The 72,089-nt window shown below is 40.0% G+C and overlaps 2 protein-coding genes across 5 annotated transcripts; one reads left to right on the top strand and one right to left on the bottom strand.

Moving 5' to 3' along the window:
* The first annotated feature begins 15,860 nt into the window (after positions 1-15,860).
* LOC130174548 (carbohydrate sulfotransferase 11-like) lies at positions 15,861-35,413 on the top strand. 2 transcript variants are annotated; one of them, XM_056384462.1, is made up of 4 exons: positions 15,861-16,363; positions 29,483-29,559; positions 31,846-32,007; positions 32,248-35,413. In XM_056384462.1, the coding sequence occupies exons 1-4, from the start codon at positions 16,270-16,272 to the stop codon at positions 32,929-32,931; spliced, it is 1,017 nt and encodes a 338-aa protein (XP_056240437.1). In that variant the 5' UTR covers positions 15,861-16,269; the 3' UTR covers positions 32,932-35,413. The 2 variants fall into 2 exon arrangements, with proteins under 2 accessions (XP_056240437.1, XP_056240436.1); XM_056384461.1 differs by having other exon boundaries at positions 31,843-32,007.
* A 2,507-nt stretch (positions 35,414-37,920) lies between these two features.
* On the bottom strand, positions 37,921-66,974 carry LOC130174547 (solute carrier family 41 member 3-like). Of its 3 annotated transcripts, none has more exons than XM_056384458.1 (11): positions 66,698-66,974; positions 64,216-64,571; positions 56,071-56,178; positions 54,547-54,618; positions 54,287-54,431; positions 52,676-52,822; positions 51,319-51,463; positions 49,666-49,745; positions 45,879-46,013; positions 45,102-45,250; positions 37,921-43,604 (listed from the first exon to the last, which is right to left on the bottom strand). In XM_056384458.1, the coding sequence occupies exons 2-11, from the start codon at positions 64,525-64,527 to the stop codon at positions 43,431-43,433; spliced, it is 1,467 nt and encodes a 488-aa protein (XP_056240433.1). In that variant the 5' UTR covers positions 64,528-64,571; positions 66,698-66,974; the 3' UTR covers positions 37,921-43,430. The 3 variants fall into 3 exon arrangements, with proteins under 3 accessions (XP_056240433.1, XP_056240434.1, XP_056240435.1); XM_056384459.1 differs by lacking the exon at positions 66,698-66,974 and adding an exon at positions 65,725-66,021; XM_056384460.1 differs by lacking the exons at positions 64,216-64,571; positions 66,698-66,974 and adding an exon at positions 59,487-59,822.
* Between the last annotated feature and the right edge of the window lie 5,115 nt (positions 66,975-72,089).

Genomic DNA, 72,089 nt, shown 5'->3' with positions numbered 1-72,089 from the left:
TGGATACTGGAGTTAGGGTCACTGGGTACAAGACCACTGCTCTCCCAAGTCTGTTGTAGCTGATGCAGGACATCACAGAAGCTGCTGGTGCCTGTTGTGATGTTGTGAACACTTCACAGCCATGATCGCTCGATTCTGTTTCAAGCAAATGTGAGTAAATCTTTATTTACACAGCACCTTTCAAACCAGTAGATAAGAGCGCATCACTGACGGAGAAACAGAAAAGGAAACAAAATAATATATATGCACACACACAAACTTAATTATATGTACATGAAAACATGCAAATACAGGGAGTTTAACACTGTCACATCAATATACTCCACTCCAGGATCACCCTGATAAAATACAAGTCAGTCAGTGGACGGTACAGTGGCTACATGAGGCCTCTATTATAAAATTACATTATGTCACATCTGAAAAGATCAAGATGCTTCTCATTCACTTTGAATGGGGGTGTCAAGTGTTATCAAACTGCATGGTGATTCCGCTGCTTTGTTTTGCTGGCATTGTTTGCAGTATAAGTTGAGAAAAGTTTAACTTTTCAAAAACCGGCAGTGCAGGTGCCAGCCAATCAAGTTGCGTTTATGTAAAAGTTCCTCACGTGTGTCATGTGTCACTATATTATACAAGTGAAAATTTAAAAAACGTACGAGTTCAGACTTTTGTTCTACAAGCTCTCACATCAAGTCTACAAGCCCTGGCGTTTTGTAACTTATTTACCTACGTATAAATCCCTGATCTGCCAGATCCCTAAGGCCCAACCAGGTGGTCCTGAGACCACATGGAGTCCATGTAACTGTAACTTTGGCTACTCCTCTTCGTAAACTAACAGCAGCCTTTTGTTTTGGAGTAAACTCCACAAAACTTAAGTGCAGACATCTGGTGTGTAACATGATGTCAGATGCTGATCAGAGAAGTTACAAGGAGTCGCACCTACAGTGTTATAAAACCAAGCCTCAACACATTTTTATCAATGAGTATTTAATTTTGCTGGATGGATCATTGTGTGTGTGTGTGTTTCACACAGTAGGTAGACTAGGGAAATATTAAGCTGGCACGTCATAATGGGCTGGTGTCTTTAAAGTCCAGATGGCACATAGGACAGAACTGTCTGCAGATTCACTTTGGGGAAAACTGTGACTAAGCTTTGTTCATAATTCCTCTCTTTTCCCTCATTCACGTCAGTGATTGTGTGACGTGAATCACACAGTTCTCAATGGGCAAAGAGTTTTATTAACTCAGTGTTTGAGAAGGTGGATATGCTGTGTATCTACAGGAATCATTTCTTGCACAATTAACTTATTAGAATTAAGCTTTTATTCAAGTTTGATGGAAAAAAAAAAAAAATTTGTTGAAAGAAGGTGTTCCTACTCTGTAAATGGAAAAACTGACTGGAAGCAGATTTGTGGAAAGTCGGTTCCATTTTCTTGTGTACTGAAGAAATTGTCACGACTTTAGAGTTAATTTTCCATGAAATGACTCCATGAAATATTTCATGTTTATATGACTTCAAGGATTCACTTCATCAACAAAACGCCTCATCAAATTCAACTGATAATTAGTAACATCATGATACATATTCTGGCTGAAGAGGAGCGGAGATGAAGAGGAATTTCATTTTTCTTCTAAAAAATAAAAAAACAGATTGAAATTTTGATGTTAAAGTTGGCGTCAGTCTAAATTACTATTGCCATCTTTTACAGGCTTCTAAGTATATACTTTCATTTCATCAGTACAGTAAATGTTTAGGTTTAGAAAATTTGATCGTGATAGTTGTTATGGTTTATCATATGAAGATGTTTATGCAGCACTTTGGTTCTGGCCTAAAAGAGTTCATGATTTCTTGTAAACCCATGCAGGTTTGACATAGCTGGACGCACGACACAATAATAAACATTTCACTGAGTCATTCTCTGCCATTTGTTGGCGTCTCACTGTGGAAACCAACTAGAACTCCTGCCTGAAGTAGGATGACAGGAAACACGCCACAGCTACAGACATGAAACTGCAGCTGAAATGGCACCAAAGTGCAAATTTAAATGTGCATTAAACGGTGACAAGTGTCCTTACATTTTACAATTTCTTTTTTGATTGATGCCACTCTCATCTCATCTGTCCACTAAATATGGAGCTAGAGCCAGCAGGTATTTATCTTAGCTTCACATACAGATTGAACGAAACAGCCACACCGGCTCTATCCAAAGAGACACGTGTTAATGAGTGAACTTTAGATGCCAAAGTCTTATTTTACTTTGGATACAGGCTTTAATGCCTCTAACCAGATGTTGGTGTCACATTTTTGTTACCCCTAAACCTCTTTATCTGGAGCGTGGTTTAAATCTCTAAAGTTATTCATTTGTAAAAAAAAAAAAAAAAAAGACTGTACCTGTATCCTATTTCAAGTTTTCTACCTCTTCCATTTATCTTACTCCTCTAAAGTAGTTTTTAAAACAATCCACTGAGAGCTTGGAAAACACTCAAGCAGAATAATGTTAGTGTGTAATCAGTCCGTCCTTTGTGGTCTCTTCTTCCCTGATGAATATAATTAGAAATCAATATTTCTTCTGTTCTACTTACGCCACCACCCTGGGGTTTGAAATGACTCAGCCTCAGCAGAGTCGGGATCGCCTGGGCCTGAGCGCCACATGAGTGAAGTTGTATACTTTGGGAACTATTCAAGTGGTTTCACTGCGGTTAGACAACCATTTGCAGTATATTCGGTCCACTTTTACCTTCCAGCTGGACCGAGGCAGGAGAAGCTGAAGCTTTATGGGGATGAAATGCAGAAGCATTCCACTGGCCATGAGCTCCTCCAAACATTTGGAAAAGGTACGAGCGCTACAGTAATTTGCAGTGTCAGTGTGGATAAAGGCCCAGTCAGCAGGCATGCCTCGCTGCACAGCTCCCACTGTCTGGACTCGGTGACCATGGTGCAGAGAAATCACAGGCCTACTCTGCATATTGTAATTTCTCCAAACTTAATCAGATCAATTTAATGACAAGCCTCGTGTCCTGCTATTGATGTGGCTTCGTAGAAAAGAACCCGCGACGAGATTGCCAAGTCTCGGGCTCTCATTAAAAGCCATGTGCCAAACCATTAGCTAAGATTTCAGCATGTGGAAGTACTCAGGCTGTGTTAGGGAGACTCTCCTCTGAAGACCACCTAAACCATTGCTGGAGAACAGCAATTACTGCAAGAGATATTCCAAACTATGTGAGGTAGCACAGATTTATTCATTGTGACATCTGTTCTCTTTAGCGCACGATTGTCTGGGAGGAAAATCCCTCGTTTCATAATGTCAGAGGAGAGATGAGACAGACAGGATAACATGGGATCCTAAAGACAATCAGTGGAAGGCTTTTAAAGGATAAGTGTTTTTTTTTTTTCTTACTGACAACAAATCTAACAATGAACTGATCCCGCTAACAAGTGTTGTGTGTGTAAAGCCTGATAATAATACGTGTTCCCCTGGGCCACAGAGCTGTTCAAACCATTAAAAAGACACAGCACTGAACCACACTGCTGTTGTGTGACATGTTCCTTCATTATAAAAACATGGTCACTGTGGTTTGAATAGTTACTTGAGCACCACATGTGTATTAATTCACAGTTGACCTCAACAAATAGAGCAATTACTCCTGTTTGAGTAATGTTCGTTGATAAGTCCAGTGCCCCGCTGTTTAATTTTGTCACTTTTTAAAAACTAGAATGACCGCCTCGCATTTGTATCCCTCCACCAACAAGCCAAGCTGCAGGAAATACGGTCACGATCTCCCCCTTCCTGAGGTATAGCACTGAGTAATCGTCAGAAGTATTTTTGGATATAAAATGTCATCACTTCAGTTTTATCCTTATAGACATTTGAGTTAAATTTTGTCACAATTGGTGAATGAATCTGTGAGTTATGGCCAAAAACGTGTGTTGTGAAGTCACAGTGCCAGACGTAATGAAATCCCATCTGGGTGTTCCTGATAACTTTGCATTCACAAGAATGTAAGATCACTGTGACCTTGACTTTTGACCACCAAAATCTAATCAGTTCCTCCATGAGTTTTGTTGAATGTTTGTATTCAGGATAAGGGGACGTACGGAGGGACAACCCAAAAACAATATGCCTCCGGCTCTGGCTGTTGCTGGCACAGATGTATAAAAAGTGAAGTGTGTGTGAGTGAGTGAGTGAGTGAGTGAGTGAGTGAGTGAGTGATGAGTGAGTGAGTGAGTGATGGTCTTTTCATGGATTTCTTTTAGTTGAGGTAGCTGGTCTTAAAAGATTGGTGTTTTCCTTTTCTTGCATTATCATAGCAACACTGCAATATTGGTCATTTTTTAATTCTACTAGCATTAAATATACTGTTGACTTACACTGAACAAAGCATGGCCTTTTATTGTGACAAGCTTGGGGCCCACCTGTGCAATCAGGATCTTGATATGCCAACACCTGGCAGGTGGATGGATGTGCTTGACAAAGGATGAGTGCTCACTAACAGATTGGCGTTTAGAAAGAAAAAGTCTTAGCTCTTATTTTCAACTGATGAAAAATGGAGCAAAAATAAAAATGTCGCATTTCTATTTTAAAATGAAACGGGTTGTCCATGACTTGTAATATGTTCATGATGATTTAGGGGTTTTACCTTTTTCTGTTTTTCTGCATCATATAAGTGTCCCCACTGTGTCTGAATTCATTTCACTGATGTGAGCAACTTCTTTGGTGGAGAAGTGTTAATAGTTTAATCTAGCATCATGGCGCTCCAGCTGCAGAATCACTAGCCTGTAAAATGTTGAGGTCACGTTTGGCAGACGCAATGCACCTGGTTTAAGAATGCTGGTTATTTGCCAAATGGTTGGCTATGGTATTATTTATTGGTATTATTTTCTTTGGTAATGTTTGTTGAAGTGATGCAAGGCCGAAGAACAGTCTGTTGAATCCCATAAACTGTTCAAAGTAAACATAAATTGCATGACTGCATTAGTTTGTGTTTTCAATGCCAGTAAATTAACTGACAAATCCTCAACTGCAATATTTAACCTATCTTAAGTGTAGCACATACAGTATAAAACATTTTACACAGTGCTTCAACAGAAATAAACATTTCACAGGCAACTGCATTTTATTGCTTCTAAAATAGAATTGTTTAAATTGAAAGTAATTTTTTTCCTTTTATTAGGTGCCGTCAACATTTGTGATGGGGAAAATTTTCCACCTTCCTAGAACACATCATCAGGATAGCTTGTACTGAGAGGGCTGTGGTGCACAAAGCCTCGAACTGCAAGTTGAACCTGGTTTGTTCCAATGTACTTTGCTTTGAATTTTTCCTATGTCAGATTTAGTATCAGTAAAGCTACAAACAGAAAAGGCCGTTGAAACTTCCAACAAGAAACAAAAAAAAAAGGGACCTTAGAGGCTGGCGAGGTTTCTTTCCACTACTATGAGTTGGAGGACATAGGAAAGATGTCAAACAAGAGTATCTCCTCCTGCTGTGGCTCATGCCAAACCTCCAGCATTGGCAGAACAGTTGGCCCGATGAGAGAATGAACCTCGATCCAAAGAAATCATGACTGGTCTGGCTACTGACATCAAATGGCCTTACCAGTAAGACACTGCTCAGTGCTGTCATAGGAAAAGTTAAACAGTCCGGCTTTCTTGCCAAGAATTAGATAAGATTGATGCCACTCTCATATCTGTCCATTGCATGCGTTAGCTTAGCGTAACAACTAAACATTTTCCTAAATGTCAATTTTTAGACAAGATATAACTTCTTAATTGCTGAACTTTTCAGTGCTTGTATGGATAGACTTAACCTTTTGAAAGGCTAGATGTTTCCCTCTGCTTCTAGTCTTTATGCTAAGCGAACTAGTTGCTCACTCCAGCTTTTCTTTTTACAGCTAGATGCTGTAAATCTCATCATGCAACTCTTGGCAAAGAATTGCAGTTTTTTTCTTTTGCACCCTTTACTTTGTGATAACAAAATTAACCGAGCATTGAAACACCAATTCAGATACCATATTTCTGAGGTCAACACCGACTCCCAGGCTTCAAGGACGACGAAGGATGGCACAGGACGGACTGATGCAACATGTGGTGTTGATGTTGGAAGAACTGTGTCCACTGACCACAGCTGACAAGTTCAAGATTAACTTTTACTTGTGTTGGCCTTGGTGCTTTATTTGGTTTTTTTTTTTTTTTTTTTTTTTTAAAAAGAAGAACCTGTATTCAGCTTTCACCAAAGCTGAATTTGTAATGCAAGGTTAAGGTTACCCTTTCTCTAGGCCAGAACACAGGAAGCCACAAGCTGGCAACAAGGTTGAGAGGCCCTGATGTTGAAGGTCTTCACTGCATATCTAGCCAAGTCAGAACAATCCAACCCAGGACATTTAATACAAACATCCACCATATTAAAAAAAAAAAAAAAAAAAAGGTATGGTACATATAATCTCAGCAGAAGCTGCTTGGGTAGATGGGAACAACAATGCATATAAATAGCTATCACATCCTGGCAGCCAATATCCAGCTAAACCGCTTATGGGTTTGTCTCTCAATTTCAAAAAGCAGGACTAGAAGATCTGCAGTGTGAATGTCTTTTTAATACTCTTTGGAGAATCATGTCAATGAAACTCACCCACAGATGCAGCACATCAGGTAGACCTATATGGGAATTTCAGGGGCTTCAATTATGCTAATGACCAAATGTCTTGACTAGACAGCTCCTCATGAACAGGTGGCATCAGTCAGGCAGAAAACTAGTAATTTGCAACACGTTTGCGTTTGTTGAATCCGAGTCGGGCAATCACATGAACAAATCTCACAGAAAAATTAAGAGGTTTAGGATAAGAATTTGAAAATGTTCTTGTATGAAGGCACATTGTCACTGGATGCAATCTGGGGTTTTGTGGAAGAAAAAAAAAAAAAAAAAAAAAAAAACAACATTAATTTAGTGTCAGAATATGTGGCTTTGGAGACACTCGAAGGATCATGCAAGCAAATAAGCTGCATTCTTTATATGGTGTCCAGCTTGAGTGTTTGTCAAAATTAAACTTTGACTTTCTTTAACTCATCCTTGAAGTCTTGAGGATGATGAGGTACAGGAGAGCTGGACTGGCCTGTTGCTCGTTTCAGACAGGATGGACCTACTGAGCTCATTTCCTTACATCAAAAACTGTCTGTGAAACACACTGGCTTATTGTACCTGCCTCTGCTGCACGCTGAGCGCCACTCAGCTGTTTTGGGTTTGTTTTCGTAGAAAAGCTAAGTGGAACTCTTAACCTCAATACTCCTTACTCCCCTTTCCTCAAAATAAAAAGCACGTTTAGAGACTAATACTGTAAATATTAATGTAAGAAACAGTTGTATTGCCCTGGCCTAACAATGCACAGTGCAAATGCTGCTACTTCTACATACAATACATCCCCTCTTTTTTTTTTTTTTTTTTACACTGGCTCGCTCTTGCTGACTGAGATGGGAGGGGACATGATTCACCCAATGCCCTGGTTACTGTGACAGCAACAGCAAACAGAGGGCTGGTGTCCTCACATAAGTTTAGCAACTTGAGTTGGTAAAGTTTGCAGGAGGGTGTTTGATTAGATCTAATCATCAAGGGCAATTAATCTGTCCTCCCTGATCAGCAGCCGTTAAGAATGACCTGTCTTAGACAAATGTGGACATTCATTGACACTTCATCAAAACATTGTCTTTGATTTAAGTTTAAATATTGTTTCAAGTTGGCTCCTTCTTGCTACAAAAGCGTAAGCTCATGCAAATGTCACCATTCAAGGGTTTTATTTAGCCAAGCAGCAGGTTAACACAACAAAACAAGAAAATCAGTAATATCAGTAGTGTCAGCATCTTAAAGAAGCATATATTGAAAAAGTAATATAATTGAAAAATAAGGGCAATGCGGTGAGCTGGAGCTGTTTTCACAGGCTGTGGCATGGGGGGGAGTGCGAAACAGAGCACAGCCCGGCTGCTCTCTTAAGTACAGGTGAGCCAGGCTGCACAGGTGTGCCTCATCTCCTCTGACGAGCCTGCTGCTCACTCTGCCTCCAAGATCCCTGAAGCACAATATAAGGCGACCCCACAGTTGTCACACAAAAATATAAATGCAACACTTTTGTTTTTGCTTCCATTTTTCATGAGTTGAAATGAAAGTTCTCTGATTTTTCTAAGCAACACAAGAGATTTCTTCCTCTCAAATGTGTTTAAATCTGATCTAGTGAACATCTCTCCTCTGTCAAGACCATCCACAGGTGTGGCATATCAAGATGCTGATTACACAGCATGATTACTGCACAGGTGTGTCCTGGGCTGCTCACAATAGAAGACCACTTTAAAATGTGTCGTTTTATTTTGAAAAAAGACATTTATTCGGCACTGAACCATGTATTTCACATGACTTTAAATGAATGGCATGAGGGCCTAAGGATCTTGTCACGGTATATCTGTGTGTGTATGTGTGTCTTTTGTGTTTATAAAAAAAGGCTTATTTCTTTTATTTAGACTCATGAAAAATGGGAGTTCTGTCCCTCCTTCAAGAAGAATTATTCCATAAAGTATGTTTATACACTACAATTTAAAGGTGCTCTAATCTATAATTTATATTAACAATGAATTAAATGATTGCTATGCGAAAGTTTTCGTTCATAGTGCAGTAAACAGAATTATCACTCGACGCTGCAGCTCTCCTCCTCTGTGGAGCATTTTAACCTCTTTCAGCTAATTGTTTTGGTTTTACAGACACCAACATCACTGTTTCATTTGAGTCTCACCACTCTCATCAGCAGGAGGCAGCAGGGAGCTTTGTTCCAATAAGCTTTCAGTATTCGACCTGCCCACATGGGCTTTGTCTGGTGAACAGAGTGAGATTTAATTTTAGTGCCACATGCATTCGCCATTTGGCCATGAACAGAAACATGACTCCAAATGACTGCTAATGTTGTTAAGGCTAATGATGTGTAAATAGGCTGTTTGCTAATATTTAACTCAGGAAAGTTTAAAGAAATGTGGAAATTTTAAATAGCAAATGTTTTGCTTTGCGGCCTCCAATAAACCTCCTTGAGAGTCAACTCTTTCATCTAATATGGTATATCTGCCTCTGCCACCTTTGTTATACCTAGTCTCACACGTTTACAATAAATATGGAGTCAGTCTGTGGGGTATACATCACTTAACCAACGTTTGACCTGCACACCTCCTTCCCCAACAAACCATTCATGCATATATTCTTCTTCAAATGACAAGGAAACACAGTGCCAGTCTGTGTTCTCACTAACCACCTTCAGAGGCGATGTGAGTTTTAACGGGAGTCAGCTTTTGCCCCTAATCTGCAGGGGCCACAAATGGTCACCAAATGGTTTAATGACCATGAAAACAAAACAGAAGAAACATATGGCTGGCACCTCAGCTCTCGACCCAGCTAAACACTTCAGAGAAACTCTGCTGTGCCATGTGAGAGACGGTATTTTCCACCGTCATCAACATAACATCAGATGATGTCATGGCTTGCAGAGGGATGGTGCCGCTTCTCTCCAACTGAGTTTCAGACATACTGAAAGTGTTCTGGCATTTTGTCATCATACAACACCCTATTAAAACATGTAATTCTGCTCAGCTTTATTTTGGCAGTTATAATCACATGAGTTTAAGAAGCCTTAAAGAGAAAAGTCCCTCGGCTTTATTAGCTGCAGCGTCTAGGAAGCTTTTTTGCTGAAATTCTTCTGCTTCAGCATTTAACATGTACCATTACACCCATAACAGCTGAAAGGAAATGAGTCTGCACACAAACACACGTCTGTCTTTGTGAGGACACTCATTAAAATAATGCGTTCCCTAGCCACTAACCCTAACCTTAAGCATCACAACTGAATGCCTAACCCCAACCATAACGCTAACCTAAACTTAATTTTAACTCTAACCCTGAAACCAGCCAAAATGTCCTCACTTTCCCAAAATGTCCGCACTCTGTTTGGAAAGTATATATTTTTTTTTTTTTCTTTGGTCCCCACTATGCAGCATTTACAAGTAGGCACACAACCACACACATCCTTGTTTTACTACATTTGTTTGCACCAATCATTGACATTATGCATTTTGGTCCTCACAAAGCTGGCGGACCCCACAAGTATAGTGGGTTCCCGGTTTTCAGACCCCACAAAAATAGTAAAACAAGGCCAAACATTCACACGTGTGTGTGTGTGTGTGTGTGTGTGTGTGTGTACACACACATACACACAGTGATTCATGCTTTCCATGGTGTAAGTAATGGTTCAATAAAAGTGTTTTCACAGTCCAATAATCTCCTATAGGGTGACTAACCAGCCCCATCAGCTGGAGCAGAGAGAGCGAAAAGAGATCAAGTGTCACAGCCGCGTAAGCAAGAGCAGCTATAGGTTTCCAAACCTCGGGGTCGGACCCACAACAAAGTGTTTCAAGATGAATCTACTGTAAGAAGTCTCAAAGGAAAACACATTTCTGCTACGCTTGATGGGTTATACTGAGTATTCATAAACTTAAGTCTTTCTTTATATTTAGTGACTATTAGCTGGTTTTAAACTAGTGAGTTACTATATCAGGTGGCACCATTAAACCCTAGTGAAGACCTCATCAATAAGTAAATTTGTTCCTAAGAAACACCTGTAGCATTGTCAGTCTTTTGAACTCAATCAAAAGCAATCAACTATGTGAACAGGAAGTTACTGGAGCATTACAAGCTGCAAAACAAATACAAAAAAACATTCATACTATAAATAATATTATTTTAATTATATATTAATAAATGAAGAAATGTGCATAGTAGTATTTATGCAGATTGTAACAAGTGGGATACATCTGATTGAGCTGGGCAGACATGTTACACATTAACCCCAAATTAGTTTTGTCTGACTAATTGGGTCAGATTTCTGCCAGATCAGTTGTCATTTGATGTGCAGTTTTAGGGGAGGAGGGGGTCACAGTGTCTGATTTACTGCCTGAGGGATCAGTGATCTGGTTCTCACACAATCAGTTGAATTCCTGGCAGATCAGAAGTTGTGGTTGGCTGTCTGTGGTTTGATCACGTCCACAGTGTTATTTCCCTCATGGCTGCTGTCAAAAGATGCATTATAAACTGTAGTGAACCAGTTGTCCTGACTCATACTGTCCTGTGAGTCAGGCTAAAAAGGAACAGTATCGTCTGCACCTTCCAGCTCCTCCTCCTAACTCTATACTTCTCTTTCACTTCTCACTTTGCAGTCATAGTAGAATTGCACAAGTAAGGCCCTCCTCTCGTCCCTGAGGATTTCCTTATGTTATTGAAATACACTTTATTAGTGCCACGGGTGCTCAGCTCCGAGGCACTCCTCTCATTGGAATTATTATTTGACAAAACCGAGCAGGGATTTCGTACTTACATTCAGTGTTAGCATAACGCTAACATTATTTGGTCATTTACTCTGATTGTATTTGTTTTGTACCTTGAGTTAAACTAATTATTCAATTACAATTTAAAAACTTTCCAGTTTGCATCATCATTAAACAACATTTTGCTCAAGTGTAAGGTCAGACGATATTCTATATACTATATTGCCTCTTTTACTCTTCAATCTAAGTAGGTTGTATATCAGCAAGTTAATGCTACATTTGTCATTTGGTTCAGTTAGCTAGGTGCTGGTACACCTGGAAGTTAGCAGGTGTAAATATAAGTACCAACTGATCTACAAATAGGTTGATGTGGTGCGTGAATCTCCACTAACACTTAGGCTACTTTATAACCAGGCTAAGTTTGAACCATCAAAAAGCTGGTGCAACTAGCTTCATGCCTCTAAAAATATAAAAATCAAACGGTCTCAGAGGGGAAAATCACTTTGTTAGAAATGCTGTGACGACAGGTTGCAAGTGTTAATAGACCTCAAGCAAAATAATATGGGAACCCATAAGATAGAGAACATCCCAATCCCAAACACAGTCCATCACAAAATGGAAATGTTGTCATTTCAATAGTGATGATGTTCCTACAATTAAAACCACACACTCTAAATTCAAAAATGAAGATTAGACCTATATATGACATGTGTTTGATAGACTTATGACCTTTACTTGACAGATTTAAGCACATAACATACAAAAAAAGGTTCTGCTTGGGTTTGAACACAACGATCACATGTGCAGCAGGGTCCACATGCATGTTACATGTTTAGATAGGCAGAATCCTTTGGTCGTATTGATGTTGCCTAGATTAGTGGCTTCTATGCATTTAAAAAGGCACACGGTCATTATAGAGTGAACATGAAAGTACAAGCAAGGTTGTTCATGTCATGGGGTTTTTGTGGGAGTTTTTTTCATGTTCTCACTTAGGTCATAAGGTTGAGGGAGGATGATTTTCAGTTGTTTTCATACTTTGGGGGTTTTGAAGCAGTTTGAGACTGGGAATGTGATCACATAAAACTGATTTGGGCTTGCTTTTGGAGCAGTGTGTATCAAATAACAGCAAGTGCATGCATGTAGACAGAAAGTATAGTCAGCAGACAGAGTACAGTATGATGACAAATATACAAAAGGAGCATTTCATTTGGGTATGGCTGTCTGAAACAAGCAGTTGGAGTATTATAGGCTGCCTTCACAGGCTTATGATTAAATCTTTTCTAAGACTTAAAAACTGTCTCAATTTCATGTCCAGGAAAATGTCCCTTCATGTTGTGCAGCACATTTTAAGGCCCTATTATTGTCTTTCAGTTTTACATGGGATGTCTCCACACTAGGCCAGTCGACCCCGCCCATCCCAGCGCCACTGACAGAAAACCATATGAGATCAAAGGACGTTAATGTAGTTATCCGCCTACTGCAGGTCTTACAGCACATATGCTAGATGGAAAACTGCAAACGTTTACTTCCCTCAAGTTCAGACATAAATTAAATACACTTTAAGACAGTGATTTCTTTCAGCTTGGATTCATTTACATGCAATCAGTGCTCTTGAATGACAAAATCACAAACTATATCCAGTCTTTGATGTCTTCTTTAAAATACTATGTGATAAAGTGATTAGGCCCTTTTTCCACTCTGACTGATTTTTTATGTGGAACATTTTCTAATATTTTATTGGTTATTAACTCATGTTTGGCACAAAAAACCCTCACTCCAGTAACAGCAGATTGAATTTTGTGTAGTGTAAAACAACTCAGGACAGAATCAAAGAAAATAAAACCAGTGGAGATTACAATGGACTTTCCCTTGACAAAATCTCAATTCCCAAAATAGTCTCAGAGAGGCTAAGAATAATTAATGCTAACCTGAAACTTGATAGCTTCTTACTTCTAGCTTGATAGTTACTTATTGTTCCCAAAAGTTTCACATTCATACATCTTTTTCGCAGCAGATGCTTTGACTTGGCACAGGTGGAACTAACCACATTGACAACTGAATCCAACAACATGTAGTAATGTTATTGGTTACACATGTGTTTGACAAGTCAAAATGTCTGCTGTGAAAAAGGTCTATTAAACTTTAATTTCACTCAGCATTTTTCCTCTTTGGTCACTTTTGTAGTACTCTTGTTAGCATATTAAGCTAAGCTAAAAACTGAATCATTCACAACTGAAAGTGCAAGCCTACAGTGGTTTCTACTGTGTAGCACAAACTATATATGAAATTAACTCACTAAAATGTTTCAAAACCAAAAGAAAAACAATCCATGAATACATGGAAAGTCAGTGATCACCTGTGGTGATGAAAAACTCTTAGGGAGTAGGGAGTAGATCAAGACCTGTGGGTGGCCAGAAAACCATCCACTGATGAGAGTTGTGTGGTAAGCTAACACTGCCCCAAACAACCACATAATTTGCCAAGTCATCCTTAACCGAGCCTCTCTCATTCTCAAGTCTGGGATCTCTGTTAAGTGTTTCCAAGAAACCCAGGAGGCATTGCATGTTGTAGGTCTAATGATGGGCATGTGGATAATTATGGTATTCTCAGATACGGCAGCATGAATGTTGCTCACACGCTGACCTGGCACTTCCTCAGTGGCTCAGTTTCTGCCACGTCTCTAGACTTTGATCAGATTAAATCTCGCCTCAGGAGGAAGCAGTATGTACTGTAATTTGCAGGAAAAATCCATAATACTGGCATTACAGTACTAAAGTACAACTCATTCACTGAAAATGACTCCTCTCTATAGGGAAACTTTTGATGAAAATCAACTTCTTGAGTGGCCTCAGGCTGATAGCATTTTGAAATTTCCTATCATTTCGCTGTCTCTCCTTTCATCCTTATACAACAGTACCAAATATCTTTTTATACTTCATATCTTTTTTATTGATAGTTGGTTGGAAACTTTTGCATTTAATAAGTTTGACAACCAGCATTCAAATGTTTATGAGTGTGACAGCAGTCAACAATATAACCTATTTTGATCAATAGCACCTTCAATTGGTGCAATTGTGGACAAATGCATTTAAAAGTAGGTGAAGATGTTTTCCCTGTGCAGAATTTGTGTGAATCAGACACACTCATACCATCTATACATAGAATGCATTATATCCTATGTGTGCATTGCTGCATTTTTATGGCTCTGTTATTCTTTAATGAGGCAAGCTGAGTCTGTCTCAGAATTGTGCTATACAGTAAATAAAATTGACAGATAATGCTGGGAGTAAATGTTGTACTGGCATTAGACACTGTTTGGAATCTTTAAACAGAAGCAACAGCTAGATCATTTCTAGTATTGATCACTCTGACATTTGAATCCACACATTGAGTTCTTTGGGGTCATGACTGCACAGTCATTCTCTATATTTGTCATCATCCTCCATTAGCAACACCTCCAAATTTGTCAAACGTTTCCCTCTGGTTATGACGTGATTTAAAGCATTGCTTGACATCTCTCAGACTTGGTGTGCACAGGAATGTGCTCTTGTTCAGAAGGGGATTTTGATTCTGGCATGAAAAAAGCAATTTATAGAACTCATATTTGACATCTAGAAAGTCTAGCAGAGTGGAATTTGAACACGTGAATGTGGTGAAGTTTAAGAAATGCATAAAGAAAACAGTCAAAGAATACAATACAAGAAAACACAGTTCCACATTTACACTAATAGTTAAGCATCTGTACATGCACTATAATGTAATATTTGTTGTGAGAAGGCCTATTATGTCATATTAAAAGGGTGCTCAAAGCAAGAGTCAGTCAGTACCGCAGCCATTTTAAGCTTCAGTGACACAGCAGAAACACACTGCTCTCCCTTGCAAATGCAATTGGTAATTTCAAATGTGACTGACAATAAAACATGGACTGCAGACATATTTCACAGCAGGTAAGTTGGTATCCATAGTGTTAATGACGCTTTCATTAAATGTGTATTAGTGTGGAAGATTCACGTGGTTCCAGTTTTTTTGAATGTTTTTTTTTCTCATTTATTTAATTTTACGTCAACAGCCCTAGCTGTCATAGCCGCACGAGACAGTACACGCTGTACCTCAGTCTGCTGAAATCTCTGTGAACGACTTTAATGCTGCCTTCACGTGTTCCTCATCAGAGTTCTTCTCAGACCTATAGCACTGCTTAGCTGCAGACCATAATGGATTTTTTTTCACCATTAGGCCAAAATGGCCAAATGTTTTTTTCAAACACAAAAAGATGACGTGTTGTTTGTACTATTCATTCTATACAAAACACCTGACAGCAGAGCAGAGTTCATGAGGAAAACTCGACTTTCTCAGACTAACTTCAATATGTTCGACATTACCTGAAGGCAGCACAACAGCCTCTGAAACGGGCAGAGGGCGCGAGAGGGGGGGTGGGTGTGACGTCATGGCACGGTGCCCCGTCCATATTTGGCGGAGAAGAAGTTTGTGTTGCTCCGACAAACTGTAGACACCACTGGTGTGGGTAACAACCTGAGCTAAAACGAAACAAAACAGTCTATTCATAACTTTTTAAAATTTGAATTGAGGCTTGTCATGTCTGTATAATATTATTTAATGTTTTATCTATGGTAACATTACCTAATCTGTCATCATTAAGTTAACGTTAATTTAAAAACGCGACAAAGACCACATCGAGCGTTTCTGGATTTATGACCCAGTCACGTTAGAATTAACGGCTAACGTAAACTGTTTCGTTCAATAGTCCGGCTAACGTTATTACTGGATGGGCTGTCGTTATTTTTCGTTTCCCCGCAATTGATTAATAGGCTCCTAATTCTTCGGAGAGTCTCGCATCCTCTGCCGGGTGGTCTCGTATGAACCGTGTCGAGGCAGCGACGAGGGGTCGGGGGCTCCGCCAGCCGAGCCGGGCTTCAGGATGAAGATGCCCAGAGGAGGACGCCTGTTCCTGGCGACGTGCCTCGGCTCGCTCTTCGTTCTTGTGCTTTACTTTCAGAGCATCACCAAGCCAGGTGAGAGCCACACTTACTCACATGCACACACAGCCTTTTGAGGAAAAGAACTATATTAACCGTGCTGTAATTTTATTAAAATTATGACTTCATGTTTAAATACCACAGCAACACTGCTTTGGAATATAGTGCAGTGACCACAAAGAAAGTAAAACTATAGGATCCAATTTCACATCCAGATTATCTTATTTATAGTTGTAAGTGATAGACACCTTTTATCATGTGCTGATAACTGTTGTGAAAATATGTATAAAAATATATTGCTTTATATGAATATTAAAGGGCTAGCATACAATATGGAAGTAATATCTAGTAGGTCATATAGTCTAGTAGCCTTGCATTCACATTTAATGCAGCATTTAGGCTTTTAAATTGGGCCGTGTTCTTGCAAGGGTTGTGCATCTTTGGTAAACAATAATTTTGACACGGCAACACTGGCACACTTTTGTGTGTGAGTATGTGTGTGTGTGTGTGTGTGTGTGTGTGTGTGTGTGTGTGTGTGTGCATATAACAGAGGGCATGTGGACAGACATAAAGAAATGTGAACGTATGTATGAATAAGCTCACTGTGAACAGTGGAATGTTTTGAAAACCCCCTCCCCGAGACCTCCTGCATTCCTCTGCTGTAACCCTCCTCTCCTCTCCTCGTCTTACCTCTCCTCTCCCTTTGTTTCCTGGGTTGAGCCCATTCTGAACATTGAAAGACAGATTGGCCCCCAGGGGACGGCAGAGTAGAGAAGTCAGAGCTCAGTCAAAGAGAAAGAGGTGATTGATTTGCTCTGACCATACATGCTGAAGAAAAGTGGTTCATAGGTCTAAAGAAGGAGGAAGAGCATTTGATAAAATTTTGGATGTGGTTGGTAAAGAAGAGAGAAGGAGGAGAATGGTGCAGAGAGGAGAAGCCAGTGTTCAGTTTTTGGTCATAGTTTGCCAAGAGGAACTTTATCGGTCAATACTGTTTTTTGTTGAAATGGAGAAGTTTTCAGATGAAGTCTGCACAGTATGCTCAGGATGACGTTTTGCAACAATGGTGAAACCGTTACTGTTAAGAACCGATTCAAAATTGTCAAAAAAAATCAGCATTGTATGCCTTAGAGCTTATCAATATCAATGCTAGCATGTTTTTTTGACATCCATGCGTTGCAAAACATTGACATCAAGCTAATCCGTCTATATTGCTGGAAACCTGCGACAAGAAAGAGCTATGTCATGAAGAAAGATGATGACAGTGCCAGAGTTTTATTGTCTGTGAGATGGTAAGAAATATGCTAAAATTTCTTTCTATGCAACAAATTCCAGGAATACCACGTGTTTGGCACTGTACACATGAGTGCCACTGCTTCCTAACCAAGCCACAAGTCCGTTACTAGGAGCAAATTCTATATTATTAGCACATTAGTGCCACACATGCAGGCTTAACAGGTTTTCTTTCTGACTAATGAAAACAAATGCTGTACAAATATATTTTATAAGATGACAACGTGTTTCTACAGCTAGCTCTGAGGCTACAGAGAGCTAGCTCATACACTGTGTTCAGACTTAGAGATAAAACAGTTACGTTGAGACTGAAAACCTGTATAGACCTTTTTCCTCACAGAAAATTGTTTAGGAATTGTTATGGGAATCGATAAAGAATCGGACCAATAAGCAAAATCAGCAATGGCATTGGTATCAATAAACACGCGTCACAGCGTGTACTGACACAGCAGATAGTGATTCAGAATGTGTAAAAAAGAAGGCATCATTACACCCACCATTTTCTCATGTCTCCAGTAGACACCCCATGATGCAACAGTACAAATCCACAGCAATAAATCACCTTTAAGACCATCGAACACTAAATACATGCAGAGCTGTCAGTGACAGAAAAAAACGTGTTGTCAAACCTACAAGTAACACACTTTAGCACACGCATTGATCCCCCCTTCACGAACTAGGTGCCTGACCTGTTTAGGCTTGTCTGCTGTACTACCCCACCAGTAGCCATGCAAGCCACATTGGAGAGGGCTAATTCACAGGATGTCAACAAAGCACAAGGTGTCCGTAATTACTGTGTATCTAATCAGGCTTGGTTTGAGAACCAACGCAAAGTCTCTCGTTTAGTTCTGTATTTTCACAGCCTTTTCCATCCCTTTTCATTTCTCACTTCTGCTCTTGTTTCGATCTGACGGGAGCAGAGTGAAGTGAAACAAGATAGAAAGAACCAGCCATGTTTTACACGATGTGCTGTATATTTTATAACTTTAAATCATGAGGGAAATGTATGCCTAAGTGACAAAAATCCAATTTATTTTGTTATATTGTTTATTGCATTTTCAAAGACATTTCAATCGACACATTCATATTTGAGATCCAGATCAGTTTCTGTCAAAATCTCGTTAATAAGTTATATCCAGTATAAGGACTCTCTGCATATACATCAGTTAAAAGTTAAAAAGGACTTTTGAAAGAGGCCTTGAAGTTGAGACCTGACACCAACACCTGATACACTCATGTCAAGTCAGACGGTTTCCACTGACACACTTTTACGTAGGCCTGTTGGAAATATCTTGACCATGACATGATGTCACACGCCAAACTGCATGGTTAGTCAGACTGAGTGAGAGAGTCAAGAATACATTTCCTTTAGGTTTGAGCCCCTTGGTGGTTTTTAAGTGTATTTATATAGTGTGTTCATGTGCCAGATTTTCATACAGTTGGGATAACTGCACCGCCGCGATCAGCCGGTGGGATTTAGCATGTATGTGCGAGTGCTTTTCATTCTCGAGGTGTCGGAGGTCTGACGTTCACCCAACCGTCAGAATATAGAGAGTGAGAAATGTGAGCTTTCTTCCAGTAACGTTCCTGATTGTTGGTGGAGAGGTGGGAGCCAGGTTGAGATTAAAGAGAAGAAAACAGCGCTGATGGTAATGGGCTTAACACTGGCCGGTGTTGTATTACTGTGGTACTGCGGTAACTGTCCCAGTCTTATGAATTACAAAATGATTATACACTGAAGTGAACAGCTGGTAGAGCTGCTAGTCCTCAGTTTGGGCTGTCCTCAGGGCTGTTCTGTCTCCACTTTTATTTATTTTATACACCAACAACTGTATCAGTCAGGATAAGACAGATTCTAGATTTTTCTACCATGTGTGGACTATGTCCTAGTTTTCTCGTTGATTGATTTTGATTTACTTTTTGCTGTTTTTATTGTGCTTGTTTGTGCCTACACTGCAGATCGGTTCCTCTCATCGCAGGTGATGATTAACTTTAGTCATGTATGATAAAAGCTTCTTTTTTTTTTTTCTTCTACAAGTCAACTACATTGCAGGACTACTTTCCCATTGTTCATCTGTTCCTCTTCCCTCTTCTGATTTGTATTTTAAAACCTGCATGGAACACTGAGCCAAGGTCTCCATCACCAAAAGGGGATAAACACGTCCTACTGCTGAATAGATATCGTCCTGTACTCGTTAGATGAGCAGAGACATTGTAGATCTCATTTTTCCAATCCACATCTCCCAAATTATGCCTGCGGTTTAATACCGGACACACAGCACAATGCATACAGTATTATTGTTGTGCTTCCATTGTCTGACTTCCTGTGCCAACACCCTGGGTTTGGCACTCAGGAAAAAATACGAGTCTTCAGCAGTGTGTTATTATAAACTCAGTTGTAAAATCACATCAGATTTATTATCAGTTAACTGTTGATTTATTTAGTTTTTTAAGTTAGTGAGATTCTCTCCTCTCAAATCAGTTTTTCAAGTTACCAAAATTCAAAGTAGGTGCTAGTGAGAAATATCAAACCCCTAATAAAAAGCAGCATCTGCACTGATCCTTGCCATCCTCATGCACTGCCATGTAGAGTGTAGAAGCATTGGACTTTTGAGACTTTCCATTCTGGAATAAAATATTCTATTAAACTAGGGATATAATCTTGACCTGATTTTGTTTTATTTACCAAAGATAAAATACAAACTCTTGCCCCTCAAGCCAGTGTAAAAATGCTTTTGACCTACTGAGGAAATTTCCTTGACATGTGCTATTCCCAGTCAGCCTCTCTTATTAGATACATCGTAATTTGGACAAAAATAGAGATGCACACCCACTTTCTTTTTCCTCTCATTTACTTTTATGTGGTTGCGTTGACTCAGCAGTGCTGTGGCGCAGGATCATTGTGTGCGTTGTTTGAGTGTATGGACGCGTTACTGTGCCAAGTAACTCTGCTCTGTGGAAGGGTGGTGCACAGTGTGTGTACTTGTCAAAGATGGAGTAAACCTGTCAGGATTTCCAAGATAAAGTTGAGATCTACTCTCATGTTGTAATGGTGCTAATTTGGCAGGTTGTAAGCCTTGCCGTTTGACACAGGAAACCATTTTCTATCGTCACCCTCAGCGCCAAAACCAGGGATTTGAACTTTGAAACAGCTTTTCTAAAAACGGAACATTATAACATGATAAAAACAGGAGAGATAGTACAAATTAAGAAATGAATATGTCGATCTTTTGGCTGATTTAATCAACCCGCAGACTGAATAATTAGATATACTTGAAATTGTTAAAATAAGATTTTATGATATCACTTAGCTGTATAATTATATCTCCATACACGACTCTTGGTGTGTGTTTTTTCCATGTGGCCGACCTGTTGCTGCTCTTGCCTCTGCCACCCCATATTAGGGATGGGTATTTTCAGTAATTTCAATATTTGAGTACTCATTACCTTATGAACGAGTACTTGATTACTTGTAAATTATATATATTTTACCATAAAAGAAATACGGGAGGTCCGTGTCCGACTGGAAACACAAGCGGAACCAATTTTGTTTCCAGTCAGACATGGACCTCCCCGACCAAGCCTACTGTTTGCTTGTCGGAGAACATTACTGTCTAATACTTTCACATTTATGTAAATAAATAACCAACAATGGAAACCAAGTGCAATGTCAAATTCATAATTGAACAACAGATATTTATTGTGTTCTGTAATGTATTGCTTCAGAGCTAACTCTCAATCAACACCCTAAATCATAAATTCAAAGTTAATTTATTATTTATTTTGACAAAACATTTATTTTAAACTTAAATTACTTGGAAAAAACAAAATAACATCACACGATGATGAGCCGTCACGGCCGCCATGGGGCCCGTAACGCCGACCGAGTTGAACTATTGCAGCCAAAAACAGTGAAACGCTAATCGAGTAATGACGCCAACAACCCTCCCCTGGAACAACACATAGAGCAGGGATGGGTACGAGTACTGTTGTTGTTTACTGTGTCTGTCTTCCTCCTCCTCTTTCTTTCCTTTGTGTTTGACATCAGACTAGTTCACTGTCAGTCAAGAAACCATTACATCTCCAGTACCTCCCACATCTATGGCACCCTTGTACCCTGGCTCTCTGAATTTTGGCATCGACTTGATGCTGAGGTTGGGATTCTTGTGACATCCCCAATATGAAATGGTTTGTTTTTTATCATGGCATGGAATTCAAACTGAACTGTGGCCCTTGAGCACAAGCAGGACTTGAATGTGTCTGGGTATTGCCCTTGGCAAAAATAATTATTTCTGAACCATGAACATTGTCTGTGTTCATGGTGCTGTTTGTTCTACATTCACCCTCTCTGACTTTTCCACTTCACTTGCTGGGTAGCTGTACACAACTTCACATGCTAGAGGGTGGGAAAACTCTCTCTCTCTCGCTCTCTCCTCTCTCTCTCCCCCAATTATGGGAGACAAAAGCGAATTGTCTAATCAACAAGCCAAACTGCCCGCAGGCACACTTTATAGCAGTGGTTCTGCTTTACACTGTGCCACTCTTTTAAGTCTCGAGCGCTCCGTCACAGCTGTTGTCACACATAATGATCAAATCTGAGTTGAGTTAAGAAAATAAGCTTCCACAGATGACTGACAGGTTTTTGAAGATTGTTTTGCCAGACATCACAGATGCTCTTCACTCTCCTCTCTCAGCTGGCTCCTGTGACAGTGATGGATTCCACCTCACGACTCTAAACAGAGGCAACATCAAGGCCTGCTCTGATGTGTCTTTCTCACACACACACACACACACACACACACACAGTCTGTCCACAATTCACAGTGTTCATTTTTTACCTATTGTAGGCACACAAACACATACCGTAATCTGTCGTTGAACACATGTATTTACCCACAAACACACTTGCTCATCCCAATACATGCCTATTCATACGCAGTATAATCCTATAATTGAACACATCAGTTCTATTTCATGCACGCTGCCATTTATCATCTGACATTGACATCAATGCAGCTGTTGTGAAACAAACAAAAAATGTTGCGATGCCTTCAAGGTCCCCACAATGCCGGCAGCTCTCTAGATCACGCTGTACACCACATGCTACGCCAGCTGGCTATTTATCCTGCCTCATTCTGTGGGGTCCATGTCTAAAAGTCTATTTGTTAATATCATCTTTGTCTTGTAAATCAAACAAATAGAATCTAAGTCTGCAGGAAAAAGTCGGATAGTTAGATGGTAATGGAAAGAGCTGTGGTATCAAGACCTCTGCGGTGTGGTGATAGGTTGGCAATAACTCCATGTGGCCAAAAGGTTGATGAGACACTCCCAAACAGGGCTAGTGTCCAACACAAAATACACTGGTGATGTAGTGTATATTGGTAACTGGTTGAAAACAGAAGGTTACCTCCCCTCAAGCATCACCATACAATAAAGCATGCAGAGTGCAAGCACGAACATTATCAGCAGCATGACAACTGGGAATGAGTAGCAAGGCAAAAGAAAAGACATAGTACCAGTAGGTGCTGTCAAATACTGATGAACCTATCTGACCCAACGAGCTGATAAGAGCTGTAAACATGTTACCTTGCAGAATATATATGGATTTAGATTGAAGATGGTAATTTATTTCTGTATAATTGAATTGTTTAAATGGATTTTATGTTTGTAGCTCACACAATCAGTCTTCAGCTTCTGACTCTGCTACTATAAATTTTAATCTTAAAGGAATCAGGGAAATAGTTTTTTAAGATTGCAGAACACACGGTTAGGAAAGAGGAAGCAGATAAGAAAAAACGGCTATAAAATAGTTAAAATAATAAATACACAGTTTCTAAGAAAAATGGAGCGTACAAAAAACATTCACTTGGACTCAGAGGTGAACTGATAAGAATTTGGTACTCAAAGGTCAAAGGTTAACTTCACTGTGACATCATACTGTTCTGCAAAAACACTTCCGACCGTTACTCAACGCTATAACTCAGGAAAGGGAGATTGTGACCAAATTTCATGCAACTTGATTGAACCATGAGGCGGTAATTTTAGTTTGAAGTGAGAAATTAGCTGGTTGATGTAGTAATTACTCCAGTTACAGGTGTATTTCTGTTGCATTTTTCCATTTTAAAGAATTGTGCAAGGGAACATAAGGAAGACACGGGTAAGAGCGGGTAATGGGTAAAAAGGAAGTGCCTGCCCCATTACAAAGGATATCACTGATCGTAAAGTCACCCCATCCTTTTGGCTTAATTACCACCATCTGCAGCTCTCATGTGGATGTTATGACACTTTTAAATCAAACTATACTCAGTACTCTTAACACAAAAAGTCTGGCGGCCTTTTACTTCCTGTATCCCCATCATCCCTTCCTGCTTTCCATTGTTTTCATTTGTGACATCTTAATTTCTCTTTCAGTCACTTTAAGTTGTTTTATGAAACAGACTTGTACCCACCTCAATCAAAGCAAATTACATTGCGGTTTTTGTTTCAGCTCATGGAAACTTCCATCACGTGGCCCTTTATAAAGATAGGGCTTCCTTTTATGTGCAATTAAGTACAGTTTTACTTCTTTGTGTAAATATTTACAATATTGATGCCTCAGGATCCTCTCTGCTGATTATCATGGTCACAGAGGGGAAGAGGTTTTTCAAAAAAGAGAAGATCATTTCACGGCACAGATTTGTCTTGATAAGAAAAGAAAAAAAACATCAACAGTTAAAAAGTTAGGATGTACTGGGCCCACACAGTGAAGGCATTTTAGTTAACTTCTTAACAAACGTGGTCCCTGTCTTTCTGTGAGCTGATACGTCACAAGATAGTGCTGTCTGTTTATAAAGATCCAGACCAGTATATAGACTTAATGGAACTTTGTTTGTCTTGGAATATAACATCAGCACAGCTTGACGTGCTTTGCAGACTGTTAAACCAGTGAGATCCAGGTTCAAAATGGGCCTGTTTGTGTGTGTAGTAAGACCTGGGCCTCTTCTGCTCTTCTTTAACTGTCAGTGTTGTGTCACTTCCTGTGTCTGAGAGGAAGTTGTGGTTTTCTGGTGAATGTGATAGAACACACGACACAGAAAAAGATGTGGTTTGTGATTATCAGAAGAGGAGTAGTCATGTGCTTTTCATTTTGACAGAGAAAAACACTGACAGAGTGGGTGCAGGTAAAAGCTTTGGTGCATTATAACGATCAGAAAATCATTCCTGAGTTAAACCTTTTATCCACAACAGAAGAAAGCACTGCTAATGGAAGAGAAACTCTAGGCTGGTTGATGTCTTACAGGACCAGTGGACATAGACTCTATAAACTTTACTATAAACTCCAGCTAACTCATTCTACTGATCTTTTTCTCTTGAAGTTTTAGAGTGACAGATCTACAAATCAAGTAGCATGTCAGAAAGAAATACTATCTGTTCAGAACAAGGACGCCATCTTCCCCTCAACAAGCTTACACATTCACACCCATGTATACTCACACAGATAACAAATGGTCTCGTGTGCAGATGATTCTGATTATGATACCAGCCGAGCATCTAGGCACATTGGGGATTTTTAATATTTACTATAGTGTAACTAGGCAGCATGCTAACAGTTGGTAATTAACACTATTTGGTGCCAGTTAACCGAATACATCTCGTGGCATTTCACTGGATAAGTGTTATCTTGGACCCTCTGGTGGTGGTATAGGAAAAGTCAGGGATCATAAACGTCAGTAGGTTTCAGGCTCTGGGGATCATGAATCCTTCGTGTTTGTACAAAATGTAATGGCAGTCCATCTAAAAGTTGACATATTTCAGTCTGGACCAACATGGTGGATTACCAACCTGATGGACCATCATCGCCATCTCACAGCCTTTTCGAAAGTAAAACAATGTTCCCAAATTGTCAGCATGAGCATGATGAAAACTTCAGTTAGAAATCTAACAGAGTACCTTCAGTTAATGGGCAGGAGCCTGGGTACAAAAGCTTCAAGTCTTTGCAGTGGAGTCACGTTGTGATTTTTGTGACAAAACCAGTGTTGTTCAGTTTTTAGCCATTAGCTAATTGTTGGCATGTTACCTATACCTTACCTTTACAGGGCAGATACAAACAGAATGTGACTTATTAAATGGTGTATTGTCTGAAACCACTCAATCTTTTCAGACCTTTTTAAACGAGTTACAGCACTTCCAGGTTTTAGGACTTTAGCTCTGTATGTGACTGTTCCTGTCTTCCCCTCATATCAGAATGGACGAAATGTTTCCTCTCTGTCATGTCGTGTTTATACTTGAAAACACAATAAACCGTTAATATGAGTATAGCCTCCAAAAGTGTCTCCTGACCTACTTTCCAGCTTCCTGAGGAAGCGTCCTGAGTTTGCTTAAGGCTTTGCTGCTTAGGATGTGAACGGCAGTGCTGTTGACTAAGAGATTAGACACCTCATTCATTATATTCAGTGGTACCTGGGACTTCGACAGTCTGATTTCTGTGTATGATGAGCTTTTATGTTTCAGATGTCTGGGATGTCAGTGTGCAGCTTCTGTGACCTCTTCATCATTTCATCCAAACAGCAATTGTCTGGATTGTAACAAACTCTTTCATCACCATTTTTATGAATGTATACTTTATCATATTCATAAAATAGCACATAGAGGTGAGATGTAACTGTATGTGTGCTCTGTATCCACACATGGCTGAAGGTGTGGATTTTGTACGTATCAAGTAGAGCTTTTCAGCAGGGTCCAGCAGGACTTAGATGCCTATCTCTGTGTGTTGAGATGATGTGGCACAGATTCACCCAGAGGAAGTTTAGGATTTTTGGTGATTCATGTGAGCTCACGCAGAGGAGGGACAGATAGAGGCTGTATCACGGCACTCTCAGACTCACTGTCTATCTCAGATCTTCTTTCACTACATGTTTTATTGCATTTGCTGACTCACCAGCTCTGTAATTGTTCTCCTTTCTTTTTGGTTTCTTCTTCAAAATAGCAAGAAGCCGTTATGATTTAGAGCATGATACTAAAGTGTCAAACTGACACAGAGATTTATTATATTTCTGTGCCATTTCAAAAGTGAAACTTTCATTTCATGTACTTGATGCCACCTCAGCAGGAAGAGAAACAGTAGGAGACAAACAGCCTCTGTCTCCATCAGGATTCCATAGAATAACGCTTCACATATGCTTTCCATATGATGGTATGGAGGCTTTCTTTCAAGTCGTTTCCCTCATGCAAATCCCTACACAAAGCATGTTCCCCATCTTGCTGCACCGCTTTCTCACCTCAGCTTGGTGTAAGATGCAAAGCGATCCTAGGCAGGGCCTGACACTTTAGGAGCACATAAAGAACTTAAAGGTGTGGAATGAAAATTTATCAAAAAATTTGTTTTTCTTCAAGGAAAAAAAAAAGGTACACAAGGAGACATTTAGAAGCAAAATGATTCAATTCATTTGAATACAAAATGTACACTAGGTTTTTAATTACTTCTTATTTCTTACAGTGTTTCCCACAGGTGTAGAATTTACTTGTGGTGGTGGGTGGTGCGGCATGTGACCAATGTGCATGTAGAGACTCATGCAGTTTAGAGGGGGAGAGTGTAACCCAGGTTATTTTCTGTAGCTACGATTTACAGATGTCCAATTTCCTGTTACCTTAGCGCCATCGGATGCTACAATTTATTGATGCTCCAGAAATGGCTCACATGCAGGCTGTTGGTAGATGATAGGAGGGCGGCTGTTCGTAGAGAAGCTTCTTCTCGGATACTGCAGCGTACGCAACTGAGACAGTGTGTGGCCATGAGCTTGAAAAGGGTGAAATAAGAAGTTCAAATGTAAGATTTACCTAACTTGAAACTGATTGATTATGTATAGAAAACTCAGTTTAAACTGATTTTAAACTGTATAAAACAACATGAATGGTATGAACACCTCAGGAATAAAGTAGTTCTTCTCAGTTCTTAATGCCATAAAAGTCTGTTCAGTCTGTTTAGACACAAAACATATTACTGGTCCAGCAGCTTGAGCTCAACCAACGGTCCACAGCAGACTTGGGGACCCTTTGCACTGAGTGGATCACATGATTTTCTTTTTCAACAGACAACATTGATGTTGTGTTATCAACTTTTTGTTGAAAAGAGAAAAAAAAAAAAAAAATAGAGGCTGCTCGGGCTGAATTTTGTGATACCCATACGTGCTCATTTACAGTTTTCACACATTTACTTTTAGTGAAACGCCTGTGCTTGTCGAGCCCTGCTACGCATTGTTTAGCCACATGTGCAAAACAATTCACTGCTCTTCCGTAGTACCATTAGCTGCAGACACCAACACTGACTGTCATCAGGCCCGGAGGGGAGGGGGATGGGAATGGGTGGAAATGGGGTGGAAGGAGAAGACAGATGTGTTTATAAAAAAAGACTGGAGGAGGTGGAGGAGGGAGGAGAGATGATGATGACAAAATCTCCATCTAGATATTGTAACTTCTTCAAACTGGCAGAGCCTCCAGCAGGTACATCATTACACATACAAGCAAGCTTTGTTCAAACCCACAGCTTATCAGTGAGGCGTAGTTATAGTTGTTGGTACTGTTATGTTAGGAAATTGGCAGCGGGTTGTCTCCAAATCTGTTTTGTTTTGTACTGAGTTCTACAGTTAATTTGCTATGGATAGATCCATTTCCTCAAATCAAGAGTCCAAATAAAAAATAAAAACTGATTAAGAAAATAGTTGCAGTGAGATCAAAGAGAGACTAAAAGGAGGAGAAGTGTAACATATGTAAGGGTTACTGAGAGAGTTTGGAAGGAACACACTGTTCTTATTAGGGTTGGACCAGTGGACAATGCCATCGTCCCGCTGCCTGGTCCACACTGATAGCATGGAGCACCCAGCCACATGTTCCAGTGTCTCTGCCGCAATGTAGAAAAATGTGTTTATAACATATTTCTTATTTCTCACTTATTTGTGGAGATTTCCCCGGGGATCAGCCATAGAACTGATACATGTAAATGCATATTTTGAGTGTCAGTCAGAGAGCTCAAAAACTATGGACTTGTTTATTTTAGTTACTATAGGTCATTGTGCTTGAAATATAAGCTAAAAAACCACTTATTTGAGTATGTTTTAATTTAGACGCAAATATGAAACTTATTTTTAAATCCACCTGATTTGCGCCTGCCTTAGTAAATTAAATAAAAATAAAGTCTTTATTATATATTTGTGTCGCAAAACTGAGGATTGAAATCTACCTACAGAGCGAACTCTCCTGTCTGTTATTCACCCTTTTTCACCATGTTTCGCTTTGCACATTTAACCTCAACTCCTCCCTGTCATCGTCCATTGCAATGTAGACATCATCATATGCCATTTCGGTAGTCACTGCCCAAACCTAGTACCTATGAAATCTATAAATGGAAAGTTGGAGGATTTTTTTATAAGAAGGAATCACGTCATGACAAAAGCAAACCAGAGGAGGGTTGGAAAGTTGGCTCTGCCTGACCTTCCTTAAAATTCTATTTGGAGGTCTTTACAGTGTAATTCAAACCTCTGTGTGAATATATAATACATTGTAAAAAGGTTTTTCTCATTTGTGACCTACATAAAGGCTTATGTAAACTAACAATAATGTGATCCAACTTAAATCAGTGGTGACAAAGCCAACAAAGACCTCGCAGTGAAAATTCACCAGACGTGTTCCCTTGTTGACATAAAAACCCACAACATGTAACAGATTTACTGTGGTGTTAGTCCTTTCACATAAATCCTGTCAAATGAACTGGAGCAGGAGTTCATAAAGTTATCACAGAAACACACGTCGTCTGTTAAAACGGTCTTTGTTTGCTTCACAGCTCATCCAGAGTAATGTGGATTTTAATCTCCCCCTGTCTCACTGTAGAATATGGTGTGAAGACTGGCAGCAGACCAGGGAAAATCAGGAGAAGTCCGCTGCAGACCCTCTACAATGGAGACCAGGTGAGAGCGCAAATGCACACAACTTTGTAATGATTGAATAATTACTGATAACACAACACCACACAACCCCTGAAAAACATTCTTATTTTCACTCAATGGGTCTTTTGTGTACCAGAATGATTTTCATTTTTGATGTTTGGCTACCTAATGCAGACATCTGCTGCTGCACTGAATGAGTTTGTCCACTTCAAAACCATATTTACTTAAAGATAAAGCTTAAAATTTTGGAAAATAGGCTTATTTGCATTCTGACCAAGAGGTAGATACTCCCTCTCATATCTGTAGCTTCTCAGTGTGAAGCTACAGCCAGCAGCTTAGCCTACCAGCAGCTCTAAAGCTCACTTATTCGCACACTATATCATGTTTATATACACTGTGTAGTGTTAAAGTCTTTGCCAGGAAGTCTTTACAGATGTTAAACTCAAATATATTACTTTTCCTGTGGAACAGTTATTGACATTGAAAGGGGAAAAAGTTACTATTCCCAGATTTCTCTGGAAATAATTGTATGACAGTTTTGGCATCTCAGTGCATGTCTCCGCTGTAGGACACAGTAACCTCAACACTGATCATCTGATGATGCTTATTGTCACATACAGTGTGTGGCTGATTAGATATGATTTGTAGAATTGATTCAAAGCCACTGAGGTCACATTGCAGCCTGTCATGTGGCATACAGTGCAGTGAAGTGATTGCATTTCAAACACATACGGTAACAAGCTGCCCTGCACTATAAACAAGTCAAGTCAGCAGTGATACCACTGGTTTGTTTTTCTAACTTTAATTATATGTAAGTTTTAGCTTTTAATATATAGCCAACGTTAGCATTAACAGCTGTTTACTTACCAGTCTCGAAGAAACTTTGCGATTTCAGTATCAAACTTCATTCCTTCACTCGCCAAGAGCTGTCTCTAGCTGTGGACCCGTTACCGCAATAATCTCCAAGTCAAATCTGGACCTGCCCCAACCTATTAATATAAATCCCACGACCCGACCCGTGATTAAACATGGGCTACAGTGCAGAGGGCTGCAACTATGTTTAGACCTCTGTCAGTCACATACATCACTTTGTATTTACCTAGTGCTTACATGATGACTGGTCTGTTTGCTTTATGCGCTGTCCCTTTCAGACGTGCGCTCGCTCAGTCAGCTCCCGCTTGTTGCTGATATGATGCAAAGTGACAGAAAGATAACCGATCATCTGTCCACCTGTCCAAAGTAACTTCCCTGTTGCTATCAGTCAACGGTTTCCTCCGTTCCCCCTCGGGCACTGATGACAATCAAGTCCTGTACACTTTCACTGACACCATCACCACACACAGTTTCAAACGATCTAATGTCCCAACATGCAAATTTGACCACTAACTGGGTCATGGAACTTCTTGTCATCCTGTTGGCGGTTTGAGAGTTTTAGAAGAATGTCGCATCACCTGTACTCCTGCAACTGTCAGTGTGTTTCCTCAGTAACAGTGTGCCTAGCTTACAGCTATCAAAAGCTAATACCTTATGGCACTTTTTACAAGCAGCGAAGTCAATGACAGCGTTATTCTCACAGTTTCTGATCACACCAAATTTTTCCCATATGTTCGACTTGGCCTGCGACGATGTATTGACCACATTTTGATATTTACCACTGGCTATTTTTGCCTTTATGCCATCCATCTTGATGTTAGCTAGCTAGCAGCTATCCTACATCGCTGTAGGCATCCCATTATTTGGCTGAATGTGAATCTACGATGATGATAATATTAAATGATTTAGATGCAGTGAGAACAGTTTTTTGTTCTCACCCGCTGCCCGTCTGTATTTAGTTCACTTTTATTTAAATATATTTATTACTCACTACACAACTTTTTTTTTCGTCCTCTACTGAAGTGCTGCTAAAAGGACGTATCATGACTTCCTGTGTTGTAAATGCAACGATGACTGAAGCTCTTGACAAGTGACAATAACCTCCACCTCCTCCCAGCAAGAAACCATGTGTGGCGGCAGAGAAAACTGACAAATAGCTCTTTTAATAAGGACCATACTAAGTGTACTGCCTTTGAGTCAGCCATAAACTTTATAAAATATTACAGTATGCAGTTTTTGTAAACTGCTTCAAGATATTGATGAAATCCACTTGTCTCAAAATATTAAAATTGTGTAAAACTCTGAGTCTTCCTCTGGACAGAAAAGTGGCACTGCAGCAGTTTTTAAGAGGTGTTTCTGTTTGTGCTTCTTCCTCCCTCAATGGCCTGTTTGCTCCCTCTGTCATCCGTACTACATCGTCCTCATCACAAGCAGCTGGATCTGTTGGCAGCTCAGAGGTCCCTCCAAGGCCGCAGGGAGCTGTTGGAGCAGGCGTGTCTGAGCCACACGAGGAAGCGCCGGGTGCTTTCGCCTGAGGATCTCAAACACCTCATTGTGGATGATAAACACAGCCTTATTTACTGCTATGTACCCAAGGTTGGTAACCATTACTTTAAGTTAGTGCAGCTGAAATTCTAGAGGTTTTCAGACTCTTCAGAGTTCGTCTTGCAGGGAGGGTTGAAGGGGGTAGGAGAGAGAGATGTGAGTGGCTTTAAAAAGATAAATACAGTTATTTGTTATTGTACTTTGACCACTGATTTGGCCCTCTAAGTATTTCTATGCACAAATGTGTATTTTCGCTTTTAAGAAAATCTTCCTCCCTTTTATGACTTCCAGGTAGCCTGCACCAACTGGAAGCGTGTCCTCATGGTCCTCACCAGTGACGGCCGTTACACCGACCCCCTTGCCATCCCTGCCAACGAGGCGCATGTAGCCGGTAACCTCCGCACACTCTCCGAGTTCTCCGTCCCCGAGATAAACCAGCGCCTTCGCAGCTACCTCAAGTTCATCTTTGTGCGGGACCCCTTCGAGCGCCTGGTATCGGCCTACAGGAACAAGTTCACACGCCGCTACAACACGGCTTTCCACAAGCGCTACGGAACCAAGATCATCCGCCGGCACCGGCTCAACCCGGAGCCTGAAGCGCTGGAGAAAGGGAATAACGTTTCTTTCCAAGAGTTTGTCCAGTATCTTGTGGATCCTCGGACCCAGCGGGAGGAACCTTTGAATGAGCACTGGGAGCGGGTGCACACCCTCTGCCACCCCTGTCTGATCCACTACGATGTGGTGGGGAAGTACGAGACTCTGGAGCCGGACGCTCAGGCTGTGCTCAGTTTGGCCGGAGTGGAGGGGACGCTTAAATTTCCGACGTCTGGTAAAAGCACCAGAACTGATGGCAACATGGCAGCAGGCTTCTTTAAGCACATCAGTCCTTTCTACCAGAAGAAACTGTTCAACCTGTATCGAATGGACTTCCTACTCTTCAACTACTCCACACCAGAGTATCTCAGGACTCGATGAGAGGCGGAGAGACAACGACTGGCGTCAGTGCCGTGACTGGATCGGTTTTGATATCTTTCCTTTCACATCCCATTCATATTTTTTCAGCAATGACTATTTTGCACTTTTCGGTTGCCACAGACGATTTTCACCCCTGCGTCGGGTGTTCCATCACAGGCACAGACTTGTCACTACTACTCTCAAGCAGAAACTGAAGGCTGTAGAGAATGATTTGATTTTCTGGTTTCATGTGAATGGAACTTTCTAAGTGGAACCAAATTTCTTCCAGAGAAGGAAAAGACTGACAGTTTGTGCTGTAATCTACCAAAAATATGTCACATTTGTAGATTTTCTGCCAAGTGTGAAAAGTTTTAATCGGGAGGAACCTTTGAATGTTTTAATGTTAAGCAGAATAGACAAATTGTTTGCTTTAGGTTCACTTAGAAATCAGTATTTATTTTTGCCATTTCTCGCCTAGAAATTTGTCAAATTGAGCAAACCTTTCTTTGACTCCTTACATGTGGTCGTCGAGTTGGTGTAACGTGCCTTACCAGCCTTCCTGCCGTGCCCACTACAATAACAGTTTTCCCATGGCTTTGGTTTTTTCTGAGCCATAACTTAAAGTCGCACTTGAGGAGCAGGTTCTCCTCTGGCGTGGGTAAACAGGTGAACATGCTGACTGTGAAACTGAGCGCAGCGGATTATTTCAAAGCACCTACAGCACAGTATCTCTGGAAGGCCTTTATTTATGTATGTCAGAGCATAAAGTATTTATTATGGAAGTGTGCGGATTTGGGCTCATGATGTTGTTAAGATTAATTTTATATGAAAGAATAAGGGTTTCAACTTTAACTTGCATGGAAAGTTACTTGCTGTTTTGGCTTTTGCACATATACTGATGCCAAATAGAAATCTCTTCTGAGCAACTCTGTGCTTATCATATCACAGTTTTCTTTTTTTTTTTTTTGTAACTTTTCTGATCAGACCCGATCTGAAAAACTACATCCAGGTCTTATCTTGCTCGTCTCTGCACTCGTTGACTCCGTCTTTAAATTTGTATGCGAGAATTATTTCCAGGGAAACCTGCAGTCACTCCTCAGTTTCAGTAAAAGCTTATTGCCATCGCTTCTCTATCGCTGTCTGTATTTAGCTCTGGGCAGGTAGGCTGAACAAACAACCACATAGCTGTGGTCGGGGCTGGGTGCAGCACCAGCACTACTGCCGCTCAGAGCTCCCCTTGTTAGGGTGACAGCAGGCACACGAGGGGTTAATCCACCTCCAGTCATCTCCACTGCACTGAACGGCCTTGTTCAGCAGTGTCAGTGAATTTAAGCTAAAAGTACAGAGGTTAATGTAGGAAACTGTTTAATAAATGAGCTGCAGAAATGTCAGTTTTAACAAATGGCTTCATAGAGTTTGAAATTTTTAAAGAGAAATTCCAGTTTTTACACATCAAAGTCTGTTAGCAGGTGTTGTGAGAAAAGTTATATAAAGCCTTTTGTCGCTCAATGCCACATTAGCCGCTACCAGTATAACATACCTGAATCTCAGATCAAAGTATCAGTGGTTGAGTTGCATTGTGGGTAATGTAGGTGCCAAGGTTTGACTAGGAGTAGAATAAAAAAAAAAGAAAAAAAAAAGTGATATCACAGACTCTTTTTTTTAACTGTTCATGAGCTCGTCAGTGTTCTTGAAACTAGAAGTAAAATCATCCAATAGGTTTACATCATATAAACTTATACAGTCAAATCTGCCAGGCAGTTTGTAAAACCAATGTTTAAAAAACTTTGTGTAGTTAATTTTAACTACACTGTCTCTAATTACTACAACAAATCTAGCCTGGATGAATTGGACCTGTCATGTCTTTGTTTATCGGGTCATTCCTGAGAAAAACAAGAATTTCACCTCAAACAAAAAAAAAGTCAACTTCTCCATTTAAGTAGACACGTCCCACAGGACGGATATTAGTTGCAGTTTTGCTCAAAAAAAAATTATCCTAGTGCATGTCAAGACAAGTTGGCACCAAAGTGGCAGGAAACAGCTTAGACTCTTTATCTTCCAGATTTTTTAAATAAAATATTTCATTTTTTGTTAGACAGGTCAGCGCAGGCCAATTCTAGAAACATTATGTTTTTCTTGCTTTGAAAGGTGCAATATCTGTGTGTATCTGAGTGTGGGTAATGTGTTAAAAGTTTTGTGTTTTTATAAGTGACTTCCTGTTTTTATTCTAGCCTTAAATTTTGTGCCATCGAGTTTATGCCACTTTTTTTTATTTTTCTGTTGGCTATGATTGCATGATTGCCATGGATTACAGGGTTTTCATTTTTAATGCTCTCCTTTGTAGCAGTGTGTGATTTAAGCCATAATTTGCAAGAAGCTGCAACTTGCCAAAAACCGATCACACCCTTAATGTTTTTTTTCTTCCTACTGGCTCAATGACATGCTGCACAAAATATATGTTTTACCTTTTAATTTCCTTTTTTTTTTTTTATCCTGAAAAATACAGAATACAAATAACAAGTAGCTTGTTCTTTCACAGAGACTACACATGCTGTATTTCCATCTCAAATACCCAGACGCTGCTGTGTATGAGCACAGCTAGACAGACATTTTCTGTAGAGATGTTCCTTTAGTCAGATTGGTGACATGGTGAGTCACTGTGAACCCAGCACAATCTGAGAGGATCTCAAGTACCAGTTTACTTGTGCCACGAAGCTGTGAATGTGATGATTGACTGTCTGGTTACGTTGAAGTTTCAACAAATACAGTTTGTTAACAGCAACACACTGTGTGTGTCGTCTTATATTGTTTCCCTTTACAAACACATATGTTAAACTCATGATATTAGTTATAAAGATATTCTCTCAAAGGTTTTTTTTTCCTCTGCTGATGGTAGAGGAAGATTTCCACTGAGTTATACTGGACAAAGATGACCTTTTACTATCCTCAGTGCAATATTTATGGTTGCCTGCAGTGCTGAATGAACAAGCCAGGAGTATTTAAAAAGGAGCTATTTGTAAGTTTTGCTAATGCTACACAGCTAACCTTAGCATTAACAGCTGTTTACTTACCAGTCTAGAAGAAATGCTGCGAGTTCTGCATCAAACTTAATTCCTTTTATCACCGATGCTGTAGCTCTGCTCAGAAACATATTATCACCTCTTGTCTTGTAAATGCAACGATGGCTCTTGTCACTGTCACTCTTGTCAAGTGACAATCACCACCGCCTGCTCCTGGCAAGAAACCACGCTCGCCACGGAGAAAACTTACAAATAGCCCCTGTCACAGACTGGTTCAGTGAATGTGATAAGAAGGGAGTCCACACAAAGGCTGTACTGAACACAAACAATTTATTATCACTAAAGAGTAAGACAAATGAGCAGTGGGGTGTGGAACCGGCCATAAAATCAGCGCATGGGTGTATGGAGTAGCATATGTGCTGTAAAAGCAAAATATGACACCAACATAAATGGATATCAGCAGTTGGAAAAGCAAGTAAGCACATGGGCCAGCTTTTATAGTCTGGAAGGCCCAGGTGAACTGCATCAGCTGACGGCCCTCCAATGTCAAACAACTGCATGCTGAGGTTGGCAAGGACAACCTCCAAGACAGTGGGAGGGGCGTTACATGTAGAGTTTTAGACATGCCAGTTGTCATAAAGTGACATGTTTCAACAGATCTGTCATTGTAATCAAAAGAGATTGCAATTTAATGGGTTAGTGTAGCATATTTGAAATGATTCTGATAGTGTGTGTGTGTGTGTGTGTGTGTGTGTGTGTGTGTGTGTGTGTGTGTGCTCATAAAAAAAAAAAAAAAAAAATTAAACAATCCCAAACAATGCTGTAGTTGAAGTGTTGCATTGTGGTCAGCCAGATTTCCCCCCCCCTGCTGTTTTTATGCACATTTTCAAAGAAAAAAAGAAAAAAAAACCTGAGTGGAAACCTTAAAAAATTGGAAAAAACTCAAGTATGGCAAAAATAATTTCAGCAAGGCTGATGTAGAAAGGTTGGTGTTGGTAAAGCAAAATCCAACAGTACAATGGAAACAGATAAACAGTGGATAAATCGCAACTAACATAAAGCATGTGACTTAAACGTCCATTGAAGAAAAATAGCAGCAGATGAGTGTGGAGCAATAACCCTCCTCAAATTAACACAAAACAGACATAAATGATCCTGTTATTTTCTATCATAGGAGATTCCATGGTGCACTTTCACTTATGTCATATTCCTGCAGCCTCTCCTCCTTAAGGCAAGAGTATGAAACAGAATCTGCACACTGAGATAATACCTCCCAGCAATTTTAATAAAGCAGCGTTTGGATCTACAGATATCTTCATCAGGCACTGTCAAAGCACCATCACAAAGCAGAACAGGCTTTATATAGACACAAACATTCATCACCCAGGTGATTATGAGCTACATGATTGAGAGTCAAATTGCCCTCAGGCTGAACCAATCAGAGCAGAGCTGGGCATGCCTCTATAGAGAGAATAAAAACAACTTGAAACATAGGCTGAATTTCAGTGTCACATAGACATAGACTGCTTTGTGATGGAGCTTTGACAGAGTCTGATAAAGATCCCTGCAGATCCAAACGTTGCTTTATTAAAATAGCTGGAAGCTGTTAGCACAGTGTGCCGATCCTTTCTATGACTCTTGCCTTAAGTTCGATTTTTAAGTCCCTTTGGATGAGGGACTTACCGATTTAAAGCCACATTACTGGCTGCAGTTAGTGCCACGAGCTGTTTATCTCAATGAGACCAATTCCTAATATTTATATAACAGCAGTGGATGGAAACTTTTTTACATCTTCCTCAATTTTCTGGAAATGTGGTTAAAATTTGAGCTACTTGTGGATGGAAACCTGACTAACTAACTTGATGTTTCATTTGATGGAGCCAAAGTAAAAACATAATAAAATCATACACATAGAGTAGCAATAGTGGCTTTAGTGTCCAATTTTTTTAATAATAAATGACGTGATGGTGTCAAAGTAAGACAGATTCCATAACACTGTTGGTTTTTATTAAAATATAATTGTTCATAGCCACAAAAATCACATAAACACTCACCAAACATTTGTCATGTTTTTGATTCCACACTTGATCTTTGCGCACACATAAGACAACACACTGGGAGTGGAAGCTCGGGTGACAGTGAACACAGCAAAGATTAGAAAATGAAGGCATTTTAGAAGCCCCTACAGTCTTCATGTGGCAGTGTCAACATTGAAGTACAGTACAAAGTTTTGTCTACAGAAAGCAAGAGAGAAAGGACTGCTGCAACACCGCGGATAAAGCTATTTGTTGACATTGACATGGTTGTAGATGACGACATTTTAGCTAAGACACAGTTCATTTTAAACATTGATTTTGTTTTCAAGGCAACTATTAAACCAAAAGTGCAAGTTTGCAATGAGATTTTTGCCATCACACTCTTTGACATAATAGGGCTGGATGATAAACCAGATATTTTTTTAAAGGTTATATTTGAACATTTTGGGAAACATGTTTATTAACTGTCTTGGTAAGAGTCAGATGAGAAGATTGAAGCCACTCCTGTTTGTTTGCTAAATATAAAGCTATAGCTAGCAGGCAGTTAGCTTAGCTTACTTAGCATAAAGACTGCGGGAAAGCAGGGGGAAACTGCATAGTTTTCTCTAAATTATTATATACCTTATATACCTTATATATCTTTTTAAGTAAAAATTACAAGTTGTAGTTTTACAGAGAGTTACACATTGGAGCTATTTACCTTAAGTGCTATAGTTACTGGCCCATTACGTCACACCAACATTACAGCATTAAACTCCATGTAAAAAGCATCTTGTCTCTTTTATTTAATTACTTTGAATGTAGAACAAGTTAAGCTCAGCTAATTGCCCACTGGCTTTAGCTTTACTTTCAGATTTAGAATACATAGGTATAGAAAACCGAGGTATCAGGCACAGTAGCCTCTGTAACTCATCCATTCAATATTTCTTTAATGTGTATTTTTAGGAAACTTAAGTATTCTTTGGATTACAATCCATATAAAAACTCCTACAATGGTTAATCCTGTGGTGCTACTGTTTTTATGAGCATGATTCCATGGTACTCTAAAGCTTCTGGGAAATGGTGTTCCTTCAAGGCCGCTGAAAGCAGAAATATTTAATGGCCATCTTTTTTTTTTCTTTTGTTATCCAAACATATAGAGTGAGCCACGTGACATACAGTATGCTAAAAGCTACGTGTTCCAACACTGGACTTTTAGTTATTTGCACGATTAGAAATGTCAGAAATGTCAACGGGATTTTAAATTGAGGTTTTTTACTTCTGGAATAGAACCAGTTTTGTTTTGGCGTCTTGCAATTTTCTCATCTAAACCTTGGCAATAGATTAATAAACATGTTTCCCAAACACTGAACTAGCCTACTCCTTTAAATGACCACCATTATTACAAACTAAGAATTACTCACTCAAAAATTCAAGCAAGCTATAAAACCATAAATTCCATATATTTAGTTTAAGAATAGCAACAGAAACCAGTGACTTCTAATGGACATTTAACCAATCAATAATGTCAACAGGTCTAGAATTATTAACTGGTCAAACTGTTAATTAATAATAATAATAATAATAATAATGATAATATATTGGAACAAACATAAGAAGCAACCCAACACAATAATGGAAATAAATACAATGATGTATTTAAAAAAAAAAGATTATTACATCCATTACCGATATAAATGTGACAGGTTATATCATCCAGCCCAATCGATTAAGACACACTTTCGTGCTGGTACTACACTACCTTTACTCTAATTCTTACAGTATCACAGTTAACACATTAATCTCAGTAAACTCGAGTGAAATAAACTGTGACTCAAATAGTACATCTTAAGATTTCATTACCCTCTAGTGTAGAAAGTACTGTGTAACAGTGTCACAATAAAAGCTTTTAGCAAAGCACTATTAACACTGAAATACCTCACACTAATATTCAGACAGGTTGTTTTCAGAAGTGCCTCAGATTTCAGTGTTTATGAGGTTCGTCTCTAAAAATAGGTACGAGTAACAGCAAACAGCAAACATGTTCCATGTGATTTTAATGAGTGCATTTACACACACGTTTGTATTTCTTGTTGTTGTTTTTGAGATATTGTGTAAATCTTTGATATGAAGCTCATACACAAAGTATGACAGCAAGGTTAGAGAGCTGGCCAGTGTACTTCAGACATTTAAGTTCTGAATCCAGAATACTGTGGTTTTTGCAGTTATATATTAATTGTTATCTTTTTGTGTATTTATGTCAGCTGAAATTATACACAATTTGAATATAGAGATGCTTAAACATGACTTTAACTGTTAATTGAATAATAGGTGTTACTTCAAACAGAATGCGAGGTGAATTTTAGACATGATGTGATTGTAAACAAAGTCAATGGAAGGATGAAATTAGTTAGAAAGAAGAGACACAAATTCGCCCAGGACGGTGTTAAAGGGACTCGGCCACTGATGGTGATTGTTGCTTGACAAAGCTTTGGCCATCGTTGCAAGAGTTAATCAGGGTCTACAGGGCAGATTGGAGGCTACATTGACTCGCTATCACAAAGTGACGAGATGGGCCACGACTAGCTGGTTAACACACTCAGTTGAAGAAAAGACGTGATCAAGGCAATAGTTGATTTCCACTGCTGGAAAAAGCTCTTGGTAAGTAAAAGAAAGAAATTTGATGCTGAACTCGCAACTTTTCTTCTAGACTGGTGAGTAAACAGCTGTTAATGCTAATGTTGGCTATGTAGTGACAAGATGAGAGGAAAAATGGAGAGAGACTGGAGTAAAATATAAAGAACTGGAGTTAAAGGTGAGTTCCAGCTTGTGTGCGGATGACGCAAGGTCAATTCACCTCGCTGTCTGTCTGAACACACTAAAGAGTAACGTGTGCATGTATATGCACTCACTACAGTAATGATGAGGTTTCATGGTTCTTACGTTATAATGAGCAGTAAGGCAGTAAGTGAGGGAATACCCAAGATCCTCTGCAGCTAAATAATCAATGTAAACACATAAACCTGGGCTGATGGTTGAAAACAAATACATGTAGAAGTCATCTGTGTAAGTTCATTGCTGTTTTTTTTTTTGTTTTTTTAGATTGAGTGGCAGCGCAAAATTCACAATAAATTTAAATATTGCAAAATATTTGTTCAATATTGACATTGCTCTACAAATAGTGAGATGTGTGGTGACATTTTTCAGAGCGCTTTAGAAGGTAACATCTGGGTCTTTAAACAGTTTCTGTTATGATGTAGAATCTGAAAAACAATCTCATTGCTTATTTATATTTATTACTGTATCATTTGCATGTGCCAGTTTAATGGCATTGTATATCTATGTGCAACAAAAAGCAATACGTCATCTGCATATTAGGTATTCTGGAAACAGTTTTTGTGAGGGATGGGGGCTTTAAGTCAGAAATGTAGTCTTTTCACTGGGATCAAATAGATCCCAGTGAAGAAGTGTGTTAGAAGCAACAGCCATCAATGTTTACAGGCCTATTACTGTAGCTTTAGCAAATCATTTTCCCGCCCATTAAAGGAAAGGTTTGAGATTTTGGAAAAAAATGTTATTTGCTTTCTTGCCAAGCGTTAGATGAGAAGATCGATACCAATTTATATTCAACCTGGAAGACTGGAAACAGGAGGAAAGAACTAGCCTGCCATTGTCAGAATCCAGGCACCTACAAGCACCTCTAGATTTGACTAATTAACGTTATATCTCATTTGTTTAATCCATACAAAAACTGAACTTCCAGGCCAAAAAATAGGTTTGCACATAACCACAAAAATGAGTGAATTTTTGTTTTTACACTTAAACAAGAGACATATGTTTTAGTAAATGTTGGTAAGAGATTTTGTTACCTTTTGGACAGAGCGAGGCCTAGCTGTTTCCCCTTTTCCAGTCTTTGTGCTAAACTACATTAGCTGGCTGTAAACTCATTTTTAGCATACAGTGTTATCAATCTCATCAATCTCCTCATTTAACTCTTGGCAGATAAGTCTATTTTCCAAAAGATCAAATCATTTCTTTAACAGTATCTTTTCATGGATTTTGATTTTATTCCACTAGTCTGGAATAATTTTTAATCTTCACTATTGATGCCAGTAGGTGCCATCATAGACACAGTGAGTGGGGATGCTGGACACAAACACATCAATTATAATTGTCAAAAACTTGCTGGTGTATGCCCTCCACCCCTCCCAAAGTCAAACAGTCTTTATGATAAGTTTTGTTTTGTTTGGATCCTCACCTCATTTCACAAAAAAACACTATGTAATAATTCTCCAACAAACAGAGCGACTAAATATGTTACTGTATCCGCCATTATTTTTTCAGGTGCGCTATAGAATGATATGATGATTCTGCACCTCCTGCACAGCAGTCACCGTTTACTATTAGTACATGAGGTGGAGCTGCTCTGCACTGTTCTCTGCATGATGTTTATGACTGATACAATCTCCAACCACACCTACTAATAGTCCTCCTCCTAATCACACTGTTTCCATTGTGCAGCCTGCCACTTGGATTTGGCCATGAAAATACCTCATGCCATCTGTCTGTCAGACAGCTCTATCTCAAAAAACGTAAAAATTAATTCAGCAAAAACTGTAGAAAAATGGGGGATTTTGGTTATTAGACTCTCATGAAGTATATTATATGAATAATAATGGAGATTCAGTTTTTTTTTCATGTGATGTGTTACTTTTGTGCATGACAAAAACCATCTGTTCCATTTGTTCTAAAAAAGTAAAGACGGATCCAAACTCATATATTGGACATACATCCATGAAAATTCCAGTTACTGTACGACATGTATCAACCTCCACAACCTCTAGCCTTAATGCATAGTACAGCCCACCTAAATGAGGGCTGCTTTAAGTCTGTTTGTTCTATTCAAGTTCAAACAAATTTCCACAAACAAACCGTTTGTTCACAGTGAAGGCCATTGAAAAACATTTCTACTGGCCTGCACAGTTGATATGCTGCCATGATGTTCTGCTGCTATGATGTTCTGCTGCTACATATTCCTCTGATGAAGCCAAAGAGATGAGCTAAGAGACGAGGTGAGCACAGAGCCACCAAACTGTTGTTAGTGCAGGGAAATTAGACCACAGAAATAAAGAGGAATGATTTTTAACTAAAATAGTGTAGCAGATGTTCTGAAGGAGAGAAGTAAAACTTCAAAATATTTTGAAGTCTTTTGCACTTGAATAAAAGAATCAGATCCAGCTGAGGGCCGGACATTTTCAGGCAGCAAACTTTACACCCAGATGGATGGGTGTAAGTGGGTGGGTGTCACATGTGCTGTCTCTCCACTAGTGTAAAGGTCTGAATTTGTGACAAATTCCTTGGGATGAACTGGCCCTGTGATAAAGATTAGAAAATGCTTTATTGTCCAATCAAAAGCATCTCTGTGCAAACAAAATCGGTGCAACAAGACAGTGGCTGGCTAAGAGTTCATGGTACAGGGGAAAATTCATAGACCCAGGCTCTGAGCAAGTGAGACACAGCGGAAGCACAAGGCCAGGAAGCCAGTGCCCAGCAGGTCGCCCAGGGCGGTCAGGTAGGGGATGGAGAAGTTGTCCGGGTCCAGACTCCTTCTCCACATCAAGCGGACAATGAGGTCAGCAACATAAAGGAGGATAGCCACCTAAAGAGAGAAGAAAACAGAAAAAAAATGATATAGAAAAAAAAAAGAAAAGATTTTTAAAACTGAAATCACCAGCATATACGCAAGCACATGACTAGTTCAGTGATGGAGTAGCAAGGGTATTTCTGCATGTGGACAAAAAACCCATTAACATCCAATGACATCTGGCTGTACAAAAATTCCAGTAAGTGTACGAAATACATCAATCTCCACAACCTCTAGCCTTAATGAATAGTACAGCTGCTTCTATGATGCTTCTATTCAGGTTCAAACTAATTTCACCAAAATAATTGTTCACAGCGCTGAAAAACATTTCTGCTGGCCTGCACAGATGATATGCTTCCATGATGTGAAGTTGCTACATATTCCTCTGTTGAAGCCCCTTTACAATCAGCATTCAGTCCTGGGTCAAATGACTCTGCAGTAGTCAGGGGTATTTATTGGCTCCAGCTCCAATCAGCAGTGACGTAAGCATGTAGACAGACCTGTCACCTGCTCAGCACGGTGCTATTAAACCAGAAACACTGCAGCTACATCTCATTTTTACATTGTCTAAAGGCTACCCACGGCACGGCTGTGCTAAACTTGCTAACTAGCGGCTAGCCGCCATGTAAGCTCGCTGAAATAAGTTTTAAAAACACACATTTACCAACTGAAGCATCTCACACAGAGGCTCTGACACTTACAGGAGCACCAGCCTGCAGGTGAGATACAACCAGTCTGCATAGCAGCTAGCAGCTCACGCTCAGTGCATTTAAAAACCCACATATATGCGTTAATTTTGGTTTAAAAAGGGTATTGGTGTACTTCTCAGTGCGCCTGTGTATGTTTTGTGTGTGTTATTTCGGAACATTACCCAGGCGAGTGATCTCAATAGCAGCTTCCTACGAATCTTCCAAGCAGTGAAAAGGTCTCAGTCAACTTTTCTGGACTCAGGCAACTATGAAGTCTGAGCTTTGTTTGAATCTCCAAGAGTTTATTGGGATTTACAAACAGTCCTTGACTTGATACCAAAGAACACAACGTCTAATTCTGTGCAAGAATACAAACACCACCATCAAACATTGTGTGTTTAATGAGTGTCAGGTTTGTATAAACACTTAGCAGCTGAGGTGATGTTATGTTGAGGAGGTCAGGAGTGCGGTGTACTTTTGGTTCTGTCCTGGAACAACTCTCTATCTCACTCAGCCGCTGAAACACCAACATCTGGCACCGGCCAGTTCACAGCTAGGTAACAGGTGGCAGCAGCCATTTTTATCAGACTGTACAAAGTCTTACAATGTACCGTCTGATGACTGGTTTCCACAGTTTGTATCAGAAAGCCGTGTGAAACTTCAGGGCCAACTGAGGGCCAGTGAGTTCATGAGAAACCGTTCAGCGTTGACCACCACTGGCAGGAAGATGCCAATGGTAGTTAACACTTCTTCTGTTTTACTGCAGTGAAAGAGGAACACGGAAACATCACAAACATGTGTGTATGGAACTGCGCCAGCTTACCTGTAGCAGAGCAGCACACAGGTAGCAGACGGTGAAGGCTATAGAGATAGGCGCCTCCTCTCCCTGCAGCAGAGAGATGGCGTAGAGGAAGACCAGGTGACCGGGGATAACCAGCATCAGCAGCACGCGCGCAGACTTGGAGTTCACCCCTGGGAGACACAGAGAGGAGAGCTGAAAGAATATCCAACCAAAACAAAGACCCTTCAAGACTATGAGGGGAACTCTAAAGTCAGGTGATCATTTTCTTTGTGTTCGTTACCACAAGCGACAATTTTCACATTACACAGTCTTTTGATCTATGTTTGTTTTTGGCATATTTATGGTTAAAAGTTATTATTTGGGGCATTTATATGCTTTTATTTGACGATGAAGACAAACAGGAAGTACTGGGAGAGAGAGTAGGGGAGTGACATGCATTTACCAAGCCCAGCCCGCCCTGAGCCGAACCTGCTGCTCAGAGCTTTTTACGCCCATGTGGTATGTGAACCAACCAATCAGCCATCGAGTTGCCCCGTTTTAATTTACTGCCAATATGAAAATACTGTTCAAGACCCTAACACAGAGCAGGATGTCTGCACATGTTATAAATTCATAATGCACAGGAACAGATTGAGATGAATGCATTTGCACCAGAACATCTGTTGTATAAGAATTCAAATTACATTACATTAGATACAGTCACTCTTATTCTAAGACTTCCTGTGTAAGCACTTTGGTTAAATACCTATGATTTTATGCATATGGCCACGGTGTGTGTGTCCATTATGGCAGAGCTACCTGAGGAGAAGAAGGTGATACAGGGATTGGGCCAGTGCTGCCTCATCTTATAGGGCAGCACGCCCGGGATGCTCCAAAAGTGCAGGTAGGTGGAGATCCTACTGGCCTGGATGGCCACCAAGTTACCACCCACTCCTACACGGGGGAGGAAGAAAAGCACAATCAGTAAATCAATGAGTATAAAAATGAAGCTGTGACACAATACAGAGCAACCACTTCAATCGACTGGTTGTAAATTCATTTCTGCAATAAAAGAAAAGCAAAGATTTATTGTGTGCTCAAGAAAGCACAAAAAAGTGACAAAGACCTTTTGTTTTCTCACACATTGATTTGAAAAGCTGATATTGATTTGTTACTGTCATTATCATGAGACAGAAAGTTCTTCCAAACAAGGGACAGTAAACAAGCTTTTAAAATCAGTAACGCTTAATCTCCTTCATCATCGCCTGCACACAAATTAAGCCAAGTAATGACACAAGCTTGGCTGGGCCATGATCTGGCCACGGTTGATAGAGCAGAGTCCATCTTAATAAGCCACACAGGCCAAAGCACAGCAAAGACCTGGCCGGTGGAGTCGCAGTAACCGAGATGAATACAAACCCGATACCAAGCAGCAACACGTACGTATGGAAACTAAGTCAACCGCATGCAGCCCTATGGTTCCGACAGTGAAACATGAGTCATGATCCTGGTAGTGGTGGAATCATTACGTGCCTTTTCTCAAATTCTGGTAAATAGCTTGTTTCTAACTGCCCTTGTGTCAAGATGTACGATCTGTTTGATAAGTCATTTTCAGATTTTTAAATCTTTCCAGATGTTACGTGCTTCAAAGCAACCAAAAAGGCTTTAACATGGGTTAAATGTTAAGAGATGTAAGATTTTATCTTTCTAGTGAGAGTTGGGCCATTTGCTTCACTTCTTCAAAGCCAAGTTTCTTCTGAATGCAAAACAAATTTTCCAGATCCCACTGGTTGCAGTCCATTTTAATTTTAGTGTTGACAAGGGTATCTGTGCCTAATTCAGTTACATCAAACACCTTTCCAAGTTATTTACCCCACAAAACGGCACAGATGTTCTTTGTGAGATGGAAAAGACTGGAGGAACTTTTTAGTAAAACATAAAACTGGTTTATATGCAAGCCAGTGAGGGAAAAATAGGAAATTCAAACCAGATTGGTGAATTTAGAAATTCACAGGAACGGAGAGAGGGAGATAGAGAAACAGTGGGAGATGGGAAGAGATGAAATGAGAAACAGTGACAGCGAGAGTCTGGTTATTAAAGGCCCTGTCGGCTATGCCAGGGCACTGGGTGTGCACCATTAGTGGTTTAAATCGACTTCTTTCTTATACTCAGCGGATCCCTGCATGCATCACCTCATAGCCAAACCACTTCTTCTGAAGGCTGCTTATTTCTTTGCCTGCACTCCTCTACGTCTGAGAGGATTCTTCATCAATCTGAAACAGCATCGCTCTCTTGATTTCTACGGTTGATTGTGATTTTTCTCATGGAGAAAAAAGATGCATGCGAATCCAAAAAGGTTAAATTAAACTGTTAGGAACTGCACACAGGTCAGTTTACAAGATCAGTGCAGTTTCCTGCAGAAAGATTATTACATTTGTCTGTGGCTACATGCATAAAGTAATGCTACAGACTGAGGCTAAAGCTACATGTTAGATGTCTTTTATTGCAGTGCAGCGCTAATTAGTCCAAATAAGTAAGAGAGAAGTTTGAATTTATGGCTGGTATTTTCAAAAAAGTTTTACTTTTAACATTACAAGAGAAAAAGTCTTTTAGGTTGAGCAGTAACTGATGTGTTTGAATGTCGCTATTTCGAATAATTAATTTTGCTGGAGTTTCTGGCGTGCAAACAGCATGGCTAATGTTAGCATAAACTTTTTTTTAAGTTCTTCTTTTTTTCTTTCCTTGTAACATAACCTGTAACCCAACCAAATACAGTAGTGTGATGAAATGCTCCTTGGCCGTGGAGGTAATGCTGGGTTCGGTTGCTACTGTAGGTAGTAAGCTAGTTAAACTGACATGCTAATGTTTGCTAAAATTATTCCTTAAGTTTCTCCAAGTAGAGAAATCCAAAGCCTCAGAGACCTACTGTGCCTAGTTACAGTTGCTAAGCTATGATCGGACAACCACTGTTTGAAGTTGGATTTTAGAAAAAGCTCAAATGGTTCCTATAACTGCTCCATGAAACTGGCTGAGCTGATGAGCTCAACAGCTTCCTGTATTGTTAAGACAACTCATACATTTTTGATGAGACAGCAAAACAGGAACTTGAGAGTGAATCATCAGAGCAGCTTGATGCTCCACATGTTGGCCTTGGTGCGTCTCAAATGGTGCTTCTCAAAATGTTCCAGTGGTTTTAAGGCTTCATTTACTGGACGTTTTGGCAGCTGCTTATGTTTTAGCCCAGTGATTCTAAATTATGTATTACTTTAATATTAGAGCCAAACATTTTCCAAAGTATCACATATGATTTAAGACTTCCTACCTTCCAGATGGCCACTGGTTTCAGTTCATTTCACCATGGCAATTTAAATTAAATTGAAAGAAACTGACTGAGATAGGTCATCAGGTATGGTAAGAAGCGTTCTGGTGTCTTGTTTGCCACAGCTGTGTATTTGACCTTAATACTTTTTACGGTACTAATCAAATGTCAAATGAATAGTCTTTTTCACTTATTTTGATCAGATAGTTCCTGTTTTTAAACCATAATTTTTTCCATTTATTCACTGTAATTTATTCAGGAAACAGTTTTGTACAGATGCTTGCTATTTCAAAACATTTGAGAAATTTGCTCCTGTTGTGCAATTAAAAAATGTTTTTCCTCTTTTTCTTTTTAATAAACATGTTTATCTCTCAGACCTAGGCCCCTACTTGTTGATGCACACTTTAAGGCTTCAGAGGAACTTGCTGGGCAGGAAACTTTTCGTTTAAAGAAATAATCAAATACACATTAACCTTTTTGTTACATAATTGTATGTCTTCTGTTTTTAGTTTTCTGATTACACCACTGTTGTAAACAATGCTTCACAGCACCTTTCTAAAGTCATGTCAGGCATCCTTTCCGTATGCAACTGCACGACCACGAAACAGAACTTGTGAGTTAGAAAAGATGAATAAATAAAAATAGATAAATAAATAATAACAACAAACAGCTGCCCGCAGCTGTGTGGGAGGAAGGAAATCAATCTGAAAAGTTATTTTAAGAACCCTAGGTGTGTTAATGGGGATTAGTGACACACTCAACACCAAATCTAAAGAAACATTACTATTCTGCTCTTCTGCATTTTTAACTCAATGTTTGGGTTGCTGCTCAGATTCATACTAGAAGCTCCCAAAGAATAAACAACCTGTTCCTCCAAATGTCATTGTATAAATTTAGAGGCAGGAACAGGTTTGGCTATTTGATCAAATATGACTGAAATGAAAGTTGTTAGTTCATGTGTATTTTCTTTGCTTTGATTTAACTTTCACTCTCTTCGCCTCCACCACACTAACCTCGTTTATTCCTGTTTTAGATCAATATAATGTCAATATCAGTACAGTTGTGATGTCATCTTTTGCCATGTTCATTATGATCCTTCCATAGATGAGTGATATGTTTTTCTTTGAATGCACCTGGGGGTTACCATGCTCACTGCTGAAAAACTGCTGCTTTAATCTTAACGATGCATCACTCTGGACCACATCCACTGAAAGGCTAAAATACAAATGTAACTCTGTGTGATTCCTCCTTGTGGCTTCATTTAGCTTTAAAGACCAATCAGCTTACCGTTAATGACGGGCGTGAAGACTGCCATGCCCTCAAAGTTGGGATCACTCACTGTCTTGTCCAGTATGAGTCCTCCGAAACTGGAAATCACAAACACAGAGGGAATCAGAATCACATGCAGGTACTGGCGGGGTTTCCCAGCCTGATGTCAGCTTATCCTGCTTCAGCTGTTTAATTACCACTTCAGAGGGCTGACTTATGTTTTACTCACTGGACATCTTACTACCAGGATTTCTTAGATCTGCAATCTGCACAGACAGACAGCCAAGTTGCACTCATGGCATCGAAAAGACCTCTGACCATAGGTGTAGTGCTGCTGGAGCACACCGGAACAGTGCTCCGCCAGTGATGAAATAAAACATCCACAGTTCACATAATCCAGTTGAAATTTATATACATCTTTAAGAGCTTGAAGATCCGATCATTAAAGAAAGCTGATAAAAACAAATGAAATTGATTGATTTCCAAATGTCAATCTTAGATTGAGTAACACACAAGAAAACATTCCACCTTAAAAGTGTCCGGTAGCTGCCAGTAGCCTCTGAGCTGCTCAGTGAATTAAATTGTTAATTAGTAAAGATGAAAAGACAGAAAACATCTTTTCATTCATCATTCACTCTCCTGACAGTTTCTTTATTGTGATGCATTTACACAGAAACATGATAAAGTCAGTCTGTTACATTTGGACAGTGTGTGCTGCTTCCACAGGGCTGCTGGCAGTGAAAGCTACCGTAGCTAAGTTTTCATAGCCTAGCCTGTTAGCTTTGTTTGTGGTTACATGACCTTCGAAACCAGCCGCAACTTAACCGTGCATGTGCACACATGCACACACATCCTAACAAATAGCTTTACACCTCTGCTGCTGACCTTCAGAATAAAAGGCCTGTGGGGGGGTGTGATAGTGTAATCAGTGTCTAAAGAATAAAATACTATCATATGAGGCCTGTCCTGTATGTTCAGCCAGTCAGATCTGTGTACGAGTTAAGACACTGTGCAAGTGTTTGGTTGTTAATGCATCATTTATCTGTGATCCAGGCCAGGTTATATTTTGATGTCTAACTTCATTTATCAGTTAGAGGAACTGGACAATAGCTCTGACTTGCCTTTTGGTCAGTGCAATACATACTGTTGGATACTGTTGTATTTTCATAGTTTTTCTGACACCTGTTATTAGTCTGTGCTTTCATCAAGTTGGTATGACAATTGAATGCTGCACTGCATTACTTAAAAACAGGGAAATTATAATCACCCTGTAGTTATTGTTATAACTAACTATTTCCTGGTTTCATTCTGATTCCAGATGCATAACACAGAAGCCTGCACTCACATTAGCAGTTCGTTCACACAGTTTATTATTTAGTCTGCTCAGTTCAATCTTTTTTTTTTACCATATGAGCCACAGATTGGGACTCTGCAGTTTGTAATTATATACTCCTGGGAAAAGAATAGATTGATGTGTAGAAAATGATTTTTCCTGCAGCATAAAGCTTCAAAGTACCACTTATATAGAAATCAAATGTCTAAGTAATTTTGTTTTATTCAAGTCTGTCAGTTTTTATTTTTGATTCAGCTTCATCACAAATCTTGAACGTAAAGCCTCAGTATACATTCCCACTAAATAAATCAAAGTGTGTGAATTTCTATATATTATACCTGCTAATAGACATGGCCACTATCACAGGCTGCCACCCTGAGCGGAGAACCTCACTGATCTGGGGGCTCTGTCGAGCCACCAACACCCACAGAGGGATCAGAGCCAGGAAGACCAGACACACCAGGGGGGACAGGTACCATATATCTGTGGAACAGGAACAGGTATGAGGCGGTGAAGAAATAAACATCTGTGAAATATATTGTCTGTTGTCATCAAACAGTGACCATCTTTACTAGATTTTCAGATGAATCTATGAAGTACAATGTTATTTCCTCACCCATAAAGTTGTTTAACGGTCCAGTAGATGTAGAGGACACAATAAAGGCAATAACTGACTATGTACTCTGTGTCCACTTAATTAAGCACAATTGCACAATCTAATGTGATTCAATACAATTATTCTGCTGTAAAGTCAACTTGTTCTGTCTTTGTTGACGCTGCCATCGACTCTCAATGTCTCAATATAATGTCATCCACTGCAACACCATCTGTAACCGTGACCTCAGTAACAATCATATGAACTAATTTACACATTTCCAACAATGTCAACAAAAACTAAACATTATGAGATTAATGTTACAGCAGGGCTGTTGTATTGGATTGCATTAAAAAAATCTTTATTGTAAGCTTCAGTGAGGCAGAAATCGCTGCAGGAATTTTCTACTCATAAATATCTGTGTTAAGTAAAAGAAAAAAAAAGGTTTTTCCTACATCTGACTAGAAATAATATAATCTAAATCAACATTTACAAGGCTTTCATTCACATGTACACAAACACTTTGACAAACATCAAAGAGACTCACACACACACACACACACACACACACACACACACACATGTACACAGACAGGCCCTTGAATAGATCAGGGACAGGCCACATACATTAAGAAGCTTGGAACAAAGAGAAGAAACAGTATGAACACACTTATTTAAAGTGCTATACTAAAGCACGAACACACACACACACACACACACACACACACACACACACACACACACACACACACACACACACACACACACACACACACATCATGATGAGATGACTGGGAAAATAAATCAGAGTTTTGCTGCCATCTTGTGTTCTGGTTACCTGCATGATGTTCTGTAATGGTCAATATGTTTCCTCTTGTTTGACTCATCATCAGTAATAAAGTCACTTTATAAGATCGATCTCAGATAAACATCATAAATCCAGATTTGTCAAGTTGAAGGGAACCGATAAATTCTCATCACATTCAGACGGTGCACAAAATATTGAAGTGACTGAACTGACTGACTGATAGCCATAACACACCAGAGCAGCACTGACAAGTGTGACACAGAGTCATAAATCTGATCTGAGTTCAGCTCACCTATATACTCGTAGAGTGTGCTGCTGACGCCGGCCAGCAGGGACAGGGTGATCAAATCCCCCAGGCTGGCAGCGATGGGGGTGGCCACGTTGTCGGGGTTGATTCCCACCTTCCTGGAGCCGATGATCACTCCGATCATCACCAGGCCTACGGGGGCGGGGGGGAGTGGAGGGAGGGTGATGAGACAAAAACAGAAAATAAGATGAATGAGAATCGGAATCAATCATTAGGGCAACAAGACAACATAATGCTGCAACGCTTTCAGCTAAAGTCTGTTGGTTTTTCTCTATCAACACACAATTTCCAAATCATCAAGCAGCCTCACAGAAAGGACAAACCCAGATTCAGACAAGCTGCATTTAGAACTGAGCAAAACGAAAAATGTGTTGTACATCAGAAAACTGATTTATAGAGACGTGTTGAAGTGGCAGAGTCAGCAGAGAGTTCTCCTCGCTCAGACGAAACCAGTTTAGTTTCCTCACTCTTCGAGCCTGATTAACACGAGAACATCTGTGGAGAGGATGAATTATAGATAATGCAGTAATTACATTTTGTGATGGAAGATGTGAGGATAGATGCTCAGCAAAAAAACCTGCTGGGTTTGTTTACTATAACTATGAGACATGAATCTGTTCCTTTCTATTTATGCATTAAAAGGAGGTTTTATAAACTGAATCACCTACACGATATCGTCATGAAGGAAATGTAAAAATCACTATTCCCACTGAAACCGTGACTCATGACACCTCATCTGTCAATATAAATGCAATATGATTTTTTTTTTGCCCTACTCTGATAGTGTTTTGCACTTTTGCAATTGTAAAAACACTAACACTAACAAAGCAGTAAGTCCTCTGAATACAAACACCTCATATTAGCAACACGGCAAGAGACAAACTGATGCAGTGAATGCATTACAGAGCATTTAATATAGATCTGTCAATTTAACCTTTATTATCTATATTTACAGGGATGTAGCATCTTAAATAAATAATATGAATGTTTACAGGGGTCATTTCAAATAAAATACTCACTTCCTCACGGCTATTTACGTTCTCGGTTTTGATAAGAATTAATGATCTTTTCACAGCATCATCTGATAATGATGAGAATGTTGTTTTAAAATGAAACAAATTGTGTGATAAAATGATTTTGATGCTGTGTGTGATGCATTATCTAATGTGATACAGACGCTTTCATTCATCTGTGAAGTCACTGGCATGAGTTAGTGGTATAGCAATTTGTGTTCAGAGTTTTGTGAAAGAACCAAAAAGTCACTCATTTTATTTACAACATCTAGGTCCTCTGACCTTCATCAGGTTAAACAGCACCAGCAGTATCATATCTTTTGGAAAAATGGTGTTCAACCCTCCAGTAGAGCTCAGAGACTGAGGCTGCACTGAAGATGTTCTGGTGGCATGTACAGTATATACACCGTATACAGTGGGATGTGAGTGGCATTTGGTTCTGTCATAGTAACAGATTTAATTTAAGACTTTCTGCTGTGCAAGGACATGGCAGTGAAGCTGTGCTGCAAACTGAAACTCTGCTGTAAAATACTGCAATAGATGTTTCCGAGGCAAAACAATGAAAGTGTTGCAGGTCACTGACCTAAAGACAGAGCAGCTACAAAGGCAGTGGTGATGCTGCTGGCGCACAGAACAGCCGCCTGGTCCAGTTCAATGCCTCCTCTGGAAATGGCTCCTAAACACACGGCTGCCACTGCTGCGAGGAAGCCCACCACTGTGGCCTGAACCTGCAGAGAATGAGGAGAGACAGAGGACTTTATTCTTTCCCAAAACCCAAAGATGTTCAATTCACCAGGAGGAAAACAGTAAGCTGTGTGAATGTGTGCAGTAAATAGAAGTTACCTGTATTAGTGCCAGATTGCTGCACACCATCGTCCATTGTTTATCAGGGTCGTCCATTTGACCTGTGTTGGCCTAAAAACACCAGAGACACCAATTTCAGTAAGGAAGGTTCAACTGTTCAGATGTAGTAGATGTAGATGTAGATTTAGTTTTGACATGATTAAGTATTGAAACATGTTAGTATAGAACATTATAGCTCATTGTTTTAAACAGGCAGACGAGCAGACAACAGGTCTGACTTAGGAGATGAAACTGAAACTGAAAATCTTTTCTAAAGTTTTGGGTAGCAGTTTAAATTACAACCCACAGATTACAGTGTAATTACCAATGAAATAATACCAGGTACCTACTAGTAGGAACAAGGGAACAAGTACAAGAAATAAGAGGCAGTAACAAAGGATACAGGTCGGATGTGGTAATACATCACACTGTAAGTACTTTTATAATTATACAGTGCACATTAAATCATTACAGGATTCAGTACCACCGGGCTTAGTCAGTACTTCCTTTTGCTCTAGCTATGACACGAGGCTGGGCTTCACATCAGACCTCAGAACAACACCACTGTTCCTCTGCATTCATCATCATTGTTAAAACACATAACTATTTCATTGCTACAGATATAACGGCACTTCTTTGGAATATTATTTGACATATGGTGCTCCATTATGGGGACTGCTGCCTCATTTTTCTTGTCCTGATAAAAAATAATGTTACCACTGTACCCTGTTAATATTCAGCATGTGTAATTTATCTCTTACGCTCTTACACTCAACCTCTTTGTCTCTTCTCCACCTGTACCTACACGTTTGTCCTGATATACAGTGGGGTCCAAAAGTCTGAGACCATGTTATCATTCACTTGAATGGGAAAGAGTTACTTGTAGGTACCAAGGTGGAAGTATGTTGTTGTTTTAAACCCCATAAGTACTAAATAATTACACTGTAATGTGTGGGCTTGTTGAAACAAGTTTCTGGAGTCAAAACTGATTGTTTGGTTGTTTGTGTTTCTTTCTCTATTGGACGCTAGCGTCAGCGTCACCGTGTCCCCACATCTCAGCACTGAAGTCGGTCAGTAAAGTGTTATCATAACCTACACGGACGACAGATAAATACTCTGAGAATTAGACTCAGGCAGGTTGTAAAAGAACTACAAACTGCTGCAGCATCTGCCTAAGAGCCAAATACTAAAACATGAACCCTTGTCTTTCTGAATAATTTAACATGTTGCATTACACATTACTCATTATAAGAACCCTTTAACAGCTTAAGGTTAAAGTAGCTTACTTGGTGGACCTATGTGCAGCTCGGACTAAAATAAACAGACCTCATTTTGCCAACAATATTAGTTTCTAATGACAACAAATATATTCTCCTGAGTGTGACTTTATAACTGAATCAACTGTGCATGAGAGACTGTAGTAGTGATATACAGTTCTCTGTTTCAACAAGCAATGGGTTTGAATAAAGTTGTTATGTTTTGAAACACATATGAAACTGCATGAAAACAGCCAGCCCTTCTTACAGCAGTGGAGAGGCGAGCAGCCAGGGTCATCTCCAGGTTTCCTTTGAGTCCGACCAGCGCAGGCACCAGGATGAAAACCTCCGTTATCACCTTAAACACCTCCCAGTGCTGGAAGACACACATGGGAAAATAAAATCAAATATTGAGCAGACTGTTGCAGAACATCACACAAAAACATAAAACACACAAATATAAATTTAGTCAATTACGATTCTTCCATCTTAATACCGACATATTTCTGTTCCACAAATCATCAGTGTCATCTCCATCACCACAGATGAACTTTCTGAACCTCGTCCCCTCCTGATGCTGTTAAATAAGTGCATAACATATTCTGGTCTAACCCAGTAGCCTACTTTTCCTGCTCCCGCCTCTCTGGGCTTCGCCTGACGCCACGCCACAACGTGCAGGTTCACTGGGTTCAGAAGCAGTACAGTTCACAGAGTCTGCCTCATATTTTCTAACTACAACTCCAGTTGGCAGGTCCAACACGGTTTAGATCTTTAAATAGATGCACATATAAAAAAAAAAAAAACACACAACGCGGCTGCCAAGAGCAGAGTGATGTAGAGCACAGGCAGGCGGGGAGGCAGGGAATTAAAGATGAGAGGATGGACTGACAGAGCAGGCCGGAAACGGAGGAAGGAAAGAAGTAGGAGGAAGGAAATAGAGTCAGATAAGAAGTTTGTTATAAAATGAATAAATGATCAATATTAGTATAATATAAACAACAATCATGATCCAGGAGCTTCTCTACCACATATAACTACACATGATGCATTATTTAACGGCTGGTGTGCAAAACACTGTGCATGTTCACCTGTGTACACTCCAGAAGAACTGTCTTTTTAGCAAGTGTGTCCTTGTATGAACCTGAAAAGATTCATTTTTGCAGCAGATATAGCTGCTTTTAGAGAGGAGCAAAAACACAAAGGAAAGGTGTACAGCTAAGTACAGTGGATATGCTTCTTCTTAGCTCCAATGATCAGCCAAGATATGAGAAAAAAAAAACACATTTCCCATGAGCCCAAAATTACTGCGGCTTCATATCACCATCCCAACAGAGTTAACGGGTGAGTCAAGTGGCTGTTGCAAGTTTAGAGATTTTTAGAAGTAAAATTTACAGCTTACGGTTAGAAAACTTAACAGAGAGCAACTACGGTGGCTGACAACAGCCCAAAACACTTCCATTAGGAGAACCCCTAAAACAAACGCACCAGAAAAAATGCTGCATGTCATCTTTCAATGTGCACATAAATAAGCTTGAGTGGAAATGCTGGACATTTTCAAAAACACAATACAACAAAGTGCAAACAGTTGGATAAATCACAACCTCCATGAAACATGTGGCAGATTTAAACATTAAATCTGTGTGGCGTGATGAATTACTACATGACACAAACATAGATGCCGTATTTCCATTACCAATAATATAATCTCTGCCTTTTGAGCTGTACCATGTCAAAGGCGTGGTGGCAGTGACGAGGTTTGAGAGGGGCAAACAAGTCCAGGCGGGAGACTAGAGGGATAAATGGAGGTAGAGTTGTGCTTTTTGTGCCCCGGTCTGCGCGCTCGTGTGTGTATCTATTTATACGCATCACGCTAAGGTTCTGGACTGGTAGGTCTAGCTGACGCCTGTCACTGGGAGGCTATCTTGGGACGTGGCCCACTTCTGCCTTAATACTACTGCTGCTGCTGCTGCTGCTGCTGCTGCTGCTGCTGCTGCTGCTGCTGCTGCTGCTGCTGGGCTGTAATGGGCCAGAAGCCAAAACACTGAGCTCCTCAAGATCTCTCAGGAGGAAAAAAAAAAACAATGTTGATTTTATTTTTGCTCTAAATGTCAATACAATTACTGATATAAATTCTTCATCACTGGAGACACCACTGTTATATCATCAGCATGTGCATTTTATATCCACACTGAAGTAAGAAATATTGGAACTACGGCGAACAGTGTGGACATTTCCCTCTACTGCAGAATCCACTCTTCTTTTCTTAGTGATACCATGGTATCAAGGTTTCTTTTACCTCTCTCTGGCCTCCTCTCTTTCATCCTTCATCCACTAATTAAATTAACTGTTCACTTTTTATCCCAAGGCTCTCCTCTGTCTCCCACATCTAAATCAGATTTGGAAAGCTCAGAAAGCTGCATGTTACACAGGGATCCGTCTGTTGAACAGGAAATAGCACTGCTAATAAGAGAAGCAGGACTGTTAAAATGAATGTATATGTTGTACCTGTTGTACCTGCTTCAATATTTCCATCCATCCATCCTTCCATCACTCCATCAAGCCATAGATAAATCCATCTATTGATTCGATTATCCATCCAGTTGTCTGCCTGTTTTTGAAGGAAAAACTGCACTCCATCTTCCCTCCATTAACCATCAGCCACTTTTTCCTCATCACTCCCTCCACACATAAAAGACTGAGGTCAGAGACCTGCCTGAGTCATGATCAAGGTAGATGGGAATGACGAATATCCAATATGTAATAAAAAGCCAACGTCACTGACCTTTAATTTATACTTGTGGATATGAAATGATACCGGCTGAGACCACACTCACCCGGGCTGCAGGCACAGTCCATCTCTGCCTCCCACTGTTACTGGGTCATTCTTAATACTCCAATGACCCATTCAAATGTTTATGACAGCCTGTACACTATTCATCAATCTGTGCCACAATGATAAACTGTTTATGTAAAGTCAGTCCATCCAACCATTTGCCGATCCCCCCAATAACCTCAACGCTTCTTTGGTACCAACTGAAAAGTGTCCATAGAACTGAGTAACTGCTTTATTCAGCGTTTTTTACCAGATTTAATCAGCGAGTGTGTTTGTTTTGGAGAGGACACCTCTGTGGATAATTCTACTACCGGTAAAAACCTCCTGAACGACTGACAGTGAGGGAATCCTAACCGGGAGTAGCTGACTGCAATGACGGCAATGGTGGTGAAGACAACAACTCCCATGACCCCACGCTACTTCATGATGTCACCAAAGTCTTGTTATCATTTTGATTAAGAGACCTCTAGCAGCAGAAAATTACATACTATGCTAAAGTGTTTCCCAGCCCTTACCATACCTTAACCACAGTTTTGCCGTAACCACAATATTTCCCTCCCCTTCACATACAGTGGTTGCCATGTGCACATATTGTAGAAAGCATCAAATTACAAGAAGTTGTACTGGATGTTAAAACTGGGAATTGGCAAAAAAAAGGGATTAAGCCACAAAACTAAAATTTGAATTTGTATATGTCAAATAAGTATTCATAAAAACATATTGTTTTGGTATCAGCACCAAATTCGGTTATGGTATTGGCACTAATATCATTTACTTTAGATGGTACCCAGCCCTATCCATCAACCTGTCAATCAATCTCTCAAAACATATTCTTTGTTAGACTTCCATACTTGTATAAGGTCCATAACGATACCAGCGGAGACCATGCCGAGTCCCGACACCAGGTACGGCACCATAACCTGAGCAGCGATCAGCCAGGAGCTCTCTGGTAGGAAACCATGTTCTGATCGAGTCAACTTCCACGTCACGCCACGTAACTTTTTGCCCTGGTAGCGTAGCTCCAGCTCCAGACGAGTCACCACCATGTTGAACGAAGGGTTATCTAATCACTTATCTAAACGTATATTTATCTCATTGTCAGTGTGACTATCCAAATGTAAAGGTTGTTAAGGTGTTAAGACGAGGAGTGAGCAGGGTGAATGCTGAAGAAGAAACCAATCAATGTTGTTTTCCTTGGTTTAAAACAGGTCAAGGGCAAATGTTTCAAGCAGTCACTCAGGTCTCTCTTGAAGAGCTGAGAGACAGAATTTGTGAATGGTTGCTCCGCTCTTGAGGGATTACAAAGGTTGTTCTTGATTCATTCTTGACTGTGAACAAGTGAAACAATCAGCTTATATAAACCCTTTTGACCTCTGGAGAAATCAGCTGCTGCCATGACTTCAGATGTTCAGAAGAGTATATCTAATTGTAAATGTGTAGAACATTGTCCCTTCATTTTCCATTTGTTCCTTTTTGTTTCTCAGGAAAAATCAAAGTTAAAGGCTTCAACTCTAACTTCAGGGCAATGGAGTGTGGCATCTTTGGCCCGGTGGTGAGTCAGCAGTGATGAGGTATCCTTTTGTCAGCACCACTGGGGAACACAGTCATTAACACCATTTCTGATTCATAGGTCGTAACGTTCTCTACAAACAAAGATACTCCATATCCACCGGTCTCTTTAAGTAAAGGTTAGTCAGATGGGTTTGACGTCCACACACAGGTTAAAGAGAATGAACCTCACAAAGGAGTCCTGATTAAGTCGGATCTACATGAGAATCCATTTGATGTGATTCAAAGTCCTTTCAGTTGAGTTTAATGTTTGTTGGATGTCGTCCTGAATCCTTTTAATCCTGTCTGGAATCCACTTGACCTCCAGTGTAAAAGGCACAGCTGTATCCTGTAAGTGATTGCAGCGCTTGCCGTGACAGCAAAATGATTGACAGCGGCAAGAGGATGAAGAATTGTCCAAAAGGTCTTGAGAGTCAGAAGCGGCAGGATCCCTTCATGTCTTTGTCATTCCGGCCCATTCCTCTCTTTTGGGAGTGAAGAGGAAGACGAAAAAAGCTCCATAATGTCAGTAAGTGATGCGAGAGGTCCACTGACGAGATGCAGCAGCCAGCTCCTGGCAGGCTGGAGTGTTTCTTTCCTCCTGTCAGCATCAGGGTAGTCCTGCTCCCTCTGCTCTGCTCTGCTCTGCTGTGACGTAGCAGAGAAAGAGGCAGGGCTGTCTGCGCTGCCCGACATGCAAACTCATGAGGGAAATGACCGGCTTACCGCCTCACTCTCTCCCTCCTCCTATTTTCTTGCTGCGTGTCTGCCTCTCATCCTACCTCCCTCTTGCCATGTGACATCCCTCTTTCTACGTCGGCCAGTCTTGCTGCATTTCTCTCTCCCCAGCATCCCTCTTTTCTCTCTCTCTCTCTCTCTCTATCTTTTCTATCTCTCTCTCCCTATCGTGACTCATTCTTTCTCTCTGTCCAGTCCCTCCATCTCCACGTCCGGTTCACCTGCTACATTCACACTGTGATCCAGTCACAGTCCTGGTACTGTATCAGCTTTTTCTATAACACCACATGTAAGACCAAACAATCATACGATGCTGTGTGACTGATCGCTGCCCAGCTTTTTAAGAAGCTGGACTGACCTAAAATATTGATTTCATAGCATCACAGGAATTACTTTGCTCTTCACGTTTTTCTCTTACATCCAAACATTCTTTTGCTCTCACTCTCTTTTTTTGAATGGAGGTAATGGGTTTTCTTTTCCTTGTTATTATTATCGAATCATATATTTAATCCCCACGTCAGCAGCAAATGTAAAATGTAAATCGCACATTCATTGTTTATTTTTTATTTTTACCATTAAGAATCAAACTCAGGGCAATAACAGTTTTAATAACAATAATAATAATAATAATAATAATAATAATAATTGATTTATTTATTTCTGTAAAATATCAAAATGTTGTTGTTTATATTTGAACAAATATTCACTCCAATCATGTTTGTGTTTATCTAATTTGTATGTGTTGTATGACAATAAACAATATAAATGTAGTACTCAAGGTCTGCTTACTAGCTTTTTCCAAAGCTAAAGGTAAAAGTATTATGGATGAAATAAGACATTGACATTTGTTTCACAAGATTCATCTCCATGACAACTGAGCAGACTCGATGACAGTGTGTTACGAATGAATGCTTCAAAATAAGTTAGTAAGTGGACCATGAGTTGGCATAGTTTTCTCCACAAGTCAAGAATGATGTAGAATCATGACATAAAACTTAAAAGTTTAAGACTCATGGTGATCGAGTGTTTGATCATTCAAAATCAAATAATTTTAATGATCTATCCTGTGATTGTGAAGCACTTTCCAACCTGGCTTTTGAAGAATAGAGAATAAATAAATCATTCTTGATCAATCATCAGATTGTACAGTAGACAAGAAGATCCATGCATCATCACTGTGGATGCACCCTTAGACTGACACATGATGTGTCTTTCTTTCTTTCTCTCACCTACACACCCTTCTCATTTATCATTTATATGCAATAAAACAAATATAATCAACACCCCACACTCTTCTGTGTTAGAACAGTTTGGCATCATATCCGTTTGTCTCAATTAGTGGTGAGTGATCTGATGATCTTATATCATGGATGATCTTTGGCATATGATCTTACTTTTCAGATGAATCCTACAGATTACATCATTACAAGCTGCTATATTTAGATATTTTGTTAGCTGGTAAACAGGTAGCCCGCTAACTGCAGCTGGCAACGGCTGTCCTTGTTCTACTCTACAGCCTCAGTGAGCTTGGCATAGCTGCTCATGTACCAACTCTCCACCAGAGTGAAATCAGACCACCGTCACTAGCTGCAGTCCACGATGGTGGAGTTACAGTCTGTCCACGGGACCAGAGACCTGCCTGAAGGCAGGGTAACACAAAGCGGGACGAGCCAGGGCTAGTTGGTTAGCAACGACTGAACTTTCTGAATTAAACACTTACACACATATATATATATATATATATATATTATATATATATATATATATATATATATATATAGCACCTCATAAATAAATAAGACAGCATTGTGGGTGAAGAATAGCGGCGAGAGTACAAACATCCGAAAGAAGCATCAAAACGAAGGAAAGATACGAAATCACAACTTCCAGTCAGGACTTTCAAAATAAAATCAGAGCGGAAAGAGGATGCAGATATTTGTGAGTTGGGCCTTTAGCCTTGAGTTTTGTGTCCAGGCCATCAACCATATGCAAAACTAATCATGTGAGCACATGAGTTCAACTGAATGGGGTTACTCGTGATTCACATCGTAGATTAAGATTCTACACAAAAAGACTGTCATATGATATTTTGGCCAGTTCGCTCACCTCTAGTTTCAAACATGGACGCCCCAATCCTCTGGGAGGCTGACCAACAACAAACACCTTTACAGTAGGTTTACTGTAACTTTACCACCACAACACCATTTTTACAAAACATACTGTACAGGTGGTATATCTAAATGGACTGACAAAGATGAGTAGTTGAGCTGGAACAGGAATGAATGATGAGAGGTCCCAGTCCATTTCAAGCCAACAAGTAATGTTATGGAGGCGTCAGAAATATATTTTCATAATTGTGTAATGCAGCCCAAAGGCCCAAAGTAAATCTGAGTGAGCCACAACTTGGAACGCAAACAGAAACCAGTGAAACTGAAAGAGCCTGTTGGCAGATGCAGAGTGTAGGACGTAACATGTAGGACTACAGTTACAGGTATGACAAAAGGATCCACAGCCACAGGCCACAGTAATAATCCTAATAACTGACAGAGAAATATTCTTGTCTTTATCTCTTTTCCGTTTCAGACAGCCTGCTCTCCGTGTCCTTCTACGTCCCCCGTGCTTTTAGACACAGCGCACAGCCAAACCTGTGACTAATCGCCCTCCATCAGATGCAGGAGGGCAACGCACTCTGAAGAGGAGACAGTGGAGGAAATCCTAATGAGCAACAGATGGAGAGAATGGAACGAGCCATACAAGGATAGACGCGTGTTTATCAGAGGACGACAGAGAGGAAGAAAGAGCTACCAGCTCATCATAAAGCAGACAGCAGTGTGTCTGATTTCCCTGAGCCCAGCTGGCTGCACTCTGAATGTCAGGGATGCCTGGCAGAGGATGAAGACACAGCTAGTTCTCACACACACACACACACAAACACCCGCACAGGTATCGACTCGACATCAATCAAAAGCGAAGACACGGACACACAAACGCACTCAAAGAATAAAGAGAGCCCTCAGGTGACGTCTAGAACAAAGACTCCTGTGAAAACCTTCACAGCAGCTGAGATCAGCTGCTTTTCTTAAAGTACAACAACAACAATTTTCTAATACAATATTTCTCGATGAAAACACAAAGCGCAGAGTGGGGCCTGTTTTTGGTTTTTACAGTTGCTATCGAGAGACGGGGGGTGGAGGGGGTTGCTGCGGTTAGGACTAACCCTTTATGGTACGCACTCTACCAGGTAAGAGCATCAGGGGTATCACAGGTTCCAAGGCTGATTGTTGAGACACTCACCTGTACACTGTCCAGCACCATGCCGGCCATCACCATGCCCATCCCAGCCAGCAGGTAGGGAAAAAGCACCTGGAGACAGATAACTATGGACGACTCCTCCTCCACCTTGGCCACCGGCACCTTCGGCCTCTCCACCGGCTGCTTCTTCGGGGGAGGCTGGAGGACCGGAGGTAAGAGGAGGTCATCCTGTCCATCTACGCTGCCTCCCGGCCCGGCACTGGGACTCCCACCGACGCTCTTCCCCTTAGAGCGGGACTTTTTGTTCTTTCTCCTCTGCCGGGTCTGCTGTGGTGGTTTGTCCTCACCGGGCATGGTGGCAGTGGTGGCTGTGACAGTTGGGACGGTGTTGTTTTAATCTGGGAATACAGAATTAAATGGGACATTTAGAGGGGAAACTGTTATTTAATCACACTTGTAACCCCAAATGTAAAAAAGAGCAAAAGGTTAACAGAGAAGTCAAAAATAAAACTTCATATACATCAAAAAGTAACACAGTCAGTTAGATGAGCTGGTAGAAATCTACAGATCATTATCATTTCCTTTACTTCCATTCTGTCAACATCACTTAAGCTCCACTGACGTTAAACACACACAATTTTGTGAGTTAAACAGGAAATAGATAATAGCCAAGGAGCTGCAAAATAAAATGAACTAGTCATAGATAATGTAAGTACATTTTTTGTTTGATTTATTTTATTAAGTGATTTCACAGGAAAGAATACAGCTTTATATCACTATTTACACTCCATTTTAATTATTTAACTTTCTGTATTATTAATATATTCAGTTCTAATTTTGACTCAGAACAATATGTCTCTCTCTCTACACACGACCCAAAAATAACATCACTCACATCAAACATATTTTTAATGTTAATATTTTTAATCATCCTCAGATCCTTCAATCCTTCATATGTTTCAGATCAAATGGTTCTTACTAAATGTATTGTGTATAACATATTTCCTCCTGGTATTATTATGCCTACTTTAGTATTATTGTAATATCTTCTGTGGCTTTTTGGACATATAATATCTGAATTATAAGCTTCTACATTTTTTTCTTAAATTCAGTTTTCACACGTGCAAAACTCTTAGTCTAATGCAAAGGGCCCAGCTGCCTTGCTGTCTTCTTACTTTTATAGACAAGGATATTGTCGTGTATTTTCTCAGTATTAAAACACCGCTAAGGTGAAGAAACACTAAGTACTTGCTTTCTATGTTTTCAGTGATTAAACTGATAACATAAAAAAATATCTAATGTGTACTTTCTTGTGTAAACACACACTTTGTGGTACACAACCTTAAATAAACAGAAGTCTGAGAGCACAGTCAGTCATCAGTTTGACTTTTACAATGTGAAGGATTAAGTGCAAAGTCAGTCTGACATTAATTAATTACATTAATAGTATATGCAATAAGTGGATGAGGAATCCTGTTGTACAGAATTAACTGCAGGATTTTAAAACTTTATTGGAGGTGATGCTCTGATGAACTTGATGCTCGGCATTACCTCGCCTGAAAGCTGCTTTTCTCTTTGATGCTTCATACGAGTTTTGCATATTGACTCTGATGTGCGGCGGTGGTTTAACTGAGCACTGGAGCATCTGTTTACATGATGGGGGCTGATAGCCCTCCAAATCACTTCAGGCTACCGGCGGATTAAAAACGAGGAATAAAAACATCAATACACACGATGTCGACGACAGAGTCCCGGAAACCTCGCGAAATGTCAAAACTTCATCTGCAGGTCCGTGAGACGAAAGACACAAGCGCATAGATTCACTGAAAAGCATTCCGCCACTGAAGGCTGCCATGTGTACATCCCATAATGCCACTGCCCCGGTAACCAATGGTAACCAACAACCAGGCGCTCTCTGATTGGATAGAAACAGAAGTAAACTAGTGGCAACGTGAAGCGCCGCCCCCCTGTGGAGAGAGTGAGCTAATAAAATGTGCTTTCACGGACTGTGAAGGAATCCCAGTGTTACATGTCGTATTGACTGTGTTTGTGTTTTACTGTGTGTTAGTTGTAACAGATGGATGCATCTTAAATTACTATAAACTAATAGGGTAAAGGGTCCAACTCTCTTTTTGGACAGAACATATTGAGGTCATAATACAGATTTGATAGCTTTACTGTAGCCTGTGTGAAAAGGACATAATAAAATAATTTCCTGGACACTGCTGATGAAACCACTGTGGGATTTAGTGGGAGAAAACACCAGTGAAATCACAGTGACTGGCATGTAAGACATCCACTGCACAACCATAGTCACTCGTGTCTCTGCAGTTAAGAAAAAGTCTGTGGCAGGCACCGCTGATAATGAACACACATGCTCAGTCAACACACACTCATTAACTTGTGTTTGAAAAGCTCATTACTACAAGTTTTTATCTGGCTCCATAACTGAATCAAGCCTATGATACACACAGTGGAGATAAGTTTCTGTGTTAGAAGCTGAGATTTGATTTATCGCTCTTACCTTTGTCTCCGGATCTTGTGAGTGTGTGTGTGTGTACGGCTGAGCTCTCAAAAATAAACTGTGTATGCTTGCTATGCTGTGTGTATGCGTTTGAGTCTATATTAAGGCTATGTGTATGTCCTGCTTTCCGTTTGCTCGTGCATTTTTGTATGTACGTTTCTGTGTAAAGCTCCCAGTGTGTGTGTGTGTGTGTGTGTGTGTGTGTGTCTGTGTGTGTGTGTCTGTGTGTGTGTGTGTGTGTGTGTCTGTGTGTGTGTGTGTGTGTCTGTGTGTGTGTGTGTCTGTGTGTGTGTCTGTGTGTGTGTGTGTGTGTGTGGTGTATGAGCCGGTGCGCATGCATCATGGGGCACCGTCTTGAATTTCATGGCATTAGCAGATAAGGATATCCCCCTCCTGTCTCTTTCCATCTCTGGTGGACTGGTGACAGCAGCAGACAGCTACAGCAGTTTCACTCTTTCATTCATGGAAAGAATAAACTTTACAACAGTCTCGTCATGTTCAGCATTCCTGCAGAATTCACCTTCATTAGTGGGGCCATTAACCTGTATGACAGACTGGATTTTTTTTTACTTACTAAAACATTAGTCAAATTGCCAGTCTTTTGTTCCAGTGTCAGCCCTTAAAGCCCAAAATTGAGCCATTTTCTTTTTTTCATGGCGTGGGTGATTTGTTTCCGTACACTGACCTGCATGTGTTACACAGAGCAGCATCATTATCTTGTTACAGGAGCTCACTGTTGCTTGTAATATGACACCTTGCTCTGCGCATGCTGTGACTTTTAATGGTTATGTCACGGTGATGTTGTTAACACCCTCGTGGTCTGGGTCTAAATAGAAACTTAACTTGTGTATTTCATTCACGCGGGTGACAGAGAGAGAATTTCTTCTTTTACTTCTACACTGAAACTGTATCTGATAACTAACTAACTGCTGGTTGTTAGTCATAATGGTACCAGTAATATGGAATGTATTGTGTCAGCTACTGCAATGTAGTGGTACAGCTACATTAAGCCTCACTGGTGTGAAGAAAATCTGTGCAGAACAATATTTACCCTCTTCTTATAGCTAAACAATAAATAATAGGATCCTGTCCATTGTTTTTTAGTATCCTGGTTGTGCTTTTGTGGAGGTAAACATCCCGTCCTGGTTCTATAAACCTATATAAATAAAGCCTCATCCCAGTTCTGAAAAACACAAATATGTAACCTAGTAACCCAGAAACTGGGATACTGTGCCATGTAAACACATTATCCAGGTTTGTGGTGCCATGTGTGTGTGTGTGATGTCAACTCCAGATTATGTAGTGGTTATTTAACCTGCTTTGATTATTATTATTTTAGCTACTGGGGAGCGGGGTTACAACAAGACGTATCATCTTATAAAGTTGATATGGCAAATGTGTAATAAAACTTATTTACACATACAGTGGACATTACTATTCATTAGGAGTAGTGTTTCTCTTCACTCTCCTTTTATCTCTGTTTTTGGTCTCCACCAACCCTGGAGGGAACTATCTTCAACTTCAACTTCAACTTGATTGTCTCAACGGGGAATGATGCTGGTGTTGTCATTGAATGTCAGCTGATTATCAGTTATCTACCTCCATACTTGGAACTACCTGTTCAACGTGCTGTCTCTTCAAATCTGGCTCCGTATGGAAATGAAATGTGAATGCGAATGTGCTTTTTGCTGCAGCATATTTGACAGCACTGAGGGTACAACATATGTGTCTCACGAAGCTGTAATTTGCTTTGGGATATAAAGTGAAATTACCTCAGCTGGGTTTTTACCATATGGACAGTTCACCCCAATAAACTGCACTGAATTGATTAACTATTTATCTTACTGACATGGTGCATTATGAAGCATTGGCTGTAGATGAATCAACATCCAGGCAGCTCAATAGGAAACCATATGGTAATCATTTAGACCACATCGCTGCAGAGTACGACTTACTATACTTTCCATTGTTTCTGGTGAGGCTGCAGGACATCCTGATCCTCCTCCTGATCTTGTATCTATAGACAAAATCATCCACCCAGCACTAGTGTTTTTATTCCTGCTGCTCTGTGGCAAACACTGATAATTAACCACCAGCAGATGACAGTATTGAATGTTACCGCGCTCTCACTTACTAACAGTACACAATGTCACCACTAGGTGGTAGCATGGACTAAAGAGACAGATGCGTCCAGTTCATGTCTCTGTTACTTTAGGCACTTTTTAAAACAGGCAATTGCCTGGCAAAATTATCACCCACTTGCAACATTATACTGAAGCTAAAAACAGACCCCGGTGGAGAGACTTTGTTTTTATAAGTAGCCTACACTTGAACAGTTTAGACCTGCTCCTAACTGTTGCAATCAAAACAAAGAGTCTTGTAAAAATGTTCACCATATTGGAGTTGACAAGTATGAAGAGCAATTTTCCAAGATCTTAAAGTAGAAAAAAAAATCAGGTGCAGTTGAGTCTTGGTGGTATCCACAACATGGTGGTCTGTAAGGATGATCTGTCTGTAACAGGCTTTAAGTCCTGGTCTTATTTAAGTTTATAGTAACACGATCCATGTTATAGTTATGGATTCCTATATCCTTCTATTCAGAGGTGGAAAGCCCCTGGAGGTTATGGAAATCTGGTTTACAGCCCCTCACTGTTTATTTTCAACTCATATTAACTATAATCAAAACCAGGAAAGACTAAAATTGCCTTCCCATGTTAACCGTATGTGTTTTGCGGTGTTCTTTTTCTTTGGCTTCAGATCACCGTGGCTGTGTGAGCCTTGGCATTTTCAGCACCTCATTAACGCCTTCATGCAGATGCAGTGCACATGCATGTACATGCAGAACTTCATGTAGGAGTTACATCATTCAAAAAGGCATTTTTCTTTCTAACAGAGCATCGCAGACAAGTAACGCCAGCTTCTGTGGCAGTGCTTTTTATAGTAACTCTGTAGTAGCAGTGCTATCCAAATTGCTTGGCTTGACCATTGTCACATTGTCAGTTTATGTAGAAATAGATATGACGTATAATCTCTGAATGATGCAGTTACTTGGTTGGGATAAAATCCACATATCATTCCACCAATCTAATGTGACAATCTTTTGGTCCTGATCTGCTTTTGGTCACTTTCAGTAGTTACAAACATCACTGCAGCTGAAATGGCACAGGTGGTAGGAAACCCTATAACTCACTGGATGTTGGGTTGGACATTGGACTTTCATCTTCTACACTTTTATAATTAGAGATGAAAATCTATCTCTGAACCAGCAGCAGGACAATCATGCTGCGTTCAAACACATTGAACCTGGTTTTGGTATTGTTCTACATTTTTACTGTCAACAAAACCCATAGAAAGATCAGAATCATCAATAAACAGATCATAATAACAAGTAATGCTGTAAAACTAAACTGTTACAAATAAATCAGATCAGTGAGTCACACTGTTGTTTTGGAACAGACACATTTCCCATCCTGATGCTGTAAACACTCCCTAAACCAGCACATGTGTATTAATCCACCCACCAAATGCCCTATGTCCTCGCGTTTGAATAACATTTACTAAAACCAGCGACCGGCTGTTTTCAGATATTTATCGAGCCGTCTTTAAAAATCAAACTATATATCTGTGAGCTGTTCTCAAGGATTTACATCGTCAGTGAGGACAAATGGGTTTAAATGAGTGACACAGGCTCAGGAAGTCAAACAGTACTGAGGGACCAACAAATGGTTTGTTTTGGTTAAAAAAATCACCAGCCTTTAAATCACATTGGAAATCCCAAAGTCTCTAAAGATACCAAACATGTAACTTTTTTACTTTGGGGAAATGTGTATAAAGCCATGTGCAAATGCCCAAATTATTTCCATTGTGTTAGCTTTGAGTATTCCCAGAATCTCCCAGTTGTGGGATTAATAAAGTTAATCTAATCTAATCTAATCTAATCTATAATTTTAATAACGCTAATAAAGAATTATTTTCCAGTTTTAAAACTGCTTTTAAGAGACATGAAAGGAAACTGGATGTTTCACATAGAGATCAGTTCTTTCTTAATGTTTTGTAGTTATGATTTGAGTTATTTAATGTCGTCTATGGCTCTGGACGAAACTATTGTCCAGTCAACTGATGATGTCTTCAGGGTTATTTTACTGTAGCTGAAGCCTGTAGGAGAAAAGATACTTGCTTTACGGAAACTCTGTCTTATAAACCCGGAGCATGTAAGTTGGAAAGGTGTGAGTGTTTAACAGGCAGAGAGGTTCTAACAAAAAGATGCAATTGAGTCACATAATGGGAATTGAAGGCTCCAGTGCTGTTGGAGCTAATCCATACTAGTTACTAAAAGTCAGGATATCTCATCTTAAATCCAGCTCCATAATCAGGTATGTGTCAATTGTGAACCATTGCGCCAGTGCTCCATACCAGCACTTATATAACACATATTAAGCTGAGGGATACTGCAGGCTCCATGCCAATGCTATAGCATGCCATGAGAGTTGTAGCAGGCTCCATTTAGCACACTGTGTCGAGGAATCAGGAACAACTGATGAAGCTACTGGGAAACACAAGCAATTTCATTCTCAGTAGATTAAATATACTTTATAAAAACCAAAACTTCCCAAGAGCTTGTTGTCTTTGTTGTCAGAGGGGAGAGTGAGGGGAACACTGTGTGTACTTATGCATATAGCTGACCACGCTGCTGATTCAATCTATCAGGGAAAATGAATTAATTAACGTTGTGTGCCTCAGGACAGCGAGGGTCTTAGGTCATGCAGTGTTTAATAAGCTGCTGCGAACAGAGTAGCTTTGGTACTTGTGTGGTGATAAGCGCAGTGGTTGACAGATAGCCATGTGCTTCGAGAGGCTCTGGCCTGCGTGGTGGAAACTATCATGGAAACTTGTAATGTTGCTATAAATAAATGTCCCTGTCCCCTGTTGCCAGTCACACTATCAGTGCTTCAGTCAGTCAATCAGTGGTCTGTCTGTTTCTGTCTCTGCCTTCTCGCCTGTCTTCTTAACATCTGTTTCATGATGAAACATCTGTCCTGTCTTTTTATTTATTAGTCTGACTGTCCATTTGTCTATCTGGATTCTTGCCTGTCTGTCTGTCTGTCTGTCTGTCTGTCTGTCTGCTGCATGTTGGGCTGAGACAAGGTTACACTGAAGGATACGAAGCATTAGCATAAAAAAATAGCATAAACAGATTTACAGACTGCCAAGATCGACTTATTCACTGAAGTTGTTTTAATGGGACGTACACTACATGTATATGATGTAGGCAGACATAGAGTAGTTTAGGTGAAGGTATGAAGACAAAAACATATTTGTCTCAGTGTCTCTCTCTCTCTCTCTCTCTCTCTGATGTACCTCTGGTTTACCTTGGAGCACCTGTTGCTGGTCA

This window comes from Seriola aureovittata, chromosome 9, assembly GCF_021018895.1.
Source record: "Seriola aureovittata isolate HTS-2021-v1 ecotype China chromosome 9, ASM2101889v1, whole genome shotgun sequence".
Classification (NCBI taxonomy): Eukaryota; Metazoa; Chordata; class Actinopteri; order Carangiformes; family Carangidae; genus Seriola; species Seriola aureovittata.
The sequence above is the reverse complement of the archived record's forward strand: the minus strand, read 5'-3'. Positions and strand labels throughout refer to the sequence as shown.

Excerpts from the sequence above, each read along its gene's own strand:
- LOC130174548 (XM_056384461.1), top strand. The coding sequence starts at position 16,270 with ATGAAGATGCCCAGAGGAGGACGCCTGTTCCTGGCGACGTGCCTCGGC. Across the intron at positions 16,364-29,482 it reads TCAGAGCATCACCAAGCCAG|AATATGGTGTGAAGACTGGC; the intron begins GTGAGAGCCACA and ends GTCTCACTGTAG. Across the intron at positions 29,560-31,842 it reads CCCTCTACAATGGAGACCAG|CAGCTGGATCTGTTGGCAGC; the intron begins GTGAGAGCGCAA and ends CCTCATCACAAG.
- LOC130174547 (XM_056384458.1), bottom strand. The coding sequence starts at position 64,527 with ATGCCCGGTGAGGACAAACCACCACAGCAGACCCGGCAGAGGAGAAAG. Across the intron at positions 54,432-54,546 it reads GCAATCTGGCACTAATACAG|GTTCAGGCCACAGTGGTGGG; the intron begins GTAACTTCTATT and ends CATTCTCTGCAG. Across the intron at positions 49,746-51,318 it reads GTGGCCATGTCTATTAGCAG|TTTCGGAGGACTCATACTGG; the intron begins GTATAATATATA and ends TGTGATTTCCAG.